Below are 70,437 nucleotides of genomic sequence, written 5' to 3'. Positions count from 1 at the left end.
GGCATTGCCTGAACCCTTCACACCTGTTTTGTGTCTGTCTTCCTCACTAGAAATGAAGGTAGGAACAAAGTTGGTCTGGTCAATGCTGTCGCCTGGTGCCCAGTTTACTGCCTGACACACAGTAGCCATCAATGATCAAAAGAATGCATCAGGGCCCCTGCCCCTCAAGTGTTGTTGGAAAATGGCAATTTACTGTAATTTATCGGGCTCCATATTATTCCTTGAAGATAAAAGCAAAGGTATGCCAGAATTTACATTAGAGTTACATTTAACAACTCATTGGCAAGAAAAGCAGTATTCAAAAAATGTTTAAGATCTTTCTGTTAAGAAGCTGTTTTTTGGGGCGCCTGGATGGCTCAGCGGGTTAAAGCCTCTGCCTTCAGCTCAGGTCTTGATCCCAGGGTTCTGGGATCGAGCCCCACATCGGGCTTTCTGCTCAGCAGGGAGCCTGCTTCCCCATCTCTCTCTCTCTGTGTCTGCTTCTCTGCCTACTTGTGATCTCTGTCTGTCAAATAAATAAATAAAATCTTAAAAAAAAAAAGAAGCTGTTTTCCCCTGATTCAAGTCTGGTATCTAATGACAGTGTCCCCAGCTAAATCTTCACAGCTTTTATCCAAACCAGTTTAGGGGTTGGGGCAGGAGATAAGAAATCCAGGTTGAACTCAGGAGTCGTGTGTGAACTCTAAAGAAAGTATTATCTCGCTATGGTCTTGAAAGTTTATAAGCACTACTTGCGGGGTCCAAGCTAATGTTTTTTTTAAAATTTTTTTTAAGATTTTATTTAATTATTTGACAGAGAGATATCACAAGTAAGCAGAGAGGCAGGCAGAGAGAGAGAGGGGGAAGCAGGCTCCCCGCTGAGCAGAGAGCCCGATGTGGGGCTCAATCCCAGGACCCTGAGATCATGATCTGAGACAAAGGCAGAGGCTTTAACCCACTGAGCCACCCAGGCACCCCCCCCCAAGCTAATGTTTTAACTTCTCTTTGAGTTATTTTTCACCACTGTGGCCCATTCAGTGAGTCTTGGGCAGCTTTTCCTCTCCTTCACCTCTGACTTCATGCCTATTTCTCCAGTGTCTTGTATCTCTTTACTGCTGTTTTCTTTCATTCTCAAGTCCACAGCATTAGTTCAGGCTTCTCATATTTTACATCATAATGAACTTCTACCTCTGAAATGTGACTGGTTGATCCACTTTGCCTCCAGGATTGTCTTCCCAAGAGACCACAGATGAAGAAATATGTCACCATCCTCCTTGGGAATCTTCCTTGGATCCCCAGAATCAGAATCAGTTCTCCACTCTCTGATGCACCCCTCAAAATTCTCAAAGGTCCCCACTTTCCTGTGGCAGTCCTCTTCCTAGGCCCTCCAGGTGTCAAGCACTCAGGACATCCTGGACATTCACTCTCTTGTCAATCCAGCATTGTTTTCCACATATCAGGCCTTTATTCAGGCCTGCCCTTCTTTTTTGCTAATTCCTACTCACCTTTCAAGACTCAGCTTTGGCACCACCATCTGTGAAGTTCCCTCTACTTCTTTTCCAACTGGGTGGCCTGCTTCTCCTTTGAATGTACTTGTGGGCATACTTAGAATGGTGAGGGGTGTTCTTTTTACTTTAATCTTGGAATTATAAAAGATAAGGAAATGTTTGCCTGTACCTCTCATATCTGTTCCATGTTTATCTGTTTTTGCCTGCCAGCATTCTGCTTGTCTTTCAAGGCTAAGCTCAGTTGTTTGTCCCCCTAAGATGCCTTCTTCAAACCCCTTGTTCCTCCTTCTTTAGTTTTTCCACAGAAATTCCGTCATTCTGCTTTGCATCATTGTGTGCATGGCAAGGGTTCTCTCCTCCACTAGACAGTTAAGGCAAAGTTGAATGTGAATGCCCTGACTCCTGGCCCAGTGCTCCCACCACAGTTTCTAGGGATTCTTGACTTATGCTTTGGTCTCTTCTGACATCCCAGATACAGTAGATGCTAAGTGCCTTGTGAGCAAAAGAGTACCTCCTTAGAGACAAACACTAGAAAGGCCATCCAGATGGGATGGAGCAAAAGCATGAACCAGCCCAAGAGTAGATACTCTAAATTTGGCTTTTCCTCTGCAGATGCTTCTGTACTTATAATTTTGGTTTTTATCACATCTAATATATCAAATTATCTTTTATAGATCATGCGTTAGGTATTATATCCAAAACTCTTTGCCTAACCCAAGACTGTAAGGACTTTCTCTGATATTTTCTTTCAGAAGTTTTATAATTCTATATTCAGCCTATAGGTGTATGGTCTGTTTGATCTAATTTTTGTATAAGGTATGAGATGTAAGTTGAGGTTCATCTTGTTTTGGGGTTTTTTTTTTGAGTTTTTACATAGATATTCAATTCCTCCAGAATTATTTATTGAAAAGACAACCCCTTCTCAATCAAAAAAGTCTTTGCACTTCATTAAAAATCAGTTGGCAAGAAGAAGATTCTGAGAAAACGGAGGAGTAGGAAGCACCAGAAATTTGTCTCCCATCTAGACAACATTATGCTGGCATAATCCTCCTGGCGTAACTATTGAATTTTTTATATTTTTTAATTTTTTTATTATGTTCTGTGAGTCATCATACAGTACATCACCTGGTGTAACTATTTCAGGACTCTGGAGAAGAGAGAATACTTAAATAATGGCACAAAACTTCATAATTTGATGAAATATATCAATATAAATTCCAAGAAGCTCAATGAACTCTAGGTAAGATTTACTTGAAGAGAGCTACATCAGGACACATTGTAAATGAACTCTCAAGAGACAAAGAATTTTGAAAGTAGCAAGAGAGAAGTGACTCATCACATAGAAGGCATACAAGGGATTCTCAATAAAGTTAAAAGCAGGTTTCTCCTCAGAAACTTTTTGAGGCCAGAAGACAGTGCACTGATGTATTCAAAATGCTAAGAAAAAAGACCTGTTAACCAAGAATTCTACATCCAACAAAACAGTCCTTCAAATGTGAGAAAGAAATTATGACAATCCCAGCTGAACAAAAGCTGACAGAGTTCATTACTACTAGAAGTGCCCTGAAAGAAATGCTAAAGGGAGTCCTACAGGTTGAAACGAAAGGACAATAGACAGTGACTTGAAATGATATAAACAAATAAAGATCTCAGTAAAGGTTAATACATGGGCTATTATAAAAGGTAGTATTATTTGTAACAATGGTGCATAACTATACTCATTTTCTACATGATTTAAGAGACTGATACATTAAAAATGCAATTATTGGGACGCCTGGGTGGCTCAGTTGGTTAAGCAGCTGCCTTCGGCTCAGGTCATGATCCCAGCGTCCTGGGATCAAGTCCCACATCGGGCTCCTCGCTCTGCAGGGAGCCTGCTTCTCCCTCTGACTCTGCTTGCCACTCTGTCTGCCTGTGCTCGCTCGCTCTCTCTCTCTCTCTCTGACAAATAAATAAATAAAATCTTTAAAAAAATGCAATTATTGAGGAGATTTGTCAAGATGGCAGTGGAGTAGGAGGACCCTAGGCTAGTTTCATCCCACAAACACAATGAGATAACTATCAAATCATTCTAAATAACCCAGAAATCAACCTGAAGACTGAAAGAACAAACTCCATAATTAAAGGGAGAGAAGAGACCACATCAAAAAAGGTAGGAAAGGGGCACCTGGGTGGCTCAGTGGGTTAAGCTTCTGCCTTCTGCTTGGGTCATGATCTCGGGGTCCTGGGATCGAGACCTGTGTCGGGCTCTCTGCTCAGCGGGGAGCCTGCTTCCTCCTCTCTCTCTCTCTCCCTACTTGTGATCTCTGTCTGTCAAATAAATAAATAAAATCTTCAAAAAAAAAAGGTAGGAAGTGCAAAGATATAGCGTAGGGGGGAAATGGATTGCAGGTGCTGCAAGCGGGAAGAAGCCATGGTTGCAGAAAAGGGCTAGAGAGAAAGGAGCACACAGGGAAACACACAAGGAGAATGTTTTCCCAAAGCAACTGGCTTGGAAAATGAGAGGAGTGGATTTGATGGGTTCTTGTAACCAGCAGGGTTTTAAACCATGGAGTTTTAAAGGTCAGAGGGCTTTGCCAGGATAGAGCCTGGAGGGCACTGCCCTGCTCCTGGAAAGAAGACAGGCAAACAACCTGGGACAGACAACATGGAAACAGCAATCTGAAAAATGCCTGGGACACACAGTAGGGATATTATTCACTCTTCTCAGAGCTTGTCCCCAGAGGCAGCTTTCACAGAGATCCTCTCTGGGAACAAAGGAGCTGGCTGGTGTCATGTCCTTCTCCCAACCCTCAGCATAAACACAGAGCCACCGGAAGGAAGGAGCTCAGTACAGACACTGGCTATCTTACACCAAGCCCCCAGGCCCCTGTGATCTGGCAGGAGTTCCCTTCTTAGTCAAGCTTGCCTCTGTCCCAGCACAGCAGGCTCCACCTCCAGAAGACCAGCACAAACCTCCGCTCACACCTATCTCCTGACCAGAGAGTTCTACAGGGCCTCAGTTCTGATGGAGTTGGTGTCAAGTCTCATTTCACAACCAGACCAGAGCACACCTAGATAAACTAGCCACACTCAGGCCAAGGACCAAACACTGCACAGAGCAGGCAAGGAGAGCCTCTGCAGATGACTCGCAGAAAGATATAGAAGCCAAACACACCAGCAGAGGACATGCAGCACACCCTGGAGACATTCCCTGAAACAAAAGAAGTCCTTAACTTATAAGAGAAGACCCATAAGGCTACTTAGAGATTTCTCAACAGAAACTTGTCAAGCCAGAAGGAAGTAGAAGTGCTGAATGAGAAAAATCTGCAGCCAAGAATATTCTATCCAGCAAGGCTATCATTCAGAATACAAAGAGAGATAAAGAGTTTCCCAGACAGACAAAAACTAAAGGAGATTGTGACCACTAAACCGCCCCAAGAAATATTAAAAGGGACTCTCTGACCACAAGGGAGAGATTAAAAAAAATAAATGACAAAGACAAGAAAGGAATAGAGAAAATGTCCAGAAACAATGACAAAACAAGTAATAAAATGACACTAAATACATGCCTATCAATAATTACTTAGAATGTAAATGGACTCAGTGCTTCAATCAAAAGACATAGGGTGTCAGAATGGATAAAAAATAAGACCTGAAATCTTTTGCAGTTTATTTATTTTTCGAAGGTCTCTTTTCCTCTTTTATTTTTCACTATCAGGTACTTGTGGTCTATGTTTACACTTCAAAGACATGATAAGACGTATACCTTTAAGGCATAAAGAAATAATGTAAGTTTTTTGTTTGTAAGCATTTCAGGACAATTGCTATTTAAAATTTCCTTCTTTACGGACTCCTGGCTGGCTCAGTCAGAAGATGTGTGACTCTTGATCTTGGGGTCAGGAGTTCAAACCCCCTGTTGGCTGTAGAGATTATTTAAATAAATACATATTTTTTAAACAAACAAATAAATAAATAACAAGACCCATCTATATATTGCCTATAAGAGACTCATTTCAGACCGAAAGTCACCTGCAGATTAAAAGTGAGGGGGTAGAGAAATCTTTACCACACAAATGAATGTCAGAAGAAAGCCAGAGTAGCAGTAGTTATGCTGGAAACAACATAACCTTGTACCTAAAGGAGCTAAAAAAAAAAGAAAGAAAAAAGAACAAAACCCAAAACCAGCAGAAAGAAGGAAATAATAAAGAAGATAAAGAAGAGAGCAAAAAGAAATAATATGGCAACTAAAACAAAACACAGTAGAACAGATCAATGAAACTAGGAGCTGGTTCTCTGAAAAAATTACTAAAATTGAAAAACCTCTAGCCAGACTTATCAGAAAGAAAAAAGAAAGGAAACAAATAAATAAAACCACAAATGAGAAGGAGAAATAACAACTAACACCACAGAAATACAAGCAATTATAAGAGAATATTATGGAAAACTATATGGCAACAAACTGGACAACATGGGAAAATGGACAAATTTCTGGAAACATATAAACTACCAAAACTGAAACAGAAAGAAAAAGAAAATTTGAACAGACTGATAACCAGCAAAGAAATTGAATCAGTAATCAGTAAACTCCCAACAGACCAAAGTCCAGGGCCAGATAGCTTCAGAGGGGAACTCTACCAAACATTTAAAGAAGAGTTAATACCTATTCTTCTCAAACTATTCTGAAAAATAGAAAAGGACAGAAAACTTCCAAGTTCAGTCTACGAGGCCAGCATTACCCTGATACCAAAACCAGATAAAGACTTCACTAAAAAAGAGAACTACAGACCAATATCACTAATGAACATGGATGCAAAAATTCTCAATAAAATATTAGCAAACTGAATGCAACAATACCTTTAAAAAATCATTCACCATGATTGAGTGGGATTTATTCCTAGGTTGGCAGGGTGGCTCAATATCTGCAAATAAATCAGTGTGATACACCACATTAAGAAAAGAAAGGATAAAAACCATATGATGATTTTAATAGCTGCAGAAAAAAAATTTGACAAAATTTTATAAAAACCTCTAACAAAGTAGGTTAAGAGGGAACATACCTCAACATAAAGGCCATCTATGAAAAACCCATAGCTCATATCATCTCAGTGGGGAAAAACTGAGAACTTCTCCTCTACAGTCAGGAACAAGACAGGGATGTCCATTCTCACCACTGTTACTTAAGATAGTATCAGAAGTCCTAACCATAGCAATCAGTCAACAAAAAGAAATAAAAGGCATCCAGATCAGCAAGGAATAAATCAGACTTTCACTATTTGCAGACGTCTATATAGAGTGTCTGCAGACACTCTGTATAGAAAACCCAAAAGACTCCACCAAAAACCTGGTAGAACTGATACATGAATTCAGTAAAGTTGCAGGATACAAAATTAATGTACAGAAATCTGTTGCACTTCTATACACCAATAATGAAGCAGCAGAGAAATCAAGGAATCAATCCCATTCACAATTGTGCCAAAAACAATAAGATCCTAGGAATAAACATAACCAGAGAGGTGAAAGACCTGTACTCTGAAAACTATAAACACTGATGAAAGAAACTGAAGATGACACAAAGAAATCAGGAAACATTCCATGCTCATGGATTGGAAGAAAAAACATTAAAATGTCTTTACTACCCAAAGCAATCTACATATTTAAAGCAATCCCTATCAAAACACCGAAAACATTCTGCACAGAGCTAGGACAAACATTCCTAAAATTTGTATGGAGCTACAAAAGACCCCAAAATAACCTTAGATAAGAAAAGCAAAGCTGGAGGCATCACAGTTCCAGACTTCAAGTTATATTACAAAGCTGTAATGATCAGGATAGTATGGTACTGTCACAAAAATAGACACACCGATCAATGAATGGAACAGAAGAGAAAACTCATAAATGAACTCTTACTGTGTAGTCAATTAATCTTTGACAAAGCAAGAGAGAATATCCAGTGGGAAAAAGACAGTCTCTTCAACAAATGGTGTTGGGAAAACTGGACAGCCACAAGCCAAAGAATGAAACTGGACAACTTCCTTATACCATCCACGAAAGTAAATTCAAGATGGATTGAAAACCTAAATGTGAAACGTGAAACCACAAAAATCCTAGGGAAGAACACAGGTAGTAACCTCTTTGACATTAGCCATAGCAACTTCTTTCTAGGTATGTCTCCTGAGGCAAGGGAAACAAAAGCAAAATTAAACTATTGGTGGGGGTGGGGTTCCTGGGTGGTTCAGGCAGTTAAACATCCCATTCTTGATTTTGGCTCAGGTCACGATCTGAAAGTTGTGAGATGGAACCCCGCATCAGGCCACATGCTGGGCATAAAGACTGCTTAAGATTCTCTCTCTCCCTCCCCCTCTCTTAAAATAAATAAATAAATTGTATCTCTCATCTTTTTTTATTATTTAAGATTTTATTTATTTATTTGAGAGAGAGAGAGTACATGCAAGCAAGAGAGTGAGATAGAGAGCAAGAAAGAGAGCACAAGCAGTGGGGAGAAGCAGAGGGAGAGGGAGAAGCAGACTCCTCAGTAAGCATGGAGCCCAACAAGGGGCTGGATCCCAGGACCCTGAAATCATGAATTGAGCTGAAGGCAGATGTTTAACTGACTGAACCACTCAGGCTCTGCACTATCATCTTTTAAAAAAAAATTAGAAAACTACTGGGACTTCATCAAAATAAAAACTTCTGCACAGTGAGGGAAACAATCAACAAAACTAAAAGGCAATCTATGGAGTGAGAGAAGTTATTTGCAAGTGACATATCTGAAAAAGGGTTAATATCCAAAATCTATCAAGAATTTATAGAACTCAACACCCAAAAAACCCCAAATAATCCAATTTAAAAATGGACAGAAGACATGAATAGACATTTATCCAAAGAGGACATCCAGATGGCCAACAGACACATGAAAAGACACTCAACCTCACTTATCATCAGGGAAATGCAAATTAAAATTACAATGAGCTATCACCTTGCACGTGTGAGAATGGTTAAAATAAAAAAACAAAAAAACACAAGACACAATAGGTGTTGGTGAGGATGTGGAGAAAAAGGAACCCTTGTGCACTGTTGGTGGGAGTGTAAACCGGGGCAGTCACTCTGGAGAACAGTATGGAGTTTCCTCAAAAAGTTAAAAAAAAACTACCCTCTGATCCAGCAGTTGCACTACTGGTATTTACCCAAAGAATACAAAAATATTAATTCAAAGGAATACATACATCTCTATGTTTATAGCAATATGTTTACATTACCAAATTATGGAAACAGCCCAAATGTCTATCGAATGATGAATGGATAAAGAAGGAGTGTATATATCTACAATGGAATATTACTCAGCCATCAAAAAGAATGAAATCTTGTCATTTGCATGGGACATGAGTGGAGCTAGGGTGTATTATGCTAAGTGAAATAAGTCAGAGAATGACAAGTACCATATGATCTCACTCATGCACACAACTTAAAAAACAAATGAACAATGGGGAAAAGCAAGGCAAACCAAGAAACAGACTCTTAACTATAGAGAACAAACTGATGGTTACCAGAGGGGAGGTGGGTGGGGGGATGTGTGAAACAGGTGATAGGGATTAAAGAGGGCACTTGCTGTGATGAGTACCAGGTGTGGAATGGAAGTATCAAAATCATTATATTGTATGCCTGAAGCTAATATTACACTGTATGTTAACTAACTGGAATGTAAATAAAAACTTTAAAACGCAATTATTAATCTAGAAGTATTATTGTAAAAATTATGTATCTCTGTTTCATTAGGGTTTTATTCTGAAGTATTATCTTGTTCTTTCATTAGGAACATATTCATTATTCTCTCATTTTGTTTGATTTTCTATGTTTGTTTCTATGAATTATGCAGAACAATTACTTCTCCTGGTCTTGAAGTAGGGGTCTTGCACGGGACAGTCCGCTGTATAAACTGCCATCCCGGCAGTTTTGTCTGGCTGGCTGGAGTTGGAGTGAGCACAGATTATAGATGTCCTTGGATGTGCTGTGTTGGGGCAGCCGGAGCTGGAGCAGATGTGGGGCAGGAGGTCCTAAGGAGCTCTGGTGGCAGATGACCAGGTGGAATGGCTGGAGCTGGAGTGGGTGTGGGCCAGGTATTCCCAGGGTGCCCCATGCTGGGACTCCTAATGGGGGGCAGCTAGAGCACGCAGGGGTCAGGGATTCCTGGGTGCTCTACCCAAGGGACATCCTGGTGGGGCAGCTAGTGCTGGATTAGGCATGGGCCAGGAGTATCCCAAAGTGTACTATATCAGAGTAACCCGAGTGGGAGAGTTGGGTCAGGGGCAGGCCGGGGGGGGGGGGTGTCTTAGAGTACATTGCACCAGGGGGCCTTGGTGGGATGGCTGGACCTGGGGCAGATGTGGGCAGGGGGAGCTGCCTTGGGGGGTATGGCTGGAGCTGATGTGGGCTAAGGGCCTGAAGCTCACTGGAGGAACACTGAAGGCTGGCTAGAGTACCTCTACCCTGCTATCAACTCACTTAAAAATATCAGATGACCACCAAACACATTTTTTTTTCAGTTTAAATTCACTTATAGTTCGAGAAATGCTCATCACGTTTTCCACTGAAACACACAAGGCTCTGGATGTGGGACATCAGCCACATGGGGCTCACTCTCAGCAGGAGGATGGTGAGCTGTCCCAGGGACAGCAAGGCCAGAATCTGACGCTTCTGCGACTCACCTGCCCCTGCCCTATGGTCCCGGTGACCGATACGAAGTATTTCATTCCATTTTCACTGCAACCCTGTCTGCTAGAGGACAATGATTATCATTAGGCCCATTAGGCCCATTGGGCAGTAGAAGCAGCTCAAGTGCAGTAGTGCTAGGTCATCTGCCCCAAGGTCACACGGCTAGCAAATGGAAGGATGGGGAGATATTTAAGCCAAGGCCTGCTGACTCCAATGTGCCCACACCCTGTGATACTGAATCCCATACAGTGTCAGTTTTTGATCTACAATATTCCTGTTTTCTATTGTCCTCAAAGCACTCAGGCTGCGGAGTGACCACATCTCATATGCATAAACTGAGCTTTTGCATTTTCCGGTGCACATCCAGGGCAATCTACATGGCCCTTCCTCATCTGACAGAGATGAACACTCAAACTCACTCCCCCACCATCCCCTTCTTGGACACTGGAGACCAGGCGTGGATCCGGTCCCCCGGGGACTGACCATCTCAGGACCATTGACCTTTGGTCACCTCGGGGCCCAATCGCTGGGACCATGCCCTTGATTCCTCTTGCTGCCAATCATTTACAGACCAGCAGAAGCCACCCGTGGCTGGACTACAGGGACTGCTGGAGGACACTTTCCAAATTCTCTGTACTGGCATGTCCCAGGCTCCTCATATCATTAATCCAGTGATGGCAAATTACTACATCCAAGAGACAACCCTTACCTGCTTTCCACAGGAACTTTGAATAATGCCCAACACAGGCACACCCCCATCAGGTTTCCAATCATCGGTCTTCCCAGACTGCCAATCACTGACCTACGAAGTTTCTAAAACTGACTTATGGAGAGATCAAACACTGACCATTCCTGAAGGATGTTATGGTTCCCACTCCAGAAACCAAACCAGTGTCCTTCATGAATGTTCATAGCAACTTTATTCTTATTAACCCCAAACTATCCAAACAACATAAATAACAAACTACATAAACAACCTGTGGTACATCCATACAATGAAATACTATACAGCAATAAAAGGGAACAAAAAACCTGATACACGCAACTTCATAGAAGAATCTCAAAATCAGTATGCTGAGTGAAAGAAGCCTGAAAGAAAAGAGTACATACTGTATGATTCCATTTAAATGAGGTTCTAGAACAAATCCATAGCAATAGAAGTCAGAATAATGGTTGCCACTGGGTTGGGAAGATTGACTGAGAAGAGACCGTAATGGAACATTCTAGAATGGTAGAAGTGCCTTGGTCATTGGAGGTACAGGGGTCTGTACATTTGTGAAAACTCAAAACATGATAGATTTTGAGACCATGGTGCATATGGTTTTAAAATTAAGACTTTTTAGTGATTTGAGCTTTTTTTTTACCATTATCTAGTTATTCTCTTTTAGTATTTTGACCATAATATCTATATTGTCTGCTATTAATATAATTACATGATCCTTCGACTTTCAACTTTTCTTTCCTTATGTTTTAGATATCTCCAGATTGTAACTTGCACTTTTTTTATCCCAGTGCCAATATTTATCTTTTAGCTGGTGAGTTTAGTCTATTACACTTACTGGGATTATTGACATATTTGAATTTATTTCTACTCTCTTATTGTACGCTCTCTATTTGTCCTATTTTTCCACTTGTATTTGCTTTTTTCCCTTTATTTCTAGCCTTTTTTGGGCCAAACATTTTTGTTCTTAATTTTCTCTCATTCCATTTTCTCTGTTATGATTTGTAAGTTGTTTGTGTTTATTCTTGTAAAGGCTATTTGAGCTTTCAAGAGTTTATAAGCACAGGGCGCATGGGTGGCTCAGTGGGTTAAAGCCTCTGCCTTTGGCTCAGGTCATGATCCCAGGGTCCTGGGATAGAGCCCTTCACGGGGAGCCTGCTTCCTCCTCCCTCTGTCTGCCTCTTTGCCTACTTGTCATCTCTGTCTGTCAAATAAAAAATAAAATCTTAAAAAAAAGAATTTGTAACCACATAAGTGTTTGTGAATATTTTACCCATATCAAAATAGTACAAAAAACTAGAAAATTTTAAATCTTGTCATGTTCATCTATTTGCAAAATACACCACAAAAACCTCAGTTCCCAGATAGTAAAATAATGGGAAAAGAATGGTTAAAATGGTACATTTTGTGTTATGTATATTTTACCACAACAAAAAAGAATTAAAAAGATATACAAAATAAACAATAACAAAAAAAGCTTATACAGTTATATTTGATATTAGTTGAAATACCGGTAAGGGCAAAAAAGAATTGCCGTTTATTCTTATTGTCTCCAATTCCTATCCTTTCATTTTCTCTCTAACCCACTCCAATAAAGATTTTCCTCCTATTATTACTGAGTCAGGTTTTGGCGAAGACAGCAATGATCTTCATAAGGCTAAATTCAAAGGAAACTCCTCATTTTACCTGACCTATCAACATTTGATAAAGTTGATCCCTCTCTTCTTGAAACACATTAATCACTTGCCTTCTTAGATATGATTTTCATATGTCTCCTCTATTTCTCTTATTCCTCATGGGCTTCTCTCTCAATCTCCTTTGCTGGTTACTCTTCATCTCTCCTACTTGCCAGAGTTAAAGTACCCCAGGGCTCAGTCCCCAGGTCTCTTCTCTTTCCCATCTATACACACTTTCTAGGTAATAATATTTTTTAAAATGTTTTTATTTAAATTCAATTTAGTTAACATAGACTGTATTATTAGTTTCAGGGGTAGAATTTAGTGATTCATCAGTTGCATATAACACCATGTGCTCATTCCATCACGTACCCTCCTTAATGCCCATCCCCCAGTTACCCCAACCCCCACCACCTCCCCTCCAGCAACCCTCTGTTTGTTCCCTATAGTTAAGAGTCTCTTATGGTGGGACACCTATGTGGCTCAATTGTCAAGCATCTTCTTTCAGCTCAGGTCATGGTCCCAGGATCCTGGGATTGAGTCCCAAATCAGGCTCCCTGCTCAATGGGGAGCCTGCTTCTCCCTCTGCCCCTCCCCCTTCTTGTACTTGCTCTTTCTCTCTCTCTGTCAAATAAACAATCATTTTTTTAGAAGTCTCTTATGGTTTGCTTCCCTCTTTGTTTTAATCTTATTTTATTTTTCCTTCCCTTCCCCTACGTTCTTCTGATTTGTTTCTCAAATTCCACATATGAACGAAATCATATGGTATTTGTCTTTCTCTAACTGACTTATTTCGCTTAGCATAGTAACCTCTAGTTCCATCCACATCATTATAAGTGGCAAGAGTTCATTCTTTTGATGGCTGAGTAATATTCCAATATATTAGAATACATATATATCACATCTTCTTTATATATCCACCACACCCATCTTCTTTATATAGATACACACCACATCTTCTTTATCCATTCACCTGTTGATGGACATCTGGGTTCTTTCTGTATTTTGGCTATTGTGGACACTGCTGCTATAAACATTGGGGTGCATGTACTCTTTCAAATCATTATTTTTGTGTCCTTTGGATAAATATCTAGTAGTGCAGTTGCTGGGTCATAGAATGGATCTATTTTTAACTTTTTGAGGAACCTCCATACTGTTTTCCAGAGTGGCTGCTCTAAGTAATATCATTTAATCTCATGGCTTGAAGTACTATTTTTAGACCAAGACCTTTGAATTTATATCTACAGGTTTACATTCAGACTCCTGGAAAACTACACCCAGACATCTTTCACTTAGGTTCCATGTAGGCATGTCTAACTTAACATGTTAACAACCAAGCTCCCTTCTCCCCACCAACACCATCCAAGACTGGTGTTCCCATAATCTCTTCCATTAAGGAACTGAAAACTCTAATGTTTTTATTTGCTCATGAGAGAAATACTTGGTCCCTTCTTCTGTGTCATTCTTGACTTCTTTTTTTTCCCTCTAACATGCCATATCCAACCCATCAGAAAAACTGTCATGTCTGTCTTCAAAATTTATCCAGAATCCTACAACTTACTGCCCCCATCCACTGCTGCTGCCATCATACAAACCACCATTATCTTTCACGTGGATTTCATAAGGTCATAAAGGTGGAGTGCTCATGAGTGGGATCAGTGCCTTCGTAAGAGTCGTGAGAAATCTTGCTTCCTCTGTTCTGCTTTCAGCCATATGGGGATACAATGAGAAGTCTGTGGTCTGTGACTCAGAAGTGTGCTCTCACTAGATCCTAAGTATGCTGCCTCCCTGATCTTGGATTTCCCACCTCCAGAACCGTGAGAAATAAATTTCTGTTGTTTTATATAAGCCATTAGCTTATGGTATTTTGTTATAGCAACCCAAGCAGACTAAGATTATCCTTGTGAGTATAAGATAGCTCCTCCAACCATGGCATTGTGCCCGCTTTCCTGATGGAAAAAAAAAAACATGGGAAAGGGCAAAGAAAAAAATGTGAAGAGAATAAGCCTGATGATACACTTCTATTTTTAGGAGTTTCCTTGAAGTACCAAGTGATCTGTGCCAATTTCTCATTGGCCAGAATTGTGGTTCTTATGCTGCAAAAATGACTGGGAGTTTACTCATAATCAAGCGCAGTACTAGGCTGAGAAAAATCAGTGTTCTGTAAGCATGGAAAAAGAGGAGAATGGTTAATAGGTAAGTAGCTAGAAGTATTTGCCATACTAGAACAGACATCAAGTCCTGAAAAATAACAAAGAGTCAATTTAATAAAGATAGTGTTCTTTATACAGTTTGATATTACAAAACAAAAATGTAATTGAAATATACATATATTAAAGAGCACATAAAATTTGAGATAACTTAAGTCATCATTATGGAAATTTGACATTTGGAATGAAATCCTTTTTTAAAAAAAAGATTTTATTTATTTATTTGAGAGAGAATGAGCGAGCATGAGAAAGGGGAGAGTCAGAGGGAGAAGCAGCCTCTGGGTCGAGCAGCAGCCCAATGCGGACCTGATCTGGGAACTCCAGGATCATGACCCAAGCTGAAGGCAGTCGCCCAACCAACTGAGCCACGCAGGCACCCTGGTATGAAATCCTAATGAAAATGATACATAATAAGCCTTGTGTGTTGCAGCTGAAGAGTTAAAGGGTTGTTTATAGTCTTAAATGTTTACATTGCAAAAGAAGAAAAATTAATGACCTAGAGGTCCATTCTGAAGGTGAGATGCTGACAATTACATTCATATAAAACAATTACATTTATTTATATAAAAACATTTATTACATTTACTTATATAAATGTATATTTATATGAAACATATAAATATATATTTATATATAAAATATATAAATACATTTTATATATTGTTTATTTATATAAATATGTGTTATTTATAATTCTTCATTTATAATTTATAAATTTACATATAAATTTATATATTTTTATGTTTTATATATTTATATAGTATATATTTATATACACATTTATTTTATTTTTATATTATACATAAATATATTATTTTATATATTAATACATTACATATTAATATATTACATGCTAATTCATATAATATATTTATACATTAAATGTTATGCTATAATAATATATAATATATAACGTTGTTATATATTATATATAAATATATAATATATATTTATATGTAAATATAATAGATATTTTTATATAAACATATAAAATAAATACAACATATAAATATATATATGAATATCTATATTTTACATTTATTAAATTTATTTATATAAAAACAATTACATTATAACATTTACAAGGTCTGTCTCCCATTTTAAATTCTCATGTGCAACAGGAATTGAAAGCATCCATATTTTCCTTCTCTTATGAGTTCTCCTGTGTTTCCTAAGGGAAGGGGAATTACCAAAGTTTTTCTCACAAATTTTGCATTCATAGGGTCTCTCCCCAGTGTGTATTAATCCTGAGCCCTCAAACTGAAATCTGTTCCATGTCAGTTATACTCATAAGGTTTTTATCTAGTGTAAATCTTTGTGCTTTCCCAAATTCATGGCATTTTCATAGGCCTTCACCCTGGTATTTATTCTCTTGTGCTGAGTGAAGTTAGATCTCATGTGGAAAACTTCAAAAAGTATTATATTCATTGGGTTTCTCTACAGAACACAATCTCTCCTGTTGATGAAGAGATGAGTGATAACTGGAGACATTCTTCTATTCGTTACCTTCTTTGGAGTTCTGTCCTTCTGTTATGTCTATGATGGACATTATATTTTTTAATGATTTCCTCTGCATGTATATGGCTCCTGCCTTAAGTTTTTTTCCAAGTTGAAAGGGTAATTCTGCAATAAGGCTCTATCATGCCCATTATTTTCATACAGAGATTTTATAATTGGTTATGGCTGAATTATTTTATAAACACTCAATATCTGTGTCAAATTAATGAAACTACATATGTGAATTTTCAGTAAAAATGTGTTTTAAGCTAAGTTTATAAGACTCATAGTATATTTCCTGGTTTCTCCTGAGTGAATTCCACTTGTTTAAATGACTTCCCCAGTTCTTAGAGGGTGTATTAGTTTCCTGTTGCCTCTTTCACAAATTACCACAAACTTAGTGGCTTAAAACAACACAAATTGATTACCTTACAGTTGTGGAGGTCAGTAGTCTGAAGTCGGTTTGACTGGGGCTAAAATCAAGGTTTTGGCATGGTTCATTCTTTCTGGAGGTTCTGAGGGAAGAACCTGTTTTCTTACCTTTTCCAGCTTGTAGTGGCTGCCTGTATACCTTGGCTTGCAGACCCATCCTCCATCTTCAATGCCTGCTTCTGTCATCGTGTCACCTTCACCTCTTCTGTAGTTAAATCTCCCTCACCTTCCCTCATATAAAGGCATTGGTCATTACATTTAGGGTGTGCAGGGATAATCCAGTATATTCTCTCAATCCCAAGATTCTTAACTTAATCACATCTCCGAAGTCTTTTCTTTCTCTTCTTTTTTTTTTTTCCATCTAAGGTAACATTCACAGGCTCCAGGAATTAGCACCTGGATTTTGATGGGGGCGGCGGCCAAACGTGAATTTTTCTAATTCACGGCCTTTCCAGTATCCTCTTAATGCAAAGCACGAAGAATCATTGCATGTGATTTTTACCACGTTCAGGTCATTGCATGGCTGGTTCCTAAATAAGTCCTGCCGAGAAGCTGACCCTGGGTGCTTAAGTAGAGCCTCAATCTGAAAAAAACCTGACAAACATTTATTTTTTTTTATTTTTTTTTTTATTTGCCAGAAAGAGAGATCACAAGTAGACAGAGAGGCAGGCAGAGAGGCAGGCAGAGAGAGAGAGAGGGAAACAGGCTCACCGCTGAGCAGAGAGCCCGATGTGGGGCTCGATCCCAGGACCCTGAGATCATGACCTGGGCCGAAGGCAGAGGCTTAACCCACTGAGCCACCCAGGCGTCCCCCGACAAACATTTAAAACATGGAAAAAGAAATGCCAGAATGAAGACTCAAAAGTCAGTGCAGGGGTCAAAAGGTATAAACTTCCAGTTATAAAATAAGTAAGTCATGGGGATGTCACGCACAAAAAAAAGTCAGTGTGGCCAATAGAGATTTCTTCCAAATTCAGAACACAGAACCTATATTGGGGGGGGGGGGAATACAATCATGAGCAAAAACTGACTTGGAGAACGTAGGCTGTATGGGCATATTGGCAATGACAGGGATAAGGTGGAGACATTTTTGGTAATTTACTAACGATGACTTTATGACAATTGAGACTGAGGTTAACAAAAAGAAGTTTTTCTCAGAAATCGCCAGTAGGGAGAAATCGATTAAGATCCCATACGAAAATGTTAAATTTAAAGAACATAAATAGGTCTCTCACTGAGATTAAGCTGAGCTCGCATGGTTGCTGTTTTGCTCTTTCAGGAGAAAGAGGGCATGTGTGGGACAATTGCACAGAGGGAAAGAGGAGCTTCGATGAAACAGCCGCCAACATTTTCACTCTCAGGGGTTCTCAGTGGCAAATGAGCAAACCAAAGCTCTCATCAATCCAATATAAGTCTTCAAAAAGGATCCGAAGTTCAAATACCCATTCTGTGCCCCCAAGACACTGAGGATCTCTATCTGAAACTTATGCCCAACCTTAGAGTCACTTTTAAAGAACTCCAAGCCTTTCAGTCATGGAGGAAATAAAAAGTCAATGAAAAGTAAAGGTCTTCATCTTCAAGGGGAAGTCATTAGACAGAAAGCCCCATGATAGCAAGGATCATTTATGTCTCATGTACTGGTGTTTTCCCAGTCCCCAGCCCACATCCTGGAATGCAATAGGTACTGTGGAAATACTTGTCCCACAAATGACTAAGTAAAGGAATGATGCCATTTGGGCATACTATCACCAGATTGTTGTAGTTCTTCCATGGTACATCTCTGTTTGGGGTCCTCTGAGTGAGGTCCAGCAAATCCCACTCCTCCCCAGGGAATGTCCCAAGCCACATACCTGAAGACCGGTGATTCAATAAAACTGCACAGATTCTGGGGCACCTGGGTGGCTTAGTCCGTTAAGCTCGGACTCTTGATTTTGGCTCAGGTCATGATCTCAATCAAGGTCGTGAGATTGAGCCCCTCATCGGGCTCTTCACTAGGTGGTGAGTCTGCTTGTGATTCTCTCTCCCCTTTTCTCTCTGCCCCTCCCCCTGCCTTGTGCGTGCGCACTCTCTCTCTCCTCTCTCAAATAAATAAATAAAAACCACACAGATTCTGTCTCAGTGAGACACTATCCCCTCTAATGTTCATAGGAGGATAAGTGAGGTAATAGCCTGTGACAGACCTGATTCAGAGGAAATTTAGATGGGTCTTCTACCCTAAGTCTCAGCATCCATACTCACTCACTCTCACAGCAATCTACCATACCTAGTTTCATAACTCTAACAGCACCTCTAACACATGCCTTCACTTGTATTTCCAATACTGGACTCTGAGTTCTTCCAGACCTATTATTCTTTTTCTCCAACACGAAGCACAGTCCCCAAAACAATGCAGACATGAGCAAAGCACTGAATGACTGAAAAATTATTTCTATGGTGAGAACATGAATTTCTTTTTTTAAAAAAAGATTTTATTTAGTTATTTGACAGAGAGATAGAGAGAGAGAACAAGCAGGGGGAGCAGCAGAGGTAGAGGGAGAAACAGACTCCCCACTGAGCAGAGAGCCCGATAAGGGACTCCATCCCAGGACCCCAGGATCATGACCTGAGCCCAAGGCAGACGCTTAACTAACTGAGCCACCCAGGCACCTGGAGAACCTGAATCTCTTGAGACAAAGATACTTCATCTCCTTCTGTAGTGTCCACCACCACACTCTGCAGAATGTGATCCACAGGTGAGGGCAGTCAGCCTGGATGAGGAGGTAAATGGGAGCATTTCTTTGTAGTCCCTCCCTACCCACAAGGAGCCCAGAGACCTGGCAAAACATGATCAGGAATTCAGGCAGCGATTGCTTTAGTCTGTTTCAGGAAACTCCCCGCCAGGCAAAGGAGAAATGTCTACCTAATGTCCACCTTTTGGAGAAAGATGAAATTCTTATTCATTTGCCACAGATTTGTCATCAACCCAGACATCAGTATTTCCTCCCCTGTGTCTTTTTCAGGAGATGGGCTGTTGAGACAGTGGAGCCAAGAGAATCCAGGCTTCCCACATTTCACAGTCATAAGCCTGGATGCTGCCACACACTAATTTTGAGCTCTTCCTCTCTCCCTACACAGTCACACACTGCCGTCATAAGAATTCAGGACAGTGGAGGGATGCCTGGGTGGTTCAGTCAGATAAGCATCCAGCTCTTGATTTTGACTCAGGTCATGATCTCAAGTTGGTAGGCTTCTCTCTCTCTTCCTCTCCCTCCTTCCCACCCTAAAAAATTAACCATGGACCTCTGGGTGGCTCAGTCGGCTAAGGGATGGATCCCCACATTGGGCTCCTTGCACAGTGGGGAGACTGCTTCTCCCTCTGCTGCTGCTCTCCCTGCTTGTGCACTTTCTCTCTCTCTCTGACAAATAAATAAAATCTTTTAAAAAATTAAAAATTAACTTAAACGTTTTTTAATAATAAAAAAAAAAAGAATTCAGGGTAGTCATGTCTCACCCAGCATCAGAAAAGAGGACTCGGAGTCTTGCTGTCCATGAGGAAGAGATTAACAGTTCCAGATTAAGAATATATAGCTGTCAGGTCAACCTCATGCCCCCGCCCCATGCCCCACCCCCCCCCACCTTGATCAGGTGGTAGTATCTGTCCTCTTGTTTTGCCACCAATCATCAGCCAGTAGTAATGCAACCTCTTGGCTACACACAGGAAAACCTTTTAAAATGTAAAATACTGCTGCTTCCACGCTACCCAGGGAAGGGTCCATACAGTATTGTTTTGGGTTCCCATCCTAACTTAAAGGGAAACTTTCACAATGTCCAGAGTCCTTGATATCCTGCAAATGAAGGAGGAGGATGTCCTCAAATTCCTTGCAGCAGGAACCCATTTAGGTGGCACCAACCTTGACTTCCAGATGGAAGAGTACATCTACGAAAGGAAGAGCAATGGTATCTACACCATAAATCTGAGGAGAACCTAAAGCTTCTGCTGGCAGCTCCTGCCATTGTTGCCATTGAAAAACCCAGCTGATGTTAGTGTCATATCGTCCAGGAATACTGGCCAGCGAGCTATGCTGAAATTTGCTCCTGCTGCTGCTGGAGACGCTCCTACTGCCGGCCGCTTCACTCCTGGAACATTCACTAACCAGATCCATGCAGCCTTCCGAGAGCTCAGATTTCTGGTGGTTACTGATCCCAGGGCTGACCACCAGCCTCTCACAGAGGCATGTCATGTTAACCTGCCTACCATTGCTCTGTGTAACACAAACTCTCCTCTGCGCTATGTGGACATTGTCATCCCTTGCAACAACAAGGGAGCTCACTTAGTGGGTCTGATGTTGTGGATGCTGGCCAGGGAAGTTCTGCGCATGCGTGGCACCATTTCCATTGAACACCGGCGGGAGGTCATGCCTGATCTCTACTTCTACAGACATCCTGAAGAGATTGAAAAGGAAGAGCAGGCCGCTGCTGAAAAGGCTGTGTCCAACGAAGAACTCCAGGGTGAATGGACGGCTTCAGCTCCTGAGTTCACGGCTACTCAGCCTGAAGTTGCAGACTGGTCCGAAGGCGTGCAGGTGCCCTCTGTGCCTATTCAGCAGTTCCCTCTGAAGACTGGAGCGCCCAGCCGGCCACTGAAGACTGGAGCTCCCACTGCTCGGGCCACTGAGGGGTGGATAGGAACAACCACCGAGTGGTCTTAAGCTTCTCTTCCACAAACGCAAACAAAATGGAAATAAGGTTGATGGAAAATAAACAGTTTGTAAAAGTCGAAAAAAAAGTCAAGTACTCTACTATATTCATATTATTTTAAAGTGCTATTACCTGAGGACTCGCTATGTGCTAGAGATCCCTCTGAGAACTTAACCTGCATGTGTCCATTTAACTCTTATAATTCTGCCAACTGCATATTATTTCTCCCACGTAATAGCTGGGGAAACTTTGGCACAGAGATGGTATTAACCTAAGACAGGGTTATTAACATGCCCTGTGGCAAACTGGCTGAGTCGGGATTTGAATGCAGGTCGATCCGGCTCCAAAGCCTAAACTCTCCCAAGCACTATGCTTCTCTGGAAACACACACACACACACACACACACACACACACACACACACACACACACACAGAGTTTTGGAATTATTGGGGATGATATTATTCCTTAATACACCTGGGAGATAGTCATACAGTGCTGCTAATCCACGCGTGCTGTGCGAACCAGCAGCGTGACCTGGGAACATGCTAGAAATGAAGAATCTTGAGTCCCAACCCAGACCTCCTGAATAAAAACGAGCAATATCCTATTTTGCTCCCCGAGGAGCAAAAATACTCGGGGGTTTCAGGTGCACGGGTTGGAGAAGCGTTGGCTAGAATTCCGCTTTGCACAGCAAAGGGCTAGCAAATGAAATGTTCCATTCCATTCAAATATCCTGGAGCTCCTCCTGCTGGCAAAACACCTGTGTTTCAGCGCCCAGTGCCCCGCCCCGCGCCCCGGCCCGCCTGCATTTAGGCCTCTATCTCTGGCTCACTCATTTATTAAATCCATTCAGCTATCTGTTCAGCTATCTCGATACCTAGAGCACTGAGGATTCATCAGTGAATGATCACAAGCCAGAGCAAAAGTGGAGAAGTTACATTCTATTGGTGGATGGCAGAAATTGGACTGATTGCAAATTATATGCTGGGTGGTGTTAAACTCTGTTGGAAAAACAAAGCAGGAGCAAAGCTGAGGGAGTGAGGTGTCCAAGAGTATCGGTATAGAGAGGCAGGACTGATTCTGAGCCAGATAAGATAAAGAAATATCTTTCTAGGCAGAAAGACGAATAACCATCTCACAGAGCACTCTAAATTGAGACCTGATTTGCCAAAAAAAAAAAAAAAAAAAAAGTTACTAAATCCCCAAAGCATTAGAAAAAACTAGAATGTAATGGTTTTACAAAGTATCAGGAGAGATTTTTTTTATGTTGGTCTACTTCAACTTGCCCTAACTGAGAGGTGCTGGAGCCAAATAGTTCTTGACCCTTTTCATCTGCACAGGACAGAACTTGAGTATCCTTTAAAGATGGAGGGGGGCAGGACACTAACTGTCTAAAGAGTCACCGCGCCAAAAATATCCTCTACTGGGGCTCCTGGGTGGCTCAGTTGGTTAGACGACTGCCTTCTGCTCCGGTCGTGATTCCCGGGGTACTGGGATCGAGTCCCATATGGGGCTCCCTGCTCTGCAGTGGGTGGCCTGCTTCTCCCTCTCCCTCTGCTGCTCCAACTGCTGGCACTCTCCTGCTCTTTCATTCTATCAAATAAATAAATAAAATTTCTAAAAAAAAAACAAAAAAAAAACCCCCATAAAACCCCCCAAATACTTTCTTACTGTTATCCCTTTCCTCATACTCATAATCTAGTCTAATCAAGAGAAAAACTTCAGACATCCCCAGATTGGGGGACATTCTACAGGACATCTGGCCAGTGCTTCACAAGGCTGTCAAGATCATAAAAGACAAGGAGGGAGTGAGAAACTGTCCCAGACCACAGGAGACTGAGGAGACATGACAACTAAATCCTGCATGGTACCTGGACTGGATTCTAGAACAGAAAATGAACATCAGTGGAAAAAAACTGGTGAAATCCAAATTAAGTTTTGAGTTTTGTTACTAGCAGTGTATCAGTTTTGGTTTATTTGCTTTTGTTTTGTTTTGTTTTAAATTCAATTAGCCAACTTATAGTACATCATTAGTTTCAGATATAGTATTCAATAATTTATCAGTTGCATATAACACTCACTGCTCATCCCATCATGTGCCCTCCTTAATAACCATCACTCAGTTCCCCCATGCCCCTAACCCCTCCCATCCAACAACCCTCAGTTTGTTTCCTAGAGTTAAGAGTCTCTCATGGTTTGAGTCCCTCTCTGATGACTTCCCATTTAGTTCTCCCTCCCTTCCCCTACAGTCCTCTGCCCTGTTTTTTATATTCCACATATGAATAAAACCATATGATAATTGTCTTTCTCTGACTGACTTATTTCACTAACAGCATAATACCTTCTAACTCCATCCACATCAGTGTAAATGGTAAGTATTCATCCTTTCTGATGGCTGAGTAATATTCCATTGTGTGTGTGGGTGTATCACATCTTCTTTATCCATTCATCTGTTGAATAATTATTTCATTTTTGGAAAAATACCATGGAAATGCAAGATCTTAATAATGAGGGAAATTGGGTAAGGGATACACAGAAACACTTCCTACTATCTTTGAACCTTTTTTGTAAATCTAAAATGACTCCAAATTAAAGAATTTTTATCTTTTTTAAAAAAGTATTTAAGGGCGCCTGGGTGACTCAGTGGGTTAAAGCCTCTGCCTTTGGCTTGGGCATGATCCCAGGGTTCTGGGATCAAACCCCTCATGGGGCTCTCTGCTCAGCAGGGAGCCTGCTTCGTCCTCTCTCTCTGCCGCCTCTCTATCTACTTGTGATCTCTGTCTGTCAAATACATAAATAAATTCTTTTTTTAAAAAAAGTATTTTAGGGGCGCCTGGGTGGCTCTGCCTTCAGCTCAGGTCATGATCTCAGGGACCTGGGATCGAGCCCTGCATCGGGCTCTCTGCTCAGCAGGGAGCCTGCTTCCCCCCTTTCGCTCTGCCTGCCTCTCTGCCTACTTGTCATTTCTCTCTGTCAAATAAATAAATAAAAATCTTAAAAAAAAAGTATTATATTTACTTACTTGACACAGAGAGAGACTGTGAGAGAGAGAAAGCACAAACAGGAGGAGTGGCAGGCAGAGAGAGAGGGAGAAACAGGCTCCCCACTAAGGAAGGAGCCTGGTGTGAGGCTCAGCCCCAGGACGCTGGCATCATGACCCAAGCCAAAGGTAGACACCTAACCAAATGAGCCACCCAGGTACCCCCTCCTTTTCTTTCTTTCTTTCTTTCTTTCTTTCTTTCTTTCTTTCTTTCTTAAGATTTTATTTATTTATTTATTTGACAGAGAAAGAGAAGGATTTAAAAAAAACAATTCAGTTTGAAGATTGGCAAAAGGTTGAAACTTGTTGAAGCTGGACGGTAAGTGTAAGACAGAGTTATTTTACTATTCTCTCCACTTTGATGTATGTTTGAGATTATCCCTCATTAAAAAAAATTTAAAGAAAAACAAGCTCGTTCTGAACAAAAGGAGAGAAAAATCAACCTGAAAATAAAATGAAAAAGGAGAAATAACTACATGTAACATTTACTTTAAAAGATGTATAGAGAGGTGCCTGGATGGCTCAGTGGGTTAAAGCCTCTACCTTCGGCTCAGGTCATGATCCCAGGGTCCTTGGGCTCTCTGCTCAGCGGGGAGCCTGCTCCCCACCCTCTCTCTGCCTGCCTCTCTGCCTACTTGGGATCTCTCTCTTTGTCAAATAAATAAATAAAATCTTTTTAAAAAGATGTATACAATATTGTAAACAATTTCACATTAATTCAAAACCTAGCTGATATCATTGAATCTACATTTCCATCATAGCATCACTAAAGATGGGATAACAGACATTATGTCTGTCAACAAGAATATAAGACAATAGGAAGCCCATGATACCACACATGAAGCATGATAAAAAAAATATGAACCCAAATTTAATCTAGCATCCAGATCTAGGTCACATTTACAAGAAATACTGAGAATGGAAAAACAAATTTAAAGACTCCATGATGAAAACAATCAGTTGAATCCAGGTTATGGGACATTCTACTAGACCCAATAACCAGAATTCTCTACAAAATCAATTTCATTAAAAAAGAGAGGAAACTGTTATGACTGGAAACATAACAGCCAAATACAGGGTACGAACTTTTTTTTTCTATATCCCTGCCTTCTTTCCCCTGGATTATTTCAAAGCAAATTCCAGACACCCTATACTTTCTTCTTAGTTATGTTTTATGTTACTCCCCCAAATAAGGACACCTTTGAAAATAATATCGTTACCACACCTTAAAAATTTACAATTCCAGATTATCAGCAAGTATCTCGTGTTCAAATGCCCCCATTTGTATCATACATTTTTAAATGAATGGTTTGAATCATGATGCAAGTAAGTCTCACACGTTATAGTTGGTTGATATCTTTCTTAAATTTCTTAATTTATGTACTCCTTATCCACCTCTTTTATCCCTCCTTGTATGTATTTGTTGATGAAAAGAGATAGTTTTGAAGACCTTCAGTGAATGTATTTGGAATGAATTTCCAAATGCACCCCACAGTATTAGTTTATATGTTCCTCTGTTTTCTACATTTCTGGTCAATTGGTGGGTAGATCTATTGATAAGATTCTGATTCAGTTTTTTGTCATTTATGTCATTTATGCTTCAGAGGTGGTGTGACCAACGTGCTTTCTTCACGTTGGGATGTTAGGTTGTCTGTCATTTTTTTGTGATTTTATTAGTATTTGGTGGTTATTGCCTAATAACACTAACTCACAATGGTTTGCAAAATAATGATATTCTATCACTCTTCTTCACTTGTTAGAAAAGTACTTTTATGAAGGAAGTCTTTCTCTCATCAACTGTTAGCTTTGATCAAAAATGGTACAAAAAAGCAGAATAAATATTTGATTCTTTCCCTGTATTAAGCACATTTTAAGTTAATGAAATGGCTTATGAGCATTTCTAAATGTGACATAGGAGTTGTTTTTATATCAATATGAACTCCTGGATTTAAACATATTTAATGTGCTTTGAACCATTGCAGTTATCCCCAATGATGCTCAAATTGTCCCATCTTCCACCAGTGGAAGCTTCTTCCGTTGGTTTCTGAGTTATTTTGACATGACAATAGTAGTCTTTGAAAGCTTCCTAGCCAACTGGAATTACATGATGGTCCGATATCATTTTATACACTTCCTTACAGTCGTCAAATCACTCCCTGATTGCTTTTAGTGAGTAATGGTATATATAGGCTCCCATCCAGATACTGGGAATGCTCAATGCCACTGCATTGGCCATTGCTTCTAAGTCTTTTCCATAAACAGAGCTAGGAAATAAGTACTTTTTTAACCATAAAAGACATCATGATTCACATTGATACTTATTTATATTTTTTACCTTAATTTAAGTGTAGTAAACATACAGTGTTATATTAGTTTTAGGTGTACAATATAGTGATTCAACAGTCCCATATTTATTCAATACATATCAGTTTAAGTGGACTCTGAAGCCCTTCACTTTTGTCACCCATTCCCCCAGCCACCTTCCCCTCTGGTAACCATCAGTTTGTTCTCTATAGTTAAGGAGTCTGGTTCTTAGTTAGTCTTTTGTTTCTTTCCTTTGTTCATTTGTTTTGTTTCCTAAATTCCACATGGGAGTGAAATCATATGGTATTTGTCTTTCTCTGACTGACTTATTTCCCTTAGCGTTATACTCTCTAGCTCCATCCACGTCATTGCAAATGGCAAGATTCCATTCTTTTTTATGGCTGAATACTATTCCATTTTGTGTGTGTGTGTGTGTGTGTGTGTGTGTGTGTGTGTGTGTATCACTTTATCCATTCCTCTATCTGTGGACACTTGGGCTGCTTCCATAATTTGGTTATTATAAATAATGCTGCAATAAATTTAGGAATGCATACATCCCTTTGAAGTAGTGTTTTTGTATCTTTTAGGTAAATATCTAGTAGGCTGATTACTGGATCATACAGTAGTTCTATTTTTAATTTTTGAGGAACCTCCATACTGTTTTGCCACAGTGGCTGCATCAGAATTGCATTCCCACCTACAGTGTACGTTCATTTTCCTCCACATCCCTGTCAACACTTGTTTCTGGTGTTGATTTGAGTCATTCTGACAGGGGTGCGGTGATATTGTAGTTTTGATTTGCATTTCCCTACTAGTAAGTGATGTTAAGCATCTTTTCATGTGTCTGTTGGCCATTTATATGTCTTCTTTGGAGAGATGTCTGTTCATGCCTTCTGCTCATTTTTTAATTGGATTATTTGGTGGGGGCTTTTTTTGGTGTGGAGTTTTATAATTCATTATATATTTTAGATACTAACCCATTATCGAATATGACATTTGCAAGTATCTCCTCCCATTCGGTGGGTTGTCTTTTAGTTTTATTGGTTATTTCCTTTGCTGTATGGACATTTTTTATTTGACATAGTCCTAATAGTTTATTCTTGCTTTTATTTCCCTTGTTTTAGGAGACATATCTAGAAAAATGTTAAGACTGGTTTTGCGGGGGGCGCCTGGGTGGCTCAGTGGGTTAAAGCCTCTGCCTTCTGCTCAGGTCATGATCTCAGGGTCCTGGGATCGAGCCCCACATCGGGCTCTCTGCTCCGCGGGGAGCCTGCTTCCTCCTCTCTCTCTGCCTGCCTCTCTGCCTAGTTGTGATTTCTCTCTGTCAAATAAATAAAATATTAAAAAAAAAAGACTGGTTTTGCGGGCTGATATGTGATCTATTCTGGAAAGTGTTCCATGTACATTTGAAAAGAATGTGTATTCTGATGTTTTAGAATGGAATGTTCTGAATGTATCTGTTATATCCATCCGATCCAGTGTGTCACCCAAAGCCATTGTTTCCTTTTTGATTTTCTGTTTGGATGATCTGTCCATTGATATAAGCAGAATGTTAAAGTCCTCTACTATTATTGTATTATGGTCGATTAGTTCCTTTATTTTTGTTATTAACTGTTTTGTGTATTTGGGTGCTCCCAGGTTGGGTGCATAAATATTTGTAATTGTTATATCTTCTTGTTGGATTGTCCCCTGATTAAGTATAAAGTGTCCTTCTTTATCTCTTGTTGAGTCTTTTTTAAAAAATCTATTTTGTCCAAAGTAAGGATTGCAACCCCAGCTTTCTTTTGGAACTTGTTTTCATTTGTGGAACATAAGGAATAGCATGGAAGACATTAGGAGAAGGAAAGGGAAAATGAAGGGGGAGGGAATCAGAGGGGCAAATGAACCATGAGAAACTATGGACTCCGAGAAACAAACTGAGGGTTTTAGAGGGGAGGGGGCTGGGAGTAGTGGTTACCCCAGTGATGGGTATTAAAGCGAGCATGTATTGCATGGAGCACTGGGTGTTATAAGCAAACAATGAATCATGGAACACCACATCAAAAACTAATGAGAAAATCCTTGAGGAGAACACAGGCAGCAACCTCTTCGACCTCAGTCACAGCAACTTCTTCCTAGGAACATCGCCAAAGGCAAGGAAAGCAAGGGCAAAAATGAACTATTGGGACTTCATCAAGATCAAAAGCTTTTGCACAGCAAAGGAAACAGTTAACAAAACCAAAAGACAACTGACAGAATGGGAGAAGATATTTGCAAACGACATGTCAGATAAAGGGCTAGTATCCAAAATCTATAAAGAGCTTAGCAAACTCAACACCCAAAGAACAAATAATCCAATCAAGAAATGGGCAGAGGACATGAACAGATATTTCTGCAAAGAAGACATCCAGATGGCCAACAGACACATGAAAAAGTGTTCCACATTACTCGGCATCAGGGAAATACAAATCAAAACCACAATGAGATACCACCTCACACCAGTCAGAATGGCTAAAATTAACAAGTCAGGAAATGACAGATGCTGGCGAGAATGCGGAGAAAGGGGAACCCACAACCCACACTATTGGTGGGAATGCAATCTGGTGCAACCACTCTGGAAAACAGCATGGAGTTTCCTCAAAAAGCTAAAAATAGAGCTACCTTACAACCCAGCAATTGCATTACTGGGTATTTACCCTAAAGATACAAATGTAGTGATCCGAAGGGGCACGTGCACCCAAATGTTTATAGCAGCAATGTCCACAATAGCCAAACTATGGAAAGAACCTAGATGTCCATCAACAGATGAATGGATAAAGAAGATGTGGTATAATACATATACAATGGAATACTATGCAGCCATCAAAAGAAATGAAATCTTGCCATTTGCGACGACGTGGATGGAACTAGAGGGTATTTATGCTTAGCGAAATAAGTCAATCGGAGAAAGACAACTATCATATGATCTCCCTGATATGAGGAAGTGGAGATGCAACATGGGGGGTTTGGGGGTAGGAAAAGAATAAATGAAACAAGATGGGATCGGGAGGGAGACAAACCATAAAAGACTCTTAATGTCACAAAACAAACTGAGGGTGGCCGGGGGGAGGTGGATAGGGAGAGGGTGGTGGGGTTATGGACATTGGGGAGGGTATGTGCTATGGTGAGTGCTGTGAAGTGTGTAAACCTGGCGATTCACAGACCTGTATCCCTGAGGCTAATAATACATTATGTTTATTAAAGAATTTAAAAAAAATAAAAAAATCTTTTAAAAAACTAATGATGTACTCTATGGTGACTAATATAACATAATAAAAATAAATAAAAAATAAAGATTTTATTTATTTGCTTCAGAGAGGAGGGAGGGAGGGGGAGAGAGAGAGAGAACATGAACATTGGGAGAAACAGAAGAGGAAGAAGGGAGCCCAGTGTGGGGCTCAATCCCAGGACCCTGAGCTGAAGGCAGATGTTTAACTGACTGAGCCACCCAGATGCATCCCCTGCTTTTTTTTGACATCCATTTACATGAGCAATGTTTCTCCATCCCCTCACTTCCAATGTGCAGATGTCTTTGGTCTGAAATGATGGGTCTTGCTTTTTTTTATCCATTCCATTACCCGATGTCTTTTAATGGTTTGCAAAGCCTAAAATATTTATTCTCTCATCCTTTTACAGAAAAAAAAATACCACAGAGGATTGTTTAGAATATTTAAATCCATACATTAAATATATGGCTCCATTACTAACATTCTATATTGTACCTGATTAAATTATGCTCATTATCTATTAGAACCAAATTATAAAGATACAGTCATAACTTAGTCTGATTAGGATGAATTCAGCAGACTAATTAATAATAGTTCAGAAAGCATATATTTCTACTATGTATTATACACAATCATCATTGCACTATATGCCTGTGATTCTAAATAATCCCTTCGTATCATCCATAAACAAATTTGTTTTCAAAGGTGATTTGGCAGTAATCCGAAATATTTTACTTTATAAAATCAAATGATCATTATTTTTAGGGGCACCTGGGTGGCTCAGTCGGTTAAGCATCCTACTCTTGATTTCAGCCCAGGTCTTGATCTCAGGGTCTTGAGTTCAAGTCCCACAATGGGCTCCAAGCTGGGTGTGGAGCCTACTTAAAATAATAAATACCTAAAAATTTAAAACTACAATTAAAAAAGATACTTCCATATTTACTCCCCAATATTGGCTTCCCCTCATACCTGTCAACTCCAGCCAAATGAAGATGAGCCTCTCAGATTCCTCTTCTAGAAAGGACTCATTGCCCAGCTATGAGAAGCGTGGTTACTTGAGAGTCTCCAGTTAGCTCTGCTGGGCTTCATCTCAGCTTTAGCGCTAAGGGCCTGCTATTCTCAGGGCTGTCTCCAGCCTATGACTGAGCAATGAGGGGGTTCAAAGGGCTAGGTGGGACTCCTCTAACAGTGAATCTTTGCTCTGGAGCTCTATGTTGGGCTAGCTGCAAGTCTGTCAGGTTGACGTCATGGTCTGAAGCTCCCACTGCCCAATCCTGCTTCCCCCCTTTGCTTTCACAGGTGCCCAATACACCTGCACTTCTAATTCCATGTCAGTATCTTCTTCCTGGAAACTTAAGCTGTGACACCAACAGTGTATTACAAATCCTTCTGGTCTTTTCCAACCTGATACATGAAAAACAGCATTTCACAGGTTTTCTTTGGCATTTCCCTATGGCTGAGGATGAACACATTGTCACATATTTAGAAGTGATTTGCATATCTGTGAATTGTCTCTGTCCAGTTTCTTTTAAACTGGTGGGCTTTTACATTGATTTGCAGGAGTACGTTATTGATTGCATCTGTTGCAAATTTTTCTTTGCAACTTGCCATTTGGCTTTAAGGTTTTTAAGGTTAATTGAGCATCCAGTAATTTTATGAACACAGTGTATCAATACTTTCATGACTTCAGAATTTTATGGCATCACTAGAAAGTATTTCAGTCTAAGATAATAATAAATATTCTTCCATTTTTTTCCTTCTCACGCACTGATGGCTCCATTTTTATATTTAAATCTTTAATCCACCTGAAATTTATTTTAGTGTAGGAAGTAAGGGAGAGTTCTAATTTTATTGTTTCCTGGAGAATGGCATGAAATATTTTCTTCTGCTGATGAATTGGTATGTTTTCCTCGTGGACAATACAAATCATGTAACTGACTCCATTTCCCCTTTTCCTATTGTTGTAGAAAGATCAGAGACAAATTCACAAGCACACAAGTGAATTTCATACCAACATCCCAATTTTCCTTGATGTCAATTTTCTGTTTGTGTTTTTTGTGATCCTACCTTTATTTTCCAATTTTCTGAGATGTATTCTTACCAGGTTCCAAATACCCAGTGGAAAATAAAATAGGGAGTAAATGAATACATAAACTCTAACTCATCTGAGCCTCAGTCATTTCTTGCTCTTCCTTCCCTGTGGGTATGAAGCTGGCTGGAAGGGAGAGAAAATAAAAATGGAGATGAGAGACATGGTCTGCCTCACCTCTCCCAGAAGCACCAGGCTGGAAACGCCCACCCATGAGCCAGGTAAGAGGTCACCAGTGGAAGCTTGGGAGGCCCACATGCTTAGAGCACCAACGTATGTATTGGTGATTGACAGAGTTGTATAGATCTGACATGATTGGGGCTGGCCAACTTCTCCTATTAAAGCCCACATAGTAAATACTTTAGGATTTTCAGGCTATCTGGTCTCTTTGGCAACTACTCTGCCAGTAACAAGCACGAAAGCATCCACAGACAATAAATAAGCAAATGAGTATAGCTGTGTTCCAACAAAACTTTACTTTACTATTTGACACTGAAGCCTGAACTTTATGTACTCTTCAAACATCACAAAATATTCTTCTTTTTACTTTTTTCAAGCATTTAAAAATAGGGAAAACCGTGTTCTTAGATTGCAGGCTGTAAAAAACGGGTCAGAAACCCTTGATGCAGAGCTTAGATGAGGAAGTTTGTTACTGGGAATATGTGTATCCTTGTCAATTCTTGATTGTCAATGCAGTGACCTCCTTTAGATCAATAATTCTATGTCTAGAAATTTATTACAAGGAAATAATCACGGTGGTACACAAAAATCTGAAAGCAAAGACTGTTATCCCATCCTGGATTATAACAATGAAAAAAATTGGGACACATCCAAACATTCAATAACAGAGGAGTGGCTCAAAAATCTGAGGCCATCCAAAACACGGAATGTGATGCAGCCATGTCAATTATCATGTGGCTCACAAAGAGAGAAAGCAAATGCAGTCAAATATTAACATTTGTTGAGTCTAAATGCAGGCTCTATGCACTGCCAACTTCTCTGTAGTTTTAAAATGTAAAAATAAAGTTGGGTACATGGTTTTAAAAGGTAAAAAATGAGGGCACCTAGGTGGTTCGGCATCTGCCTTGAGCTCAGGTCATGATCCCAGGGTCATGACTCCCAGGTCATGAGCCAAGTTGGGCTCCCTGCTCAGCTGAGAGTCCGCTTCTCCCTCTGAACCTCCCCCTGCTGGTGCTCTCTCTTTCTCTCCCTCCCTCTCTCTCTTAAATAAATAGAATCTTTTTTAAAAAAAAAAAAAGTTTAAAATGTTTTTTGTGAAATGTAAGTTAATAAGCTTGCACGGACTCATCTCCAGCTCATCAGAACTCTGTGTTCTTTTGTGTTAAATAAAGATAATAAACATAACACTCTTTTTTCCCCACAGGAAAATGGTATAGACTACCTCAATAATAATTGTCTACTTACCTGGTGTCTGTTTCAGTCATACCAAATGTAATTTTAACTATATGAAACATGAGAAGTTTTTAAAAAAGATTTTATTTATTTATTTGACACAGAGAGAGAGATCACAAGTGGGGGGGGGGGCAGGCTCCCTATTGAACAGAGAGCCCCATGCAGGGTTCAATCCCAGGACCCTGAGATCATGACCTGAGCTGAAGGCAGAGGCTTAACCCACTGAGCCCCCCAGGCGCCCCTGAAACATGAGATTTTTAAAAAAAAAAAAACATTTTTTTAAAAGGGTTTCCTTTATAAGCAAGCATCTTGTTCTAAGGGCAAAGAAAAGCTTGACTTGCTTAGGTTTTGAGCATTTGGAAGAAAAACTTGATTTTACATAGGAAACACACAAATTATCTGAGAAGACTTCACTGGTAGAAAGGTGTTCTCTAGGCCCTGTAAGCGGACCAGCATTTGAGGGATCTGGCCATCTGGGTTCTCCCTTCAGACTCAGCCTCCACTTCCTTGGTTTGATGCTATTATTTGAAAATCTAACATGGGAAAATAAATTCATTAACTTGAGTGCGTACAAATAAATAAAAAGTTTACATATTTAAATAATGACATAGGAACTATTTCTAACTACAGAACAGAGGACTTGAGCGATCTTGAGCAGAAGACTTCAGCGACCCTCCACTCGCCGCCTTTCTTAAACGAGGTAATAGACACAGTGTGTTGTCAGTATCTGCTTGGATCTTAGTTATGGATTGCAAACTGCAAAACTGGAGCTATCGAAGATGAGTTTCAGGAAATCTGTCTCCGTTTAAATTTTTTTTTAATGCTCACATTCATTCCCATTACCGGGAGTCAAACCCAAATCTCCCGCCTGAAAAATCAAAAGCCACGGCGATCGTTCACAGGGAGGTACTCTCCCTTTTACAAACCAGAACCATAATCAATTTTTGCCCGTCGGCTTTCGAAGCTCTGGCTTTTAAACACTAAACGCTTTACTTTCTCTACCTCTACCTGCGCAACCCGCCTAGCCCAGAACCTGCCAGATCCCATTAAAGTTCGCCCCCAGGAGCCACGCAATCCCCAGAGGCTCCGCGCGTCTCGCTGCTCCCACGCCCTGCGGTAGTGCGTACTCTCTCCGGATTCCCTGAAGCCCCGCCTTTCTCTCCTCCGCGATCAGCGCCTTAGAATCGCCTTCCCCACCTGGCTATTTGGTTGGCCAGCGCCCTTGTCATACGTCATTCTCCCGCGCCACCCGGAAGCCACGGTTTATAGCAACCGTTCTTATTGCCTCTTATTGCCGGCGGCTCTAAGGTGAGGGCCGCGTTTGGGTGTCCCTGGGTGGCCGAGTTCCAGTGTTGGGAGGGGCAGAAGGCAGAACGCCCGGCAGGAGCCAGACGAGCCCACTCCCGCTGTTGAGAAGGTGCAGATGTACTGTGCCGGAGGCCAAACAGAGTGGTCAACATGGTCTACCCCCTCCCCATTCTTCAGGAGCCCATCATGGCGACGCCCCCTAAACGGCGGGCGCTGGAAGCCACGGGGGAGAAAGTGCTGCGCTATGAGGCCTTCATCTGTGACGTGCTACAGCGGGACCTGCGGTGAGTGACAGCGTGGAGGGCCCGGCGTGTGGAACGTTCCACGTGGAGGGCGGGGCGTTCGAAGTGAGGGCTTAGCCTTCTGATTGGTGGGGGAGGCGTTTGGAGCCCGGCCCCGTGCGCGGATCCGGCGAGAAGGAGGGGCGACGTCCGGGGTGCGACTTGGGCTGGGATGTGGCGGTCTTAGTAGAGGGTGCGTCCGCGCAAGAGCGGCCTCCCATCTCACTTACCGGTTGAGCTAGAGTCCAAAGCGGGAGTTCTCAGGTTCGAATCCATGGCCATTTCGCCATCCGTGTGAAGACGTTGTACCCTGCCTCGCCTTTCATTGCCTCACTTTTCTTATCTGTGAAATGGGAAAATTGATGGAACCTTCTTGATGGGGTGGTTTTGAGTTTTTAATGTGTTCAGTGCTTGTAAAGGATTTAACATGGATACTACGGGCTCAGTGAGTATGAAAATTATTACTATCATTATTAATCTGAATAAGAAGTAGAGTGTTAAGAAGTCGGATAATGAACATCCTAAAAGGGATGGAAGATTTTTTTTTTTTTTTACAGTGAGAATGGGACAGTTGTTTTTTTTTTTTTTTTGAGAATGGACATTCTGATTGGAGGGAGGCATTGGGAGTAGAGTGTGATAATAGAACTAATAAATAATAGCTAATACATACATAGAGCTTACTATTTGGTTAGGCACTCCTATAACTACTTTGTAGTAAACACTCGTTTAATTCTCCTAATGCCTCTGAGGTAATACTTGTGATCCCTTTCCTATAGATAGGGAAATTGAATCCTAAAGAGATTATTTAATTGCCGAAGTCACACAACTATTAAAAAAGGGGAGCCTGGGTTCAAACCCAGGCAGTCTGACCCACAGTTCAAATCTTAACTTCTGCACTAAAATGCTTCTTTAGGGCACGGCAACATGAGGGTCTCAGTGATAAATTGAGGTATTCTGAAAGGGCCAGGGCTTCCCGTTGGTCACTGTTGTCCTCTTGTCCCATCAGAAAAGTGCTGGACCATCGCGACAAGGTATATGAGCAGCTGGCCAAATACCTTCAACTGAAAAATGTCATTGAGCGACTTCAGGTAAAAACACCAAGGTTAGGTACCATTTTGGTGTGTGTGGGCAAGGGAGGGGGATGGGAGGAGAGACCCCAGACCAAAACCTGTCAGCTGACCTGAAAGTTGACCACTGACCCCTACCTCTTTTTCCCTGGCCCCACAGGAAGCTAAGCCCTCGGAGTTATATATGCAGGTGGATTTGGGCTGTAACTTCTTCGTTGACACAGTTGTGTGAGTGTCTACCTGCCCCTCTGAGCCCACAGGGCTCAGCTTCCCCCTTCCTTCATTCAACAAATATTTTTTTGAGTACTTGCTATGTACCAGACGTTGCACTAGGTGCTGGGGATATGCCAGTGAATCAAATAGGACAAAATCCCCGCCATCCCAGAGCTCCAGTTTGGGGAAGGTGGGAGGAGTGGACTAAAAAAAAATCTTTAGTAGGCTATGTGGTATGCTAAACAGTGATAAGGACTTCCCCCACTTCCTCTAATGATTGTCTCCTCAGCTCAGACACTTCACGAATCTACGTGGCCCTTGGATATGGTTTTTTCCTGGAGTTGACACTGGCAGAAGCTCTCAAGTTCATTGATCGTAAGAGCAGTCTCCTCACAGAGTAAGTCCATCCTATGAGGATAGTGTCTAAAATGCCATCATTTGCAACACCCTTCTCCCTTTCCCCATGGCTCCCTGGGATGAGACTTCAGGGGCCATTTCCCCTCCTCCTCAGGGCTAGGGCTGAGGAAAGTGGAGACACAAAGCTTAGCCCCAAGTATAGCACTTAGTAACCACTCAATAAATGGTCTTTGTATTGTTCGTTCACCACATTTGTTGGCTCTCTATTCTGTGCCAGGCTCTGTACTTGGCAGTGGGGAGGTAGCAGTGAACAAGACAGAAGGGTTCCTTGAAGGTCTAATTTTGACCAGATCCAGGAGGTTTTGGCCTATAAATCGGTAACAGCAAAATAAATTACCTCTGAATTCACTTCCTACTAATTTTCCTGCTCATTCACTGTACTCTCACCACACTGACCTTCCCGGGCTTCTTGAAACACCCTCAGAATGATCCCACCTTAGGGTGACTGCAGTGGCTATGCTCTCTGCCAATAACACACTTTTCCCAAGTACATACATGGCTTCCTTTCTCCTAACTCAGTTTGAGTCTTTCTTAAATGTCACCTCCTCAGTGAGGCCTTCTGTAACCTAACTTGAAAATTGCAACCTCTGGGGGTGCCTGGGTAGCTCAGTCAGTTGAGCATCCGACTCTTGGTTTCAGCTTAGGTCATGATCTCGGGTTCGTGAGATAGAGCCCCACATCAAGCTCTGGACTCAGCAGGAAGTCTGCTTGGAGATTCTCTCCCTCTCCCTCCCCCTCTGCCCCTCCCCACTCGCTTTCTCGCTCTCTCTCTAAGTGGGTAAAATCTTTAAAAAAATTGCAACCCCTGGCACTGCTCATTCCCCTCTCGTGTTCTACTTATGTCCTCTTAATGTTTACTATATAATTTAGTTCTTTCTAAAATTCATTGCCTTTGCCCATTAGGATATAAGCTTTACAAAGGGGAATAGTTTGTCTATACCTCCAAGAGACCAGAGTAGTACACAGCATACAGTAGGCGCTCTGTGTTTATTGAATGAATTTTAAAGGGTATGCCGGAACCAGATGGAAGGGGGGGATTGAAGCAGATCTCTGGTGGTGGAGAGGAAGGTAATGTGGGGAGAAAGTGTGAGCTCCAGATGAGTTTAAGGCTTTGTGCAGGGAAGGGAAATTGGGAGTGTGGATGAGAGGTTTGAAATGTAGCTAGGGAAGGCTTTCCAGGGGGAAATGACATTTGAGTCTCTTGGTTGCGTGAACAAGCTGTGGGGCTATTTCTGGCAAGGGGACCATGTGTGACTACCACGTTTGCAGAATTGCTAAGAGAGGCAAATGTGCCAGGAGAGGGAACACCGAGCAATATACTCAGATGAATACCATCTTAACAAGAGTGAATACCACTGATCTAAAATGCCTCCTGGGTTAAATTTTTCCTACATTCATTTCTTCCAGACTTGCCTCTCTCATGGTTTTAGTAATTCTTCTCTTTTCAAACTACTCCAAGGTTTTAGTGTTAGTAGACCCAAAAGAGCCTTAGATCTGCTGAGATTTCTAAATCTCAGTGATCAGACCAGTTGGTGAGGGGGTCAAGGGGCCTGCTCTCATGGGCCAACAGAGTTCTGAACTAGTGGTCATTTAGGCCACATCCATATCCATTTTTTATAACAAAACTTTCCTTGTTCTGTGACAGGACTCCTGAGCCTTTCAGATAGAAATTTTAATTTTTTTAAGGATTTTTTTTTATTTGAGAGAGAGAACGAGAGAAAGAGCTTGAGAAGGGGGAAGGTCAGAGGGAGGAGCAGACTCTCAATAAGCCGGGAGCCTGATGCAGGACTCAATCCAGGGACTTCAGGATCATGACCTGAGCCGAAGGCAGTCACTTAACCAACTGAGCCACTCAGGTGCCCTGAGATTTTAACATTTTGAGACTTGATGCATTTCCCAAAAATATATTTACATTGTCAGTGCCTGCCCTTCTTGTCTGATCTTTTTGATATATTTATCTGGTTTACTAGTGTCATGAGAAATGTGATTGGATCTCTTATTATTTTATTATAATTAGGAGGGCTTCCTAGAAGCTTAATCTTTCTAGGAGATGAAGATTTGAGTCTGGGTAGCTCACTCTCCTCTTTAAAATACTTTGTTCTGGGCACCTGGGTGGCTCAGTGGGTTAAGCCTCTGCCTTCGGCTCAGGTCATGATCCCGGGATCCTGGGATCGAGTCCCGCGTCGGGCTCTCTGCTTTGGCGGGGAGCCTGCTTCCCCCTCTCTTTCTCTGCCTACTAGTGCTCTCTGTCAAATAAATTTTAAAAAATCTTTAAAAAAATAAAATACTTTGTTCCTTGGGACACACTTGGAACTAACTTTCAGGTTATTTTATGCAACCAAAAAGACTGTCAGTCCTTATATTTAGCATATTTCTTTGGGGAGTGGGAGGATCAGGTCTGTGTGTATATTCTTTCCTGATTACACAGAAAAGAGTACACATCCATAGAAGTGTAACTGTAGAAGAGACAGAATAAGGGCACCTGCTGGGCTCAGTAGGTGAAACATGTGACTCTTTTTTTTTTTAATTTTTTTTTTAAGATTTTTGTTTAATTTATTTGTTTGACAGAGATCACAGGTAGAGAGGCAGGCAGAGAGAGAGGGGGAAGCAGGCTCTCTGCTAAGCAGAGAGCCCGATGCGGGGCTCGATCCCAGGACCCTGGGATCATGACCTGAGCCGAAAGCAGAGGCTTTAACCCACTGAGCCACCCAGGTGCCCCGAAACATGTGACTCTTAATCTCAGGGTTGTGGGTTCAAGTCCCACATTGAGTGTAGAGACTGCTTAAAAATAAAATCTTTTTAAAAAGAGAAGAGACAGTAACCATTTGACTGTTAACACTGCCTTACATATTGAAACAGTATCAAAAAACTAAACATCTCTCATTTGTGTTACAACTAGCCTTTGGTGGACTTTGTATTTTCCTCTTTTTTAAAAAGTGTTGCAGCTCACAGCCTTTCCTAGACCAAGCTTGTACCATTAACTAATTTTGTTCTCTTTATGGATGTTCTGATTGCCCTTAGAAGCTGATCAGTTTCATTACTGCGTTCTTTGAGTAGTAACCCTGATATTCTTTTATTTTCTTTAAGATTTTTATTTATTTATTTGACAGACGGAGATCACAAGTAGGCAGAGAGGCAGGCAGAGAGAGGAAGGGAAGCAGGCCTCCTGCTGAGTAGAGAGCCTGATGCGAGTAACCCTGATATTCTTGAAAGCATTCTTGCTCTCTGGTAACAATACCATGCTTCATTGGTTTCTTGTCTTTAAACATATACTCAACCGTCTCCTGAGGACTTCAGGCACCTTTGAATGGAGTAGCCATTCAGTATTCATTCAACATACATTGGCGCATACTATGGGCCACACACAGTTTGCATCCTGGAGATGCAGCAGGGAACAAAGCAGACCAGTCTCTGTTCTCTGCCCTTACATAGCATACATTCTAGGCAGGGGAGCCAGACAATAAAAAATAAGTAAATGATGGTAGTATGTCACAGGTTGGCAGTGTTACGAGAACAGCAGGGAACAGAGAGAAGAAACATTGCCTGGGAAAATTTTTTTGTAACTTTGTATGATGACCAGTACCAATTAGTCTTATTGTGATGATCCTTTCACAGTGTACCAAATCATTATGTTGTGCCCTTGAAGCTAATGTTACATGTCAGTTATACTTTAATAATTAACAAAGGGATGGGTGCCTGGGTGGCTCAGTAGGATAAGCTGCCAGACTCTTGATTTCAGCTCAGATCATCATCTCAGGGTCCTGGGACTGAGCCCCGCGTCGGGCTTTGTGCTCAGTGGGGAGTCTGCTTGAGGTTTCTCTCTCTCCCTCTCCCTCTCCCTTTGCCCCTCCTCCACTCTCTCTCTCTCAAATAAATAAATCTTAAAAAAAATTTTAAAAGGAAATGAAACATTGCCTAGGATGGAGCGGTTGTAATTTTAAATAGAATGCTTGTTCGGATATGGGGTGTGAGAGTTTCGGGCTGAACAACTAGCAGGAGGGAGCTGCCATTATCTGAGAGGGAGATGATAGAGAAGGAGCAGATTTAGAGAGAAAGACCCAGGAGTTTAGCCTAGACCCATTAAGTATGAGGTGCTTATTAAACGCTGAAGTGGAGTTTTTGAAGATGTAGTTAAAACTCCCAAGGCTGGAGTTCAGGAGAGGGGTCTGGACTGAAAATATAAATTTGGCAGATACTGATACATAAACGGGTTCATAGTGCTGTATTTTTTCCCCAATTTAATCTTCTGTGTTGTTACCTTCTACTTTCCTTATCTAGTTTGCCTAAAACTGATTTCTACTTTGATGGATAGTTCAGCAAAATAAAATATGCATTCCTTATCACAGTTTCAAAACCCTGCACGATCCAGCCACTTCCTATCCCTCGGACCTTCTCTCATACCACTTTCTTTCCACCATTCACTTAATTCCTAAAACTCTGACTTCCTGACTGCTCTTTCCTGCATCTTGGCCTTTTTGGGGAAAAGACCCTATCTTACTATATTACTTACTCATTCTTCGTTCTTCAGAAGGGCTTTCCTTGATCCTTTCTATCAATTAGGATTCTTTTGGGTGAGACTGATCCCAGTTGGCCCAGAAGATACAAGGAACTGACAGGTTTATGTACTCAACAGTCACGGGCCAGAGTGGTTTCAGGCAATTCCAGCTTCGCAGTTGCTTAGGCCTTAGCATCCTTCGTGAGTGAGTCGTCTCTTTCTCTCTCATACCTGACATCCAACCGTTTGGTAAATCCTGTTGATTCTACCTTCAGAATATATTCCAAATCCAGTCACTAATCATCACCTCAGCTGCTGACACTGGTCTGAGTCTCCATCTCTCACCTAGGCTATTACAGTAGCCTTCTCACTGGACTTTGGCTTCCACACTAGCTCTCCTTATCCCCAGTTCTCCATACCGCTACCAGATGCATCCGCCAAAACCCTAGTCAGCGGGGCCCCTGGTGGTTCAGTGGGTTAACCGTCTGCCTTCAGCTTGGGTCATGATCTCAGTGTCCTGGGAAAGAGTCCCACATCGGGCTCCCTGTGTAGTGGCGGGTCTGCTTCCTCCTCTCCCTCTGCCCCTCCCCCTGCTCATGCGCTCTCTCTCAAATAAATAAATAAAATCTTAAAAAAAACCACCCAACTTTGTCAGTTCACATCCCTTCTCTGATTACAAGCTACCCTTGGCTCCCATCTCACTTAGAGTAAAAGTCAGAGCCTTGTGGCTTTCACCTGATCTGCCTCCCCAACTTAACCTCTCTGACCTCACCTCCTACCATTCCCCCTTCACTTATTCTTCTTCAGCCACACCAGCCTCTTTGCTGTGCTTCAGACATGCCACGTACACCCCCACCTCAGCATCTTGCCACGTGCTGGCCCTTGTGTCTGGAACTTTCATCTTCCATCTGTCCACATGATTCACTTCTTTAAGTCTTGACTTAAGTGCTTCTCAGTGCGGCTTTTTGTAAGTACCCTCAGAATTAGCAGCCCCCACTCTTGCACTCCATATCCTCTCTCATCATTTAACTTTTTCATTCTGCTTACAACCATCCAATATATTCTAGGTGTTATTCCGTTATTCGTCCCTCTTAATGAGAGCTCGAGCTCTGGAAGGCTGAGATTTTTGTCTCTTGTGTTTGCTGTTCTCTCCCCAGTACCTAAAATTACCTGGCATAGAGTAGGGATTCAGTAAATGTCTCCAAGTCAGTGCAGTCCAGAGGGTGGCTAGGCGTTTGTGCACAGGAACAGGTCAGGCAGCAACGTGTCCTACCACCTGTCACAGGAGGTAGGTAGTTCTCCAAGTGATGCAGAAGCATCATTCTCATGAGCGTTAAGTGAGGCCCACTTCGCCCTTTCTTGTTTCTTTTCTCCAGGCTCAGCGACAGCCTCACCAAGGACTCCATGAATATCAAGGCCCATATCCACATGTTGCTAGAGGTGAGAGCAGCTCAGCCCACTCCCAGACTCTGTCTCCAGATGTGTTCAGGGTGCTGTGACTTGAGGAAGGGAAAGAGCCAGGGACTGGAAGGACCATCTTTCTCTCTAAGCCGAAGCCAAGCTGGAGCCAGGCAGGCTCTGAGGGAGGGGAGGTTGCAGCAAGCCTGGGTGGAGGCCCAGACCCAGTCTCTGCTCAGTGCCTTCTGTCCTCTTTTTCAGGGGCTTAGAGAACTACAAGGCCTGCAGAATTTCCCGGATACACCTCACCATTGACTTCTTCCCCGCTTCCTCAGACATTAAAGAGCCTGAATGCCTTTGAGTCACATGGCCCTTTTTTCCCTACCTCAACCCCTGCTGTTTGCTGAAGGTGCCCTGTTTCTAAAGCACAAAGTTACCAGGAGCCCTAGAGATACAGTCTCTGTTTGGAACCTATAAAGTAACCCTGAAGTCCCGCCTCCAGCCTGTTGCCTGGCAGCATTTGCCACTTGACTTTCCACTCTGCCCTCTCTTCTGTTGTCTTGGCAACCTGGGCCTCCCACCCGACCTTCTCTTTTTTCTATTTCTTTTCCTGGACATAACTCTTACTTATCATAGAGAATGGGCCGATTCAGGGTGGAGGTTTGTAACCAAGACAATCAGCCTTTCCCTCCTGGCCCAAAGGTTTATCCCTCTCTCCCACCCCAATCGTGACCGGGGTACCTTAGGTTACACCCACGCCCGCCTCCGCCCAACTTTGGCCTCACCCCGCTTCTAAACAGTTCTAGGTTCCACCAAGGGCTGCAGAACTGCATCCCGCCCTCCTCAGTCCGGCCCCTATTTTAGGTTGAGTCCAGCTTTCGCCAATCAACACAGAGCCAAGGTCCGCCCCTTTCTAACTGGCTGCTGCTCACCGCTGACCTTCTCGTGGGCATTTAGTTTCCGCAGCTCAACGCTCTTAGGCGTGCCTGGCAGCTGTCCAAACCTCCTACCTGGGCTAGGTTCTAAACTCGTCTTTTCTAGCCAATCACTATAGAGTTACCCTGCCCACCTACGCACAGCCTAGACCCAACCCCCTCCCTGCCTGCTGCTCCGCCCGCTTCCATACAAGTCCTGCTTCCGCTGAGCGGCATGGAGTGCAGCACCGCCCCGTTGGTGTTTTGGCAGCTGTCTGGAGTCCCTCATCCACCAATCAGCAGGAAGCAGAGTCCATCCGCCCCATCCTCGGAGGCTGTCTTCCGTATACGCCAATTGTGAGGCAGGCGCCACCAGGATCTTGTCAATCGCCCACGGGCTGTCAGGCTTGAGCCAATCGGCGTGAAGCACCGGCGGGTTCCCGCACGCCCGCTTGGAATGCAAGCGGCCATCTGCGTTCCATCTGTTCCCCTTGGACCAATCACGGCACAGCTCTGTGGGGCAGGACCCGCCTCCCCAACCCTGGAAGCCTCGTAGTTGAGCCAAGCGCTCTGTCCAATCAACGAGCAGCAGAATGCTCGGCTCCTCCCCCGTAGGCCCACGTGAGCGGTGAGGAAACGCAGGGGCGGCTTCTAGGTGCTGCCGCCGCCGCCGCCGCCGCCGCCGCCGCCGCCGCCGCCACCGCCGCCGCCGCCGCCGCCGCCTCGGAGCCCGGGCCTGGGGGGCGGTGGGGCTGCGCATGGAGCCCCCGCCCCCCGGAGCTGCCAATACTGCCACTGCGCTACACACAGGTGAGCCCGGGGCTTGGAGGGTGGAGGGCCCGGTGTATCCTTCCCGCCCCCGCGCGAGGGATGTGGCTTGGCCGGTGGCCTGCTGGTGTTCGACTGCCCACCGCCGCCACCACGGCTGGTGGACCTGCCCGTGGTATTGTCCCCTCCCTTCGCCCCTTGTAGTGGATCTGACCGTGGCCTGACCCCCCTTCCTGTTTTATAATGGATCGGTCTGCGGGCTTGTATTTTCTCCCCACCCCACCGTACAGTGGACTCGTCCGTGGTCCTGCCCCCACCCCCACTTGTAGGAGAGCAGTCTCTAGCATTGTCTGATTATTTGACAGTAGGTGCATCTGAATGTTTTTCTCCCGTCCTTAACTTTCAAGGGCCCCGTCTGTGGCCTTGTTTGTTCCACCACTCCTTTTACTTGTAGTGAATCAATCCATGGCGTTGTACACCCCCTACCCCCTTTAACAGTGAGTTAATCTGTGAAGTTGTATTCCTGCCTCCTCCAGTCCCCCAGCGCATTAGTCCACGGTTTTATCACACACTCTGTTTTACGGTGGACCCGTCTAAATGCCTGTACTCACATCCTCCTAGTCATCAGCCCATTGCCCTAACCTGTTTTTTTTTTTTCTCCTTTCTTTTTTTTTTTTTTGGTAGACTGTTGCCCCAGTCCCTGGGATTCTCCCTTCCTTTTAATAGTGAGTCAGATCAGTGCTTTTTATCTCCCCATTTTCAGTAGCCCAGTCCATGGCCTCGTTCTCTTCTCCTTTTAATTGGTCTGTGTGATGGCTTTTCACCCCATCTACTGTGGTACAGTCAGTATGCCTTTCTGCTCCCCTTGCACCCCCCAATAAGATGGGCCTTTGCACTCCCCACCCCCGCCTTTGCAGCGGATCTGTTCATTGGCCTCCCTGCTACCCATGTGCTTGCATTCAGGCACACACACCCCATGCCCTCCCCTGAGTCCAGTGTGCTTTGTAATCCCTCTTCCAGGAGGGGGTTTTATTTTGCCCCTTTTTTCCTTGTGATGGATCAGTCCATGCCTTCCCGCCACCACCCCCCCCCCCCCATCAGTGGCTCCTCCCTTGTGCTTATTGAACCCAGGGCTTTTTTACTCGAGAATACACCCCCCCCCCCCGTACACATCATTAACCCCTAAGACAGTCTGCCTCCCTTCAATAAGTGGGTGCATCAGAGATAGTGATAATGCCCTTAGGAGCTAATGTTTACTGAGCGCCTACTAGGTACCTGGCAGAGAACTTTGTATCAGTGAGCTCACTGAATTCTCACCACAACCCTGTGAGATAGGTGCCCAGGAAAGTTCAGCATAGGGGGTTCAATATGTTATTTGGAGGCAAGTACACAGTTAGGCTGCCCCTCAGAGCACAGACTAAGTTTTGAGGCTCCCCTCTCTCACTTAATCCCATCCCACCTGAGATCCCACTCCTTAAACACCAAATTACTTGCCATCTCCAAGCTTTTGTTTTTGCCGTTCTCCCCGGGGCTGCAGAGCTGTCTCCATTCCACACCTTGTCTCAGCACCCATCCACCCCCAATCACAGCAGCTTATGACCTGAGTGACTTAACCACTTTCTCTCTGCCTCCGCTTCCTCATTTCTAAAACGGAGGAATCAGAACCAGAACCCCCTCCAGTGTGAAGCATCCCTGGGAGTTAATAAAACAAGTCACCTCCCTGACCTCACCTCTTGCACCTTATTATCCCACCTCTATTCCAGCCACACTGAGCTCCTCACTCATTCCCAGATGCAGCAGATGCAGTCCAGCCTCAGGGTCTTTGCTTCGGCTCTGATTTCTGCCTGGAACGCTCTACCCCCGATCTTTGCATAATTCCTTTCAGAGCTCTGTTCAGATGTCAGCCTGTCCCTGATCATCTGAACCTGCATACATAGCAGGCCTCAGGTCCCTTCTTGGCTTGATGGGTCCCTTTGCCCTTGGTCGCTATCAGACACACCGTGTAGTTTACCAATTTATTGGCCCTCCCCATTAGAACAGGGGTCCCATGAGGGCTTACAGTTTCTTGTCCACTTATTTATTGCTGGGTAGATACACCTAGTATATAGTAGGTGCCCAGTAAGACTTTATCACATGAATGAATGTGAAAAATATTATTTTAGACAGATCAGGATTGGGGAGAAGATGGAGATGAAGAGGGCATATGAGAGCTAGTTAAAGAAGCTAATTGGGACTGTTCATTCAGCAAACACTTAGCACCTACTGAGTACCAGGCACTCTTCTAGGTGCTAGGGATATGGCAGGGAACAGAACAGGCAGAAATTCCTGTCCTTGTGGAGCAGACGTTTGCTAAAAGTAGGGGAGACGGACTATATAAATAAAACAGTAAGTAAAATTAGATAGTATGTTAGACAGGCGCTAAGGGGAAAAATGAAGTAGGGAAGACAGGGAGAGAATATGGGGGTGGTTGAAATCTCAGGCACCGGGCAGGCCTCCCTTAGAAGGTGACTCTTGAATTAAGGCCTGAAGGAGATCAGGGAGGAAACCATCATGTCTAGGGGAAGAGTGTTCTAGGGGCAGAAGGAACAGCTGGTGCAAAGGCTCTGAGGTGGGATTATGCCTAGTGCATTCAAGAAACACGGAGGAGGCCAGTGTGGCTGGGGCAGAGTGGAGGGAGGGAGGCAGGCAGGAGACAAGGTTAGAGCGGTGATGGGAACCAGATGGTGTAGGCCATGGTAATACATAAGGTTGGGGAGTCGGGGGACGGAAACAGCTAATACATGAGCTGAGAGCTAACATTTATCGAGTGTCTACCACATGCCAGAGATATTTTTCTAAGTCCTTTACATATATTGGCACTTAATCCTCACAAAAGCCTTTGAGAATCATGTATTTGGAGGATATTTTGCAGATGCAGAAACAGACCCAGAGAGGTTGAGTAACTCGCCCGAGGTCACACAGCTAGAACAGGGCAGAGGAGCAGGAGACCAGAGAGCCAGAGAGAAGGGCTTTGCAAGAGCAAACAGGTTTATTCCGCACACTGGATCACACAGAGGAGGAATTCATTCTGCCCAAGAGATAGGAGAACCTGAGGATCGTATAATAAAGAGTTCATCAGGTGTGAGAAGGGGGAAGGGTATGTACACGTCCTCAGAGATGGAAACTGGGTGAACTCACAGTGCCCATGATGCAGGGTGCCAAGCTCGTGGGCACCTTAGTCTTCATACACAGGCCCTTCCCACAGATGTTCACGTGGCTTGCTACCTCCCCTCCTTGAGGTCTCTGCCAGCAGGACACTTCCTCGGGGAACCCTCCCTGCTCACCCCATGGGAAACACCATCTCCGATACCCTCTAGGGTCTTGCCTCTCTGTCTCACTTTATAAGGAGCCGCTCTTGTAAAGCACTGGGACCACCGCCTGCAGCCAGACTGCCTGGGCTTGAACCCCAAGTCTGCAAACTTCCAGCTGCATAACGTGGGGCAGGTGACTGAAGTCTGCACCTATTTCCTCCTCTGGAAAATGGGAGGATCATAATAACGCCTGCCCTCACGGTGTTGCTGTGATGATTACATGAGTTAAATGATGAAAACGGTGTGTGACACACAGTAAGGGTTGTATGACTATTTTCAAAATTCACATCATTATTCATAGTATGAATGTAGGTGTCTAACAGGCCTCTGAGATCTCCAGAATTGACCTCCTGATCTTGCCCCAAACCCTGCTCCCCTGCCGTGCTCTCATCTCAGAGGGTCCCAGCTCCATCCTTCCAGGCACTCAGGGCACACACCTAGAATCACCTTTGATGATGTCTCTCTCACTGCCCCCCCCGCCCCTCCGCCATACTGTTTACCAGCAAGTCCCGCTCACTCTGTTTCCACATTTCTCCAGAACTCAGCCATCCCTCCCCAGTTCCACTGCAGCCGCGGCCATCACTCACTTGGACGGTTGCCGTAGCCTCGTCAGGCCCTCCAGCCAGTTCTCCTCACAATAACCAGAAGGATCCAGTTACAGTCCAGGTCACTGTTGCCCCTCTGTTGTTGCCCCTCTGTTCACAGCCCTCCTGTGACCCTTCTCTCAGAGTCAGAGTCCTGGCAGGGCCCACAAAGGCCTCACTCAGCCGGGCCCCCATAACCCCTCTCTTCTCACCTCGCTACTACTTTTTTTTACCCTTACTCCTTCCTCTCTGATTTTGCCTGACTCCTTGCTCTTCCTCTGACCTGCCCTGCGCGCTCCCGCCTCAGGGTCGTTCACCCTAGCGGTGTCCTCTGCCTGGATCACCCTGTTCCCCGGATCGTCGCAGACCGACTCGCTCACCTCATTTAGGTGTTTGCTCAAATGTCACCTGCTCAGGGCCTACCCTCCCCTGACTACCCTTCTCAGAAAGAACCGCTCCTTCCCTGCCTCCTTTTTTCATAGCTCTTCTCACCATCTGACTTACTCTTTGACTCATTTATCTTCTTCCTTAATTGTCTTCCCCACTGAGATGAGAATTTTTGTTTTGTTCACTGCTGTATCCCCACCCAGCCCCCGGCCCACAGTAAGCACTCAATAGATGGTTGCTGAATGAATGAGACAAAGAGACATAAACACACCTGAGTGAGGCACATTACTAGGCCTCTTCTGAGGGGTCAGGTGGAAAATACGATAAACAAAATGTGAAGCCCTGTGTGCTGTCAAGGCTTGGAGCAAACGGTCAGATTTTACCTTAATTAGTAGGTCCGATCACGGCTGGAAGAGGATCTGGTAACATTGCCTGTCTTGGCCACCAGGAGTCACACTGGACTCTTTGTGCCTCTGAGACAAGCAGGTCTTTGAAGTCAACTCAGTAAAGCCTCTGATGACAGGACTCTCAAATGTGGACACTTTCATGGCTTTGTGACTTGTATAATGGCCTAAAACTGTGTCCGCCCAGTGAACTTCAAAAGAGCTCAGACCAAGAGAGGCTCATGCCGATCATATTGTGTATTTCATTACAGATTAAAGAATGAAGGATGGTTCTTTTAAACCTGGTTTGGAAGGTCTTATTCTTAACCCAACAGTCCCAGCCCGTGAACAGTCGATTGATGAAAACTTGTTCCTTAAGGAATAGGAAGCTCCTTGTTCATTTCCAGTTCACCCTCCAATTCAGCAAAGAGGGCAGTTTTGGGGTTGGGGGGTGGGGACGTGCTAAGGGAGCAACATCAGAGCAGTTTAGCCTAACAGTTTACATGCTTAGATAATGGGAATCTGACCGCATGGGGTCCAAATCCTGGCTGTGCCACTTGGGCTCCATGGCCCATAGGACATCATCGGACATTTTGTACCTCAGCTCCCTCCTCTGTAAATTAGCGATGATAAAGAGCGCCTACTTTCCCAGAGTTGTGATGAAAGATACATGAGTCAGTACCTATAAAAATAGCAGTACAGGACTGCATGCCCTTATCCAAAACCCTTGGGGCCAGATGTGTTTCAGAATTTCAGATTTTTCAAATTTTAGAAAGGTAACAAGGTGCACGTACAAAATGTTACATAACGCCCTCAGTAATCAGCCACATTCAGATTTCTGTAGCAGAATGTAGGAACAGTCAGCACTAAGTGAGGATCACTAAAGACCGGAAAGGACTTCATTGATTTCCAATCTGGTTTTGCTGCCCAAAGGGTGATAAAGAAGTTTTCTGGTTTTTTGGTTGTGGTTTTTTTTTTTTTTTAAGATTTATTTATTTGAGACAGCAAGCTCATACGTGCACAGGGGGAAGGGCAGAGGGAGAAGGAGAGTGAGAATCCCTAAGCAGACTCTGCGCTGAGCCCAGAGCCCGATGCAGGGCTGGATCCCATGACCCTGAGATCATGACCTGAGCCCAAACCAATCGTCAAGTGCTTGTCTGATTGCACCACCCAGGCACCCCAAGAAGTTTTCTGTTTTTTAGAGTTTGGGGGATTTTGGAATAGCAGATAGGAATTATGAACAAATTGGAAACTAGATTCTATTAAAAGCTTATCATACTCTAAGCACATGATACCTAATCTGTAGAATAACTCTGTGAACTTGGTATTATTAGTATCCCTATTTTACAGGTGAGCTTGTTATTATCCCTATTTTAAAGATGGGAAAGTTGAGGCACAAAGAAGTTAAAGAATATGTCCAGGGTCGGGGCCCCTGGGTAATTAAGTCCATGAAGTGTCTGCCTTGCAGCTCAGGTCATCATTGTAGGGGCCTGGGATCGAGCCCCGCATTGGGCTCCCTGCTCAGCGGGAAGCCTGCTTCTCCCTCTCCAACTCCCCGTGTGTGTGTTCCCTCTCTCACTGTCTCTCTCTGTGTCAAATAAATAAATAAAATCTTTGAAAAAAAAAGAGAGAGAAAGAATATGCCTAGGGCCACACTGCTAGTAAGTAGCAGAATGAGGATTCCAGTCCTGGCAGTCTGGTTCTAGAGCCTGAGTGATTGTCTGGTAGGCCATATTGCCTGATTGGAACAATACCAGCCAAGCATTATGAACTCAGCAAATGTTAGTTATTGCTGTTACCAAGAAGGAGGACCCAAAGGGACAGTAACAGGCCCAAGGAGTGGAAAGTTGACAGAAGAAAGCAGGCATTGAGTTTCAGGAAAGCTTCAGAAAGGCCAGGTTCCGGTGGCTGGGACTGGAACGATGGGGAAGACTTTTAGAGAGAAGAGAGCAGCCCCACACGGCATGAACAGCTTTTGCAAGGGGCTGGCAGGAGGAACCTCCTGGAAAAACTTGATATTTAATGTGGCAGAGATTGCAAATGAAAATGTTCAGGTGAGGGACACTATGCTAGTTTTCTACTCCTGCTATAACAAATTATTGCAAATAGAACTGCTTAAAGCAATGCAAATTATTATCTTGGCACTCCAGAGGTCAGAAGTCCAGCCCAGCCTCACCAGGCTGAAACCCAGGTATGGGCGGGGCTGCATTCCTTTTTGGAGGCTCCAGGGCAGGATCTGGTTCCTGCTCATGCAAGCTGCTGGCAGTATTCAGTTTGTTGAGGTTATAAGATTAAGGTCTTTGTTTCCTTACTGATAATCAGCTGAAGGTCGTTCCCACCTTTTTGAAGTCACCAGATTCCCCCAGCTTGAGCCTCATTCTTCCATCTTTTTTTTTCTTTTTTTAAAAAATATTTTATTTATTTGACAGAAATCACAACTAGGCAGAGAGGCAGGCAGAGAGAGAGGAGGAAGCAGGCTCCCCGCGGAGCAGAGAGCCCGATGCGGGGCCGATCCCAGGACCCCGGGATCATGACCAGAGCTGAAGGCAGAGGCTTTAACCCACTGAGCCACCCAGGCGCCCCTCATTCTTCCATCTTCAAAGCCAGTAAATGTCAGGTCAAGTCTCTCTCATGCTTTGAATCTCTCCTGCCTCTTCTGTCATTGCAGCTCTCGGAGCTCTCTTTCTGCCTCTTGCTTTTTTTAGTAAGATTTCCTGTGATTAGATTCAACTCACTCACATAATCCAGAACAATCTCCCTAAGGTCTGTACAGTAGTACCCCCCCAATCCACAGCTTTGCCTTCTGCGGTTTCAGTTACCCGCAGTCAAGCAGAAGATGGTCCTCCTGACCTGTCATCGGAAGGTCAGTGGTAGCCTAACACTGTGTCTCAGTGCCTACGTCATTACCTCATCTCGTTATACGAGTATTTAATCATCTCACATCATCACAAAAAGGAGGGTAAGTACAGAACAATGAGAAACTGGGAGAGCACATTCACAGAACTTTTATTCTAGTATATTGCCATCATTGTTCTATTTTAGTATTAGTTATTGTTAATCTCTTCTTGTGCCTGATTTATAAATTACACTTTATTGTGTGTATATGTATAGGAAGAAATGTAGTATATATAGGGTTTGGTACTGTCCACAGTTTCAGGCATCCACTGGGGGTCTCGAAATGTATCCCCTGCAAATAGGAGGAAACTACAGGAACCTTAAGTTCACCTGCAAAGTTCCTTTTACCATGGACATAACATAACATATCATAGGTTCCAGAGATTAGGATGTGGACATTTCTGAGGGGGCCACTGTTTTGCCTACCACAGTGTGACCTCTGGCTCCCCCAAATTCACGTTTGTCTCACATGCAAACTACATTCACACATTCACACCATCCTCTTGTCCCCAGAAGTCTCCTTCCATGATGGGGGGGTCGTCCAAAGCCAGGCTGAGGGCACGTGGAATGTAGTGTGAGGGGTGTTTAGGGAATGATGGTGCTTTGGGAACAGAAGCGGAAACAAGATGGAAAGAAAGAACTCCTCCTCCTGCTGACCTTTGCTGCCTCCTGTGTTCATAGCCTCTCAGCTTTGAGCCGTCTGCCCTCCAGGTACCCCTGGGATGGCGTGAGCACTCCGCCAGCGATGGACCCCTCTGTGACCCTGTGGCAGTTTCTGCTGCAGCTGCTGAGAGAGCAGGGAAACGGCCACATCATCTCGTGGACCTCACGGGATGGCGGTGAGTTCAAGCTGGTGGATGCTGAGGAAGTGGCCCGGCTATGGGGGCTGCGTAAGAACAAGACCAACATGAATTACGACAAGCTCAGCCGGGCCCTGCGTTACTACTATGACAAGGTAAGGCCTCTGGGACCAGGACTGGAAGCTGACAACATTTATATCGGTTATTTTGTTTTCCTATCTTAATTGTTGTAGCTATAACTTTGAAAACAGAGTTTACTATTTTTTACCCTACCCTCTCATACTCTCAGATCAATGTTGGGCACCCCAAAATTTATCTCAGGTATTTTCTTGTTCTTTTCTTTTCTTTATTTATTTGAAAGAAAGAGAGTAAGTGACAGAAAGAGCATGAGCAGGGGGAGGGGGAGAAGCAGACTTCCCCATTGAGCAGGGAGCCTGACATGGGGCTCGATCCCAGGACCCTGGGATCCTGACCCGAGCCGAAGGCAGTCGCTTAGCCAACTGAGCCACCCAGGCACCCCAGTCTAAGGTATTTTCTCTGTCTTACTGCTTTAAGGCTGAAACCTTCATAGTAATACTAATACCCCTACTCACCCCTTTTCTGAGGTCCCCAAGGTCATGCTGTTCCACTACCCCCCACATAACATTTCATTTTCTTGCCTTATTCCTATAGCTAAAAATTTGGAAAACAGTATAATAATGACTTCCTTATCCTGTCTCCTGGAACTGGACCAGTCCTGGACGCCTCAGTCATTTCATAATCTGCTCTTATTCCAGAAAAAGAATTCCAGAATAATCTTATTCCTAGCACCATAACGTCCATGGCAATATTATACTAACTTTTCCTTATCTCCTTCTCTAGGATAGTGAACGCATTTGTCAGTTCTTTTCTTCTCAGACCTCCAGAACAACATATAATGCCAGCTCCACACTCCATTCTCATGCATTCCCAAAGCAACACTGGCCTAGCCCACCCCAGCTTTTAGTATTTTATCCTCTTATGCCTATAGCTTAAATTTTACATTTTCCTCATCCTCTCAGATATTTAGACAAGTGCTGGATTTCCTATCCCTCACAATAGACCAGTTATCTCATTTTCTTCTTTATCCGAAACTTCCAAAGCAATATTAATGAATATTCCCTTTTCATTCATTTTCTGAGAAACAAAAACCCACCCTGTGACATACCCGACCAGCATTAAGATGTCTCTAGGGTGCCTTGGTGCCCCCCAGATGCCTTTTGTCCCCCAGAACAGTCCTGGACCTGTGCTGCACACCATAAATCATAGCATTTATTCCATTCTCATATTTTATTCCTTTAGCTGAAACCACCAAAACAATATTGAGGCTACCTCATTCTGTGCCCTGAGACCACCATAGCATTCCGGAGACCCTCCAGACCTATCCTGAAATATCTCAGACATGGTCTGCGATCTACCCAGCCAGCCTTGAGGTTCCCTCCAGTATTTATACCAGTATTTTAATGCTCCTGTCTGGTTGCTTTCATTCACTTCATTTTCTAATTGCCTTAGCTTAAACCTGTACCACAGTATTTTTTAACGTTTTTGAAGATTTTCTTTATTTGAGAGAGTGAGCAAGTGAGGGGGAGAGAGAGAGAGCACCCATGAGTGGGATGGGGGGCAGAGAGAGAGGAGGAAGCCAGCTCCCCACTGAGCAGAGAGTCCAATGCAGGGCTTGATCCCCGGACCCCGGGATCATGACCTGAGCCACCCAGGCACCCCTTAAACCTGTACCGCAGTATTAAGAATGAGGCTCCTCAGTTACAGCTAAGTCCAGAAATAAATTATGACAACTCAGAAAAAGCCCCAAAACAAAGAATGAGGCTCTTCAGCCTGTCCTCCCTAGTGACCTTGTGCTGTTCTACCTCTCTATCAATAGCTTTATTTTTTTTAATCTTTTTTAAAATATTTTATCTGACAGACAGAAATCACAACTAGGCAGAGAGGCAGGCAGAGAGAGAGGAGGAAGAAGGCTCCCTGAGGAGCAGAGAGCCTGACGCAGGGCTCGATCCCAGGACCCTGGGATCATCACCTGAGCCGAAGGCGAGGCTTTAACCCACTGAGCCACCCAGGCGCTATCGATAGCTTTAAATAATCCTCTTTATTAATAATTCACTGCTATATTCTTCTCTATTTAATCTCTTCCAATATTTACATCAGTTACTTCATTTTCCTGTCTTACTGCATCAGCCACACTCCCCAGCTGTCCTGGCAGCTACCCCCAAGGCCCGACCCTGTTGGCCCACAGACTCTCCTGTTTCCGGGAGCCAGGAGGAAAGCCTGTCCCTGCGCTGGCTCCCCTAGGTGGGGCCTCTTGTGGAGAGGTGCTATAGGGTGTGGGAGTGTGTCTCTGAGGAGGGAGTTGGGGGACCAAACAGATGGAGATGAAGAGTGATGGGAAGACATGGAGAGGGATGGATGGGAAGGAGACATGGAGGGAAGGGCAGTAGACTAAAGAAAGAGTTGTGGAAGGGAGAGGGGGGAAAGGGGAGAAACTGGGAAAACTACAAGAGAGGGGAATCACAGTGGGCAAGAGAGGTAGAAACAGAGGGAGGGGAAGAGAGGAGCCCCCAAATTGGGAAAGATGTGGGTGAGAAGTGGGCTGGGGGGGTGCCTACTTGGGGGCAGATGTGTTGGTAGAATGGTGTGTATGTAAAAAGCTAGGAGAGGGGCAAGAAAGACCCTAGGAGACACCCCTCCGCCCCCTCTTCCATACCCTCCCTCCACTGCGGCCCTCTCAGAATTCTAAGGACCTTTATCCTGTCTCCTCCCTTCCCAGAACATCATCCGCAAAGTGAGTGGCCAGAAGTTTGTCTACAAGTTTGTGTCCTACCCTGAAGTCGCGAGGTGCTCCACTGAGGACTGCCCGCCCCAGCCCGAGGTGTCTGTCACCTCTACTGTGGCAAATGTGGCCCCCACTGCTGTACATGCTGCCCCTGGGGACACAGCCTCTGGGAAACCAGGCACACCCAAGGGTGCAGGAATGGCGGGCCCCGGGGGCTTGGCGCGCAGCAGCCGGAATGAGTACATGCGCTCGGGCCTCTACTCCACCTTCACCATCCAGTCCTTGCAGCCACAGCCACAGCCGCCCCCTCATCCTCGGCCTGCCTCCGTGCTCCCCAACACTGCCCCTTCGGGAGCAGTAGTGCCCCCGTCTGGGAGCAGGAGCACCAGTCCCAGCCCCTTGGAGGCCTGCCTGGAGGCCGAGGAGGCTGGCCTCCCTCTGCAGGTAAGGACTGGAAGATGGAAATTCAGTAGGAGGGCGGGTGTACAATTCCCAGATGAGGAGGGCTGCTGGCAGAAGGGACATAGACATTCTATTTAGATACCATGGAAGGAGGGACACCCAAGTTCCCTGGGAGAAAGGGTTGGGGAGGAGAGCCATGCAAGTACTAAGAACGTATTTGTTTAATGCATGGGTTCTCTCAGCTTAGCATTCATCAGAGTCACCTGGAGGGCTTTTGAAACGATAGATTTCTGGGGCCCATCCGCCCCCCCCCCCACACAGTTTCTGATTCTGTGGATCAGGGGACGAACGCGAGAATTTTTTTTTAAACTAGTTTCCAGATGAGGCACATGCTGCTAGTCCCTAAAGCAAAATTTTGAGAACCACTGCTTTCATGAATGAGGGCAGTATCCCCAGGAGGCCCACCCTTAGGGGAAGCCCTGTCCCGCAGAGAGAAGCCTCCCCAGAAGCAGCCTCACATCCTCGGCAAAGTGTCACGTCCTGCTGGTGGACCTGTCTTGATGTGTAGTCATGCCCCGCCCCATACGAAGGACAAGTCCTTCCAAGACAAGTCTTTGGCTTCACTAGCCCAGCAATCCTTACGCGCCCCCTCTGCCCGCCCCCCCTCCTCTACCAGGTCATCCTGACCCCACCCGAGGCCCAGAACCCTAAATCAGAAGAGCTGAATGTGGAGCCCGGGTCAGGCAGGCCACTGCCCCCAGAAGTGAAAGTGGACGGGCCCAAGGAAGAGTTGGAAGCCGCAGTCGGTGGGGAGGCGGGGTTTGTGCAGGAAGCCGCTAAGGCCGGGCCGGAAGTCCCTCCTGCAGAGGGCGTGCCAGCCCGGCTGCCCGCGGTCGTCATGGAGACTGCAGCGCCGGTGGGCGGCCTCCCGGCTTCCACTGCTTCCAGCACAGAGATTGCCCAGCCTCCGAAAGGCCGGAAGCCCCGGGACCTGGAGCTTCCACTCAGCCCCAGCTTGCTGGGTGGGCCAGGACCCGAACGGACTCCAGGATCGGGAACTGGCTCTGGGCTGCAGGCGCCGGGGCCGGCGCTGACCCCGTCCCTGCTACCTACGCATACATTGGTGAGTGCCTGTGAAGGGATGGGGCGGGCAAGGGAGGAGCTAGACTGCAAGGGCCGGTGCAGTCCTCTCTGGGTGAGCGGGAGGGTGGAGCCTCCGAGTGCCATTGGCTGGAGGGACAGGGCTTGATTAATGGGGAGGGGGAGCTGGTCTCCGGTGCCGGGGCAAAGGGTGGGCTTTTGGAATGATGGGCAGATCTGGGGGGTTTTGTGGGCGGGGACCGGGAGGCCTTGGGCAGGGCAAAACTTCTGGGTTGGGGCATGGCTTGGGGATCCTGCATGGGGCTTTTGGGGCTGGGATTTCCTTAGTGGGTTTCCTGTGAGGGGTATGGGTTGGTGGGATGTAAGAATTGGAGGTAGATCCTAAGCTGATGGGATGGTGACGTGTGAGTTTGAGAACAACATGGGATGGGGTCTTATAGGTGATCTCGCCCAGTGAAGCTGGAGGTGGGTTCTTAGGAGCTGGGAGAGGTGGTCTGTAACATTGGAGAGGTATCATGGGCTTGATCTTAGCAGTCAGGGGGTAAGCCTGTACACTTTGGGAAAGTGAGCTCAGAAGGCTGAGTGGGAAATCTGGTGGGACTGGAGCCAAGTTCCTTCCATCTTCCCACACCTGCTCTCTACTCATTTGAGCTCCAACCACCCTTTCCCCGCAGACCCCGGTGCTGCTGACACCCAGCTCGCTGCCCCCCAGCATTCACTTCTGGAGCACCCTGAGTCCCATTGCACCCCGTAGCCCAGCCAAGCTCTCCTTCCAGGTAGGATCCCTTTCCCCCATGTCGGAGAGGGTGAGAGACCCCAGCATGGCCCCCATGCGTGATCTTTCCCTATTTCTGTCCCCAGTTTCCGTCCAGTGGCAGCGCCCAGGTGCACATCCCTTCCATCAGCGTGGATGGCCTCTCAACCCCAGTGGTGCTCTCCCCAGGGCCCCAGAAGCCATGATTACCACCACCACCACCACCCCCTTCTGGGGTCACTCCATCCATGGCCTTGAACTTCTCTCCAGCCAGCCGTCTCAAGGAGAAACATAGTTCAGCTGACAGACTTGTGCTCTAGTTGTGATGGGGTAGGAATTCTTAGAAAAAATCTTTCAGTAACCCTTCCACAGGAAACATACAACTTCTCTCTTCTTGGTCAGTTCCCCAGTGGCCGCCCTTACACGTCTCCTACAGCAGTGGTGGGGACGGTTTATTTATTTATTTTTTGAAGGCCACTGAGAGGAGCCTGGCCTAACCCTTTTGAGGGGTTGGTGAGGACATCTCCCCCATCTCCACATTTTCTCCTCAAGATGAGACAATCGGGGTCTGGCTTGAGAAGGACCTTTATTTATTTCTCAGCCAGTCCTTGGGAAGCTAAGGGAGCCGTGTCTCCATTTTGGGGTGTGAGTGGAAAAGGTACCTTGTTGTCGTTTATTATTCCTGGCCACACCCGACGGCCCAGGAAGAATTTGTGCCATTCCGTGGTTTGGGAATCTTGGCCAAGGAAAGACTCACACCCTTGAAGTAGGAATTTCCACCTCCCCAGCCTTTCTCTCGGATACCACCTTTTCGGCCAGGGAGGAATGCCCCTTTTGTTCTCCTCCCCCTGAGAAGCCATTCCTGTGTCTGCCAAACTCCTGGGGTCCTGCCTGTTACCTCCCAATGGAGGGTTTTTTTGGGGAGTTGGTTCCCGTCTGGGGGACCCCTCCAGCCAGTATTCCAGGTCTCCTTGTCCCCCACCCCTTGCCATTTTGATAGTATAATCTATTTTTAAACAGGGCTTTTCAATAGGGGAGAGGAGAGCATCTCTCCCTTTATCTGAGATGGGGTGGGTGGGAAGGAGGGATGGGGGGATCTTCCTGCCACCCCCAAGTGTTTATTTTTGATACCAAACGTGTATTTTCAGCTCCCTCCCTCCCAGCCCCCCAATTTCCTGCGGGCGGGTACAAAGGACCCTTTAAGTGTCCCTGGAGTTGGGAGGGAGGAATGGGGGACATAAATCCAGTCCTATCTGAATTCCAGGCTGGAGAAGGTGGGTTCACAGGACTCCTGGGCTCACCTCCTGTCAGCACCAGCCCAGCCCGAGCCTGGGGACCTGGGGGTTGGTGATTTGGGGGACGGTGCTACACCTGTCTCCACTGTTTGTTTTACTTGCCCAAAAATGGATCTTTTTTTTTTTCTAAGAGTCCCAGAGAATGGGGAATTGTTCCTGTAAATATATATTTTTAAAGGTGATGCTGGAGGCTGCTAGCCTTTTTTCCCCCGAAGCCATTGGGACTGACTGTGACAGGCGTGAACTTCTGTGAAAGGCAGCGAGGGTGTGAAATTGACCGTGAGAAAGAGCGTGACGGCATGCGTGGGAAACAGCCGGAGACACTACAGATTGGTAGCCCCAGCGTGCGAAGAAGAGAGAAGGTGTGGAAAGCTACAATCACATGTGTGTGTGTGTGTGTGTGTGTGTGAAGTCGCGTGTGTTTGTGAGTGGCAGCTGTAACCACAAATGACACCAGGCCTATGTAAGAAATTATGGCCCTGTGCCCGAAAATCACTGTGAGACCGAGTGCGGATTAAGGTTCAAGAGTCTGGAGGTACGCGGGACATCCCGTTTAGGCACAGGTAGCGGGAACGGCACCCCCCGACACTGTCTGACAGGCTGATGGTAGTGAGCAAGACAGACTGAGTGACCAGAACAAGATGTGAGCCCATACGGGCATGAAGGTGTGGCAGAGACAGATGGTCAGGGACTGGGTGCCAGCGAGAAGGTTGCCTGTCAATAAGCAGGTGACTGCGTTTGGGAGATGGATGGTGTGTGAAACTTCATGCAAGGCTGTCATAGCAACTGAGGTCCTGGAAGCCTTGTGGAAAAGAACTGTTTGTGTGAGAGAAAATGGCTGTGAGGCCCAAGATCCAAGAATGCGTGACCGTGTATGTGAACACCATTCATGTGAGACTGGCAAAGACTGTGTGAGAAACTGAGGAAAAATTGGCTCTAACAGAGGGAGCATGAGGCTGTAAGCGTGTGTGTGTGTGTACCTGAGACCAGTGGCATATTGGTTACAGTTACTACTCCAGTCTGGCCCAGAGGTTTGGGGACTGGGACAGCATAGAAAAGGATGGCAAGGCCGAGTGACCGAAACAGTATGAGAGACCACATAAGTGTCTGAGTGAGAGCCAAGGAGGAGCATGGTGCCACATGAGAGAAGAACCAACGGCCGAGCAGTGTGGGCACGTGTGCAGGTATGTGAAACATGTCATGAGGGACTTCAGTGGGACGCCTTATGTGTGGGAAGAACAGAGAAGACAAGACCCTGGGGTTGGGGGGATTGGTGTGTGGGAGAAGTGGGTGAGGCCCTAGTCATGTTCAAGTGTTGCTGCTGAGGAAACGATGGCGTAAAGGACGAAGGCCAGCCGGAAAGACTGTGTGACACTTTGAGAGCCTCAGGGCACTTGGGAATTAGTGACCACAGATGGCAGAGGCTGACCAAGGAAGAGTGACAACAATGGTGAATGGGCGACCGAGGCAGTGGCTGAGAGATTGGTTGTGTGGGGGTGTGTGTGAACGTTTCTGCAAGACACTCAGAGGCCATAAATGAGGCCTGGATGTGCTGCACGCCACTTGAGATGTGAGATGAGGTGACCGAAGCAGCGTCTGAGGCACTGTGTGATGGTATGTGCGTGTGCATCTTAGCTTCCACCAGGGACTGTGGGTGTGTGAGATATGGGGGCCTGGGTGAGAAGGAGTAGGAGAGGTGGTGATTGAGTTCGTGTGTGCGAGAAAGTTCCTGAGAGACCAGCAGGGGCTGTAAATCAGGGACTGAGTGGTAAAATCATCTAAAGGCGTGACTGCGTTTGTGTGCATATAAGAAACTGGTAAGAGATGTTGGTGATCGTGGCTGAATGAGGGAGGCTGTTAAGACGTGTGTGTGTGTGCGTGTGTGACACTAATAGTAGGAAACCAGGAATCCATGACAGAGAAAATGACCATGAGCGTGTGACTAAGGTCCGGTCCAAGAGGCTGTGGGACTGAGTATGTACATGTGCCTGTTCCTAAGAGCCTCCTGGTAGAGGCTGCAGGTCCAGAATTGTGTGTGTAACTGTGTTAAGGAAAAAAGTAAGAGAAAATGACTAAGACCAAATGAGACTATATGAGAGACCACGGATCGAGTGTGCCAGGCATGGGAAAAAAGCCACTTCCTCCATTGGTCTCTCCTCCTCCATCCCCTGTGCTGTCCTCTCCCAGTTCTCCAAAATTTGAAATTCTGGAGTTTCCCAGGGCTTCACCTAGGATTCCCTTCCCTCTTCTCACAAGCCCTCTCCAGGGTGCTCCGGTCCAGTCCCAGCACTTGAGACACGACTTAATCCCCCCACCGGTGATGCCCACATTTTTTACCTCCAACCCAGACTCTTCTTCGTCGCACGCATCGGAATCTCTCTAGAATTTTGACGAGTGGTTTATCTGTCCAGTGCTTCTTTATCGAGCCTGGCTGACCCAGCAGTTACCAAACCAGACACAAACCCCTGCCCTTTGGCAAGCAGGTGTTTTAGTGAGGCCATTGGACAAGAAACAGATAAGTATGTCATCATCAGTGCAATAATTTCATGAGAAAAGACTTGGCTCATGCTGTTTAGATAAGAAAGCTGCAGTCATTTCATTGCGCAAACAGGGAAAGAAAGCGCCAACGGTTCTCTTCCCACGGGGAGTTCTCGGGGTATACCGTTTAGGCGCAAAGGAAGTACTGATTATAACATTATTACCGGGGCGACCAGTGATTAGAAAAAAACAGCCAACCGGAATCACAGGTTTCTGGGGGAATTTCTTTCCACAGGATAACACAGCGCTGAGGTCTAAAGTCTTGGAATCTTAACAAAGCTCCTTTGTTCAAAACGTGCTTCCAAAACTATGCCTGTCTGATCAGGAAACAGTACATGTGTAATGAATACAGATGTCAACACACCTGATCGCCCCATAACGGCAGACCAACATTCTTGAGAACATTCTCTTTTAACAACCTGACCAAATCAAAGTCTATTACTCTGGGCTAATTTGCAGAATGGTATCTCACCCTCCACGAATGCAGAGGAAACAAGACCTTGCCTTCCTAACTTTCTTTGACTCCTTTTTGTTCATTAAAGAGATTCCTGGTTTTAAAGTGAGCTCTGGAGTTCCACTCATCAGGGCTAATAAGAAACAAAAAAACAGGGGGCTCCTGGCCAGCTCAGTTGGAAGAGCGTGCAACTCTGGATTTCGGGGGTTGTGAGTTCGAGCCCTATGACTGGTGTAGAGATTACTTTTATTTAAAAAAAAGGAAAAAAAAAAAGAGTGGGTCCATGGAGCTTGGTTTTACCTGCATGGAAAGGGGCTAAAGAGGACTGAACAGTAAAAGAAGGAGCACTTAGCATCATTTTTACAGATGACGTCTATGAAGAGTTAGAGGTGTCGGTGGCTAGAATGGCTCTTGAAGTGTGCCTCCCAGACCAGCAGCAGCAGCGTCCCCTAGGAGCCTGTTAGAAATGTACATTCTCGTGTCACGCCCCAGACCTACAGAATCAGAAACGGGGGTCGGGGGGCAGCACTCTGATTGGACATACCTTCCAGATGATTCTGAGGCACACTAAGGTTTGAGAGCCCCTGCACTACAGAGTGACAGGGATCCCATAAAAAAGGGTAGCTGGGGAAGGCCTCTTGAGAGAGGGGACATTCTATGTCTGTCTCTTTTAGAGCATAAGCCCCTCAAGGGCCAGGATTTCTGACCGTCTTACCCTCTGCTCCATCCAGTGCCAGGAACAGCATCTGACAGCCAGTAGGGGCTTAGCAAGTGTTGAATGAAGGTATTTAACACACAGCACCTACTGCATGCCAGGCACTGTTCTGAGGACTTGTAAAAAATCTTAAACTCCCAATCTTTGCAACACACTCTGTGCTGTAGGCTTGGGGGTTGGGGTTGTCCCCTCTCCCCAGTTACTCTGAAACAACACAGCCAAGCTGATTCCCTCCCCCAGGCCAGTGGGGAGGGGGTGTTCCCAGCTGGAGCCCTGGGACAGCTGATATCCCCAATTCACTCTCAAACCCTCTCCCCACACTCTTCTCAGTTCCCCTTCTCACTTCCCCTGCTGCTGACCTCCCCTGCCCTGGATGATGACCGCAGGCAACCTCACTTTCAGGAAAGGGGATGAAGCAATGATCTTGCTGCCTGCCCCACTCAGGAGCACCGCACTGAGCTCCTTTCACCCTTGTGAGGTTGACCCCATCGTTGTGGTAGAGACCGCATTTCCGGGGTAGGGGGAATTGAGGCTCAGCGAGGTTCAAGCGACTTGCCCAAGGTCACACAGCTAGGAAGTTTATGCTCCATCTCCTCTCAGTAAGAATGTGCTCAGGGGACACTGATTGAGTGCTAAAGATTTGGTGGGCAGGGCGTGTTTGCTGGGGATACAGTGACAAGCAAGATTGGACCAGGAGTGAGACAGGAAGTTGGTGGGGGGCAGGAGGCTCCAGGGCAAAGGTGCCAGTAGAGAAATCGGAACTGCTGGGACCCTGCATGGCGCCCACCGCCGCCCCCGCCCCCCCCCCCCCCGCCTCCCTCATCCCCCCCTTCCCCGCCCCCTCCACTCCACTCCAGCTGCCCTTTACCCGCCCACTTCCTCCTGGTCCAGTTCCTCTTTGCCAGGGATCCCAGAGCCAGGTCAGCCCGTACAAAGCCAGGCCTCCTCCCCTGTAGGGTAGCACTGCTCGACATGGGCATCCGGGGGCACGTTCCTCAGCTGCTGCTGCTGCTGCTCATCCTGCTGCCGGCCACAGGTGAGTGCAGGAGGGTCCAGCTGGCCCGCAGGGGCGCCGGGACCCATCACACCGCTGACCTTGCCCCCCCACCCTGTTCCAGGCTCAGCCACTGTATTCTGCTACACCCAGTATGAGGAGTCCTCCGGCATGTGCAAGGGCCTCCTGGGCGGAGGTGTCAGTGTGAAAGACTGCTGTCTCAACCCTGCCTATGGCTTCCAGGAGCCCGGCAGCAAGCTTTGTCAGGCATGCAGGTGAGGGGGAGCCTGGGGTACAAGGGCCACCCAGAATTGGGCTCTCTCCTTCTCTGGAGTTCCCAAGGGTGACTCCGAGGCTCCGATTGCGACCAGAGCTTGGGGTTTCTCAGCCATGGCTCTACTGACATTGAGGGCCAGAAAATTCTTTGCTGTGGGGACCTGACCTGTGCTTCGCAAAGCCGGTGTTTTGCAGCATCCCTGGCCTCCCATTAGACGCCAGGAGCAACTCCCCGCAACCAATGGTGACAGCCCAAATCCTCCAGATATTGTCAAATGCCACCCCACCCCACCCCCGCCGCCGCTCTGGGGCAGAGTCACCCCTGCTTGAGAACCACTGCCATAACTTACATTTACTGAGCCCCTCCTGCCTACTGGAAGCACTGCAGAGGTCAGGGGTAGCTGGAGGATTTCTGAGGGTGGCTTTAGGCTCCTAATCATGATGCCAGCCTACATGTAATGAGCCCTTACTGTACGCCAGACATGTTTTCCCACAGCTTAGCATATATCCCAGATACACCATGGGAGTGGGGAGCTTGAGGGTTTTGGAAGACAGCCCTGGGCCCCTAGTAAGGTCAACAGTCGACAGCTATTTAGTATTATGCTGTGCATGGAGCCGGGGAGAGATCTGGAGTATTTCTCTTCTCTCTTTTTTTTTTAAGATTTTATTTATGTATTTGACAGACAGAGATCACAAGTAGGCAGAGAGGCAGGCAGAGAGAGAGAGGAGGAAGCAGACTCCCTGCTGAGCAGAGAGCCCGATGTGGGGCTCCATCCCAGGACCCTGGGATCATGACCTGAGCCGAAGGCAGAGGCTTAACCCACTGAGCCATCCATGCGCCCCTGGAGTATTTCTCTTCTTAAAAAATTTTTTTCTTGAGAGAGAGCAGGAGGAGGGGCAGAGGCAGAGTTCCACATGCTCAGTGTGGAGCCTGATGTGGGACTCCATCTCACGACCCTGAGATCATGACCTGAGCTGAAATCAAGAGCTGGTCGCTCAACTGACTGAGATGCCCCCCTTGCCGCCCCAGGTGCCCCAGACCTGGGGTATCTCTGACGGGGTCTCTAAGCTCACTGGGACCATGGCTTCTATTAAGAAGTTTCCATTTGCCAGCTACCAAGCATGGTGGTGGCCTAGTAGGTTTCTGAAGCAGTTCTGGGCCCTTAGTCCTACATTTGCTTACTGCACGTCCGGCACTAGCCTTGGGGGACTTCAAAGGGTTCCAGGTCCCCGATCATGAAGGTCAGTGGTATTATTAAGTACTTAATGTGTGCCCTCCTCTTCCCGTTCGATCCCCAGCATCCCTGAGGGGTAGGTGCTCTGATCAATCCATTCCACGTACATTTATCCTGCACACCAGCCTATGTCTGCCCTCGCCCCGAAGTCCCGTACGCTGCACCCCCCCCCCGCCCCGGCCATCTCAGGTTAGTAGCACATGTGCACTCCCCTTGACAGGCTCCCACAATGGTCCCCGTGGTCTGCATGGGCCCCCTGCTCGGTGACCTGCACCGAGGGATCCCAATTGCGGCACCGGCGCTGCATAGGCCACGGTGGGCAGTGTGCCGAGAAGGTGGAGCCTGGGACCCTGGAGTGGCAGCTGCAGGCCTGCGAGGACCAGCCATGCTGTCCTGGTGAGGAGGCTCAGCGAGGAGGCCGAGCACTGTTGGTTGGCTGGCCCTGGGAACGCAGTCAGGGCAGGGGCCCCGAGGGTAGGATAGCGCCGCCTGTGCTGAGGAAGAGGCTGGTGTGGCTGGAGGAGAGCTGTGGGAGGCAAGGTCCAAGGGGAGACCCCTCCCCCCCATCCTTGTGGGCCATGGTGAGGACACTGGCTTTTACTGGGTGCTGGCTGGCAGAGGAGAGGTGATCTGACTCCAGGTGTGACAGATCCCTCTCACTGTCCGGAGGAGGGCGGACAGTCTGTGGTGAGAGCTGAAGCAACAGGACCAGCAGGAAGGCAATGTGTGTGGCAGAGGACATGGGGCACACAAGGAAGCAAGGACCCCTGAATGATGGCCCCACTTCCCTCCTGTCCCTCTCTTCTCTCCCACAGAGATGGGTGGCTGGTCCAACTGGGAGCCCTGGACGCCTTGCTCTGTCACCTGTTCCAAAGGGACCCACACCCGTCAGCGAGCATGTAATCAACCTGCCCCCAAGTGTGGGGGCCACTGCCCAGGAATGTCACAGGAGTCTGAGGCCTGTGATACCAAGCAGGTCTGCCCCAGTGAGTGAAGGCCACTGATGCAGGCACCGGGGGGTTACGGCAGGGAACTTCCAGGGTGGGAGGACTTCAGCACACTGTGACCATACTTGGTGTCTCTCCACACCCCCTATCCCACTACAGTACATGGGGCGTGGGCCGCTTGGGGTCCCTGGGGCCCCTGCTCGGGGTCCTGCAATGGTGGACCCAAAGCACCTACCCAGAGACGAAGCCGCACGTGTTCTGCACCTGAGCCCTCCAAGAAGCCTCCTGGGAAGCCATGCCCAGGGTCAGAGCATGACACCCGGCCCTGCTCCAACCTGCCACCCTGCCCAGGTACGCAGGGATGAGGCCCCTGACACACTGTTTTCGATTCGGGCACAGATGCTCTGCCATCTCAGGGGACAGAGATCTTCAAGCATGTGACCGTGGAACCCTTCAGTTTGGGGCAGTCTGCCTCAAGGGTCTAGGGGCTGAGGGGGGTGGGGGATGGAGGTGGCCTTTCTTCTCACACCTATTCCCCACCCCTACAGTGGCTGGGGGCTGGGGGCCATGGGGTCCCGTGACCTCCTGCCCTGTGACCTGTGGCCTGGGCCAGACCCTGGAAAGCCGGAAGTGTGATCACCCTGTGCCCCAGCATGGGGGCCCCCCCTGTGCTGGTGAGGCCACTCGAGCCCACATCTGCAACACAGCCGTTTCCTGCCCTGGTCAGTAGCTCGAGATGTGCCGTCTCTGTGCCTAAGCCCCTCACCCACCCCTGCTGCCCGGTTCCCACTGCTGATGCCTTGTTCCTGCCTCAAATGTCCCCATTCCCAGCCCCAGTGCCTCGGCCCCCACCTCTCCTCACTGCCGCCCCTTCCCCCAGCTGTCATTCCTTCCTCCAAATCCCCTCACTGGCTCCCTGTCTCTGCAGTGGATGGACAGTGGAGCTCCTGGGAGGAGTGGAGCCCCTGCACCCGTAGGAGCATAGGCAGTATAAACTGTATGGAGATCCCGGGCCAGCAGTCACGCTGGAGGAGCTGCAAGGGCCGTAATTTTGATGGCCGGCGGTGCCCCGGGGAACAGCAAGACATCCGTCATTGCTATGACATCCAGCGCTGTAGATGTGAGTGCCCCCAACAGACTCCACTGTGAGGATGGGGCAGCCTATGTAGCGGGGGGGGGGGGGGATCTGCCTCTCCCTTGGACCCCGCGTCCCTGCCACCTCTCTCCATCTCCCTCTCACCACCCCACTGAAACCTCTCACTCTGACTCATTGCAGTGAAAGGCTCGTGGTCAGAGTGGAGTTCTTGGGGACTGTGCATGCCTCCGTGCGGACCCAACCCCGTCCGCACCCGCCAGCGCCGCTGCACGGCCGAACTCCCCAACTTCGCGTGAGTCAGGGGGCAGAACGTGCCCAGGAAGGGGGTCACGAGATCCGTATGTGAGCAGTGAGGGTGGGAGAGTCAGCTCAGCTCCCCACAACCAGGACATCCGCCACTGGGTCTAAGGTGCCTGCCTTGACAAGTATCATTCATCTCCCTCCTGCCCAAGAGGAGAGACACTAAAGAAGCAGCTGAGAAAGAGGCTCCTGAGGGGAGAACATGTGGCCTCTGTGCTCTTCCAGAAGTCTCTCATTCAGTCCCTCAGCCAACACGGCCACTCACTCAGTCCTTCCTGTGACCATGCACTCAGCCCTCTTGGTTACCCACACTTCCATTTGCTCCTTCGGTCACTCAGGCCTCGGTCCGCTTACTCATTCCTTCAGTCCCCCCGCATCTCACTCAACGTCTCACCACCCCAAGATGCCTGAGGCCTTTTCTGTGACAGTTGCAGACACAGAGAACCCAGGTCCTGTGGGTTCCCTGAGGGCTCCAGGTCGGCAGGGCCCTGCCAGAAGGCAGATGCAGAGCAGTTGGTACAGGGAAAAGGGGCTGACACCCTGCCCCAGAGCCAGGAAGCTGATCGGGTCTCACCCTGCAGGAAGGGGTCAGGAAAGGCATTCCCAGTGTCAAGACTGTGTGAGCAGAGTCCTGGACCCTGGTGACCATTTCCCAAAGCTGGTTTCTGGGTGGCCCAGGTGTTAGAGAGCAGAAAAACACTCACTCCTCCCTTCTTTATTTCCACATACGTCAAGCCACTAGATGAAGTGGGAGATTTTCAACTCATGGAAGGCCTGCCATCTGGGAAATACTCTCCAGCTCTGGGGTTTCTAGTGGGTCCTGAAGAGGAGTTAGAGGTGTTGAGTGGAGGCAGGAAGCACTTGACAGACAGAGTAGAGAAATGAATGGATTTGATTGAGGGAACGGGGGTGAGAGTGAATGAATGGAATGCTTGTCTCGTGGGAGGAACAAGCCAGGCACAGACCATTCTGAATGTGGGACTAAGTCTGGATAGAGTGGAAGAGAGAAAGATTGGCTTGGGGCAGGCATGTGGGCCCCCAAACAAGGCCTCGAATACCAGGGCAAGGCATTTTGTTTCGTTTTGATTTTTCCCCAGTGGGCAATAGGGAGAGATGTAAAGGGATTTGGAGGTAGGAGAAGGTAGCTCTTGTTAATGAATAACAATTACTAGCATTTATTGAGTACTTACTGTGTACCAGACACTACCCTGAACACTTGACCAAAATGAACTCGCTTATCCTCACTTAGCCCAGTAAGCTGGGTCTTATTATTCTTCCAATTATTCCCATTTTTCAGATGAGTACAGGGAAGATAAAGAAACCGCCCAGTATCTCATAGCTAACAAATAGTGTTGAACACAGTAGGCACTCAATAAGAGTTTGTCGAATGCATTCGTGCCTTCCCTGAGTTTCTCCCCTCCATTCCCCCTCTAATGCCCCAGGCCCACCATTACCGTGGTCGAAGGTCAGGGTGAGAAGAACGTGACCTTCTGGGGGACACCATTTCCGCGGTGCGAACCTCTGCAGGGGCAGAGGTTGGTGGTGGAGGAGGAACGGCCATGTCTACACGTGCCTGCCTGCCAAGACCCTGCGGATGAGAAGCTCTAACATCTCCCTCTCCCACTCTGTCACCCTGCCCTCCCAGACCTCAATAAATGGGCCACTTCCCCAGGAGTGAGGCAATAGCATCTTCTAGGCCAAAGGGTACAGCACAAGCAGGGTCACAGTGGCTTGTTGTGGAAAACAGTATTTTCCACTGTGGTCATAGTTTGGCAGAAGTGAAGTGGAGTATCAGTCCCTGTGCCGCTGCCTTAGCTCCAGGGTCTGCCTCCCCCACCCCCACCCCTTGCGCAGCGTCGCGGGGCGCCCAGCACGTCCCTCTGCAGAACTCCGGGTCACAGGTTTTCTGGTTGGCTACTCGCCCTGGTGGGCACTTTCTGATTGGCCGGCATGCCTAGGTTCCCACCCGCCGGAGCCCCTTGGCTGGCGGGTTCCGCATCAATCAGGCACCGAGCAGAGGCGGCAGAGGCGGCAGAGGCGTGGCTGGGGTTGGCACCCAGCCGCGCGAACACCTGCACCCACCCACTCCCAACAGCCCAGATCCAATGCCGCAATTAGCGGAGACCGAAATGGGGGTGGCCGTCTGCCGGGGGTGGACCGAGGAAGTGCCTGTGAGGTGCTCTGAGCTGGGGCAGGAGCGAAGAGAAGCCAGAGTCAGCACCTGCCAGAAGGGGCCCCTGAGACAAACCCAGACACAGATTCCTTTAGTATTTGTGCATTCATTCAACACTTTATAGCGTCTACTGTATACTAGGATGAAGTCTGGGCATCTGGGGTGGAGGAGGACTGGTAGAAGGAGAGGACATGTGAGTGAGGGAACAAACTCAGAATATGCGATCCTTTCGTTGAACATTTTTTTCAACACTTATCAACGCCTACTGTATACTAACAATAGCGCTGGACCTCATGGAGAATAGAAGAGTCAGAACAGCACGTGTCTCCACAGTGAAGGGAACAAACCCAGACACTAATGCTGTTAGCATTTGCTCATTCAGTGCTGCACTAATTAGCATTTACTGAACGCTTAGACCCTCATGATGAGACAAATCACAAGAATCATCATAGTTATGGTATTAGCTAATACTTAGAGAGTACTTACTGTGTGCCTGGTAGTGTTTTAGGTCTCAAAGCATGAATTCATTTACTCCACCACAAGCCTACGAGGGTTGCTATTATCATTATTCCCATTTATAGAGGAGTAATCTGAGGCACAGAAAGGTAGC

At 45.8% G+C, this 70,437-nt stretch overlaps 3 protein-coding genes and 1 pseudogene across 7 annotated transcripts; all 4 read left to right on the top strand.

The window, feature by feature from the left end:
- The first annotated feature begins 20,517 nt into the window (after window positions 1–20,517).
- Window positions 20,518–21,402, top strand: LOC123935158 (annotated as a pseudogene).
- Window positions 21,403–34,687: 13,285 nt separating this feature from the next.
- UXT (ubiquitously expressed prefoldin like chaperone) lies at window positions 34,688–43,024 on the top strand. Of its 3 annotated transcripts, XM_045995140.1 has the most exons (7): window positions 34,688–34,792; window positions 34,970–35,076; window positions 36,080–36,161; window positions 36,301–36,368; window positions 36,643–36,750; window positions 42,642–42,705; window positions 42,925–43,024. In XM_045995140.1, the coding sequence occupies exons 2-7, from the start codon at window positions 34,979–34,981 to the stop codon at window positions 42,976–42,978; spliced, it is 474 nt and encodes a 157-aa protein (XP_045851096.1). In that variant the 5' UTR covers window positions 34,688–34,792; window positions 34,970–34,978; the 3' UTR covers window positions 42,979–43,024. The 3 variants fall into 3 exon arrangements, with proteins under 3 accessions (XP_045851096.1, XP_045851095.1, XP_045851097.1); XM_045995139.1 differs by lacking the exon at window positions 34,688–34,792 and having other exon boundaries at window positions 34,799–35,076; XM_045995141.1 differs by lacking the exons at window positions 34,688–34,792; window positions 34,970–35,076 and adding an exon at window positions 35,245–35,518.
- A 1,241-nt stretch (window positions 43,025–44,265) lies between these two features.
- Window positions 44,266–59,281, top strand: ELK1 (ETS transcription factor ELK1). 3 transcript variants are annotated; one of them, XM_045995137.1, is made up of 6 exons: window positions 44,266–44,387; window positions 52,656–52,899; window positions 55,542–55,991; window positions 56,626–57,072; window positions 57,725–57,826; window positions 57,912–59,281. In XM_045995137.1, the coding sequence occupies exons 2-6, from the start codon at window positions 52,690–52,692 to the stop codon at window positions 58,008–58,010; spliced, it is 1,308 nt and encodes a 435-aa protein (XP_045851093.1). In that variant the 5' UTR covers window positions 44,266–44,387; window positions 52,656–52,689; the 3' UTR covers window positions 58,011–59,281. The 3 variants fall into 3 exon arrangements, with proteins under 3 accessions (XP_045851093.1, XP_045851094.1, XP_045851092.1); XM_045995138.1 differs by having other exon boundaries at window positions 44,269–44,387; window positions 52,626–52,899; XM_045995136.1 differs by lacking the exon at window positions 44,266–44,387 and having other exon boundaries at window positions 52,027–52,899.
- Window positions 59,282–63,678: 4,397 nt separating this feature from the next.
- Window positions 63,679–69,332, top strand: LOC123935577 (complement factor properdin). Its single transcript, XM_045996516.1, has 9 exons — window positions 63,679–63,842; window positions 63,925–64,075; window positions 65,532–65,707; window positions 66,127–66,297; window positions 66,418–66,609; window positions 66,807–66,980; window positions 67,187–67,378; window positions 67,535–67,646; window positions 69,097–69,332. The coding sequence occupies exons 1-9, from the start codon at window positions 63,779–63,781 to the stop codon at window positions 69,260–69,262; spliced, it is 1,398 nt and encodes a 465-aa protein (XP_045852472.1). The 5' UTR covers window positions 63,679–63,778; the 3' UTR covers window positions 69,263–69,332.
- Window positions 69,333–70,437: the final 1,105 nt, after the last annotated feature.

The sequence above is a fragment of the Meles meles genome, chromosome X, assembly GCF_922984935.1.
Source record: "Meles meles chromosome X, mMelMel3.1 paternal haplotype, whole genome shotgun sequence".
Lineage (NCBI taxonomy): Eukaryota > Metazoa > Chordata > Mammalia > Carnivora > Mustelidae > Meles > Meles meles.
The sequence above is the reverse complement of the archived record's forward strand: the minus strand, read 5'-3'. Positions and strand labels throughout refer to the sequence as shown.

Bases quoted from the DNA above. Each gene is read 5' to 3' on its own strand.
- UXT (XM_045995139.1), top strand. From the start codon at position 34,943: ATGGTCTACCCCCTCCCCATTCTTCAGGAGCCCATCATGGCGACGCCC. The intron at 35,077-36,079 runs GTGAGTGACAGC...TTGTCCCATCAG, and splicing joins GTGCTACAGCGGGACCTGCG to AAAAGTGCTGGACCATCGCG. The intron at 42,706-42,924 runs GTGAGAGCAGCT...CCTCTTTTTCAG, and splicing joins ATATCCACATGTTGCTAGAG to GGGCTTAGAGAACTACAAGG.
- ELK1 (XM_045995136.1), top strand. From the start codon at position 52,537: ATGATGGTGCTTTGGGAACAGAAGCGGAAACAAGATGGAAAGAAAGAA. The intron at 55,992-56,625 runs GTAAGGACTGGA...CTCCTCTACCAG, and splicing joins AGGCTGGCCTCCCTCTGCAG to GTCATCCTGACCCCACCCGA. The intron at 57,073-57,724 runs GTGAGTGCCTGT...CTTTCCCCGCAG, and splicing joins TGCTACCTACGCATACATTG to ACCCCGGTGCTGCTGACACC.
- LOC123935577 (XM_045996516.1), top strand. From the start codon at position 63,779: ATGGGCATCCGGGGGCACGTTCCTCAGCTGCTGCTGCTGCTGCTCATC. The intron at 64,076-65,531 runs GTGAGGGGGAGC...TCCCCTTGACAG, and splicing joins AAGCTTTGTCAGGCATGCAG to GCTCCCACAATGGTCCCCGT. The intron at 67,647-69,096 runs GTGAGTCAGGGG...CTAATGCCCCAG, and splicing joins GCCGAACTCCCCAACTTCGC to GCCCACCATTACCGTGGTCG.